The sequence below is a fragment of the Harmonia axyridis genome, chromosome 1 (assembly GCF_914767665.1).
Source record: "Harmonia axyridis chromosome 1, icHarAxyr1.1, whole genome shotgun sequence".
NCBI classification, from domain to species: domain Eukaryota; kingdom Metazoa; phylum Arthropoda; class Insecta; order Coleoptera; family Coccinellidae; genus Harmonia; species Harmonia axyridis.
In genome coordinates, this window is record NC_059501.1 from 37,177,502 (window position 1) to 37,242,180 (window position 64,679).

Here is a 64,679-nt window from a genome sequence, read left to right on the forward strand (position 1 = left end):
GAGAAAAGAATGAAAAAATGTTGGAGAGAAAAAAAGACTTTATTAGGAACACTCAAAATTCTGTGTTTGAATAACATAAAAATTTTATGATGAAACCACAAGAAGGCTGAAGTTTCGGTTAAGCTAGTACCTAGTTGGTCCCCCACGAGCTCGTCTCAAGCATTCTACTCTACGAGGCATACTTTCGATCAAACGATTTATAAAATTTTGGGGCAAATTCGTCCAAATATCCCGTAAAGCGTTAGAAAGGTCCTCCAGGTTATTGATCGGTTGTTCTAAGGTTGACAATTGTCTAGACATCTCAGACCAGACATGTTCGATGCAATTCATGTCTGGAGAGCGAGCTGGCCAGTCCATCCTATCAATAGCATGAGTTTCTAGCGCTTCATTAACCAGACGACTACGGTGTGGACGGGCATTATCGTCAATTAAAATGAAATTCTCGACCACGGCAGCCGCAAACGGAACAATTATGGGTTCAATAATCATATCGTGATATCTCTGGCTGCTCATGGTGGTGTTCTGCAGAACAACCAACTCTGTGCGTTGGTTCAAACAAATGCCTCCCCATACACATATAGAACCTCCGCCGAAAGCTGTTGTGGGTACAATAAACTGTTCTGCTTACCTTCGACCTCTTTCCCTCCAAGCAAGAATACGTCCATCGGAGTTGACCAAACGAAATCTAGACTCATCCGTAAATAAACATCGGCTCCAATCTTCAAGTGTCCAATTGCGGTGCTCCTCAGCCCGATGAACCCGTGTTCCCTATTCAAACGGGGATGTTGTACCCTCCTACGTGCTCTCAAACCACGAACATGTAGTCGTCTTACAGTCTGGTTCGAAATTAGAACTCCTGTTGCAACTGATCTATTGAGCCGCGACGCCGGGTAAGTGGGATTTCTCCTAGAATTGAGGATCAAAAGACGATCTTGGGCAGCTGTTGTACTGCGCTGCCGACCTCCCCCATGAACATAAGCTACTGAGTCTTTTGGATGAACCTATTCCAAGCCCGACTCACGACATTTTGCGAAACATTCAACCGCCGGGACACTTCTCGCTGGGACAAACCTTCCTGTATCCACCGTATGATTTGGTCCAGTTGCACAGGAGCCAAACGTCTTCTCGGCATGACTGATAACCTGATATTGTTCTCATTTCTTCAATTATTGTCACCTTATGTGTTTGAACGAGAGAAAAAAATCAGATTTAATAACAAATACCACATTGCTTTTCACTCCACCTGTAACAGCCTACAGATAATAATCGATTTTGTGAACAAGAGCCGATGAAGTGAGGAAGACTTTGATATAATCAACTCAAAACATCTTACTTGTTCCTTAGAGAACATATAATGTACAGATATTCACGAGATAACTTGAAAAAAATACAAATGAAGAGAAGTTCATAAGTGATCCCTAGCAATTGTTGATCAGTGTATTAAATTGGTCATCGTCCGGTAAACATTTCTTTCCAGACATAACGAAAAAAACTTATTAATATACAATAATTAATAACGCGCGATCTTTCACCAAACAAGTCAAACCACGTCTGCGCAGATTGGTAATAACACGTAGCAAAGTAGCAAATTATAGGACCCGTTTTATATTCAAATCGCACGTCGCATTTTTGCGGCGCCACGCCTGTGAAACCTTGGGTTTTGAAATAAGTAGCACGATTTCTGCTTCCTGGCAGCAAGTCGCATGCTACTTTGGTGCGAAAGCCCAAAATTAAAAGACATAAATATCCTAAGACCTGCAAATAGGCAAAGGTTGTGCTGCTGCCAAAGGATGGAAAAGATCTAAACCCGTCTTCTAATTACAGACCTATATGCCTCATAAATACCACAGCAAAGCTACTTGAGAGAATGATAGTGGATAGATTAAAGCTGGAGCTTGAGCGGAATATGGCGATATCCCCAAATCAGCGCGGATTCATAAAGAAGAAATCTCGATAGTGGCAGCAATGGTGGACATGAAAAGGAAAATTATGGTCAGAAAGTCGACATGGTGCGTGTGCTAGTTGTTGAAAGGCATTCAACACGGCGAGATGGGATCGCATAATTAACTGCTTGAAAGCTGTTCTGGTCAGGTATGTGGAAGATTATTTTGCAGATCGTTTGGTGAAAACTGGAATCTATGCACCACATAGGTGTAACATGGGAGTGCCACAGGTCTCCATCAATGTCCCAACATTGTGGAACGTGATGTATGATGGGGTTCTGTGGCTTAAATACGGCCCGAATATCGGGATTATAATGGTGGGTGTGAGGATAGAGGCAAGAGCACAACTACGTTATCTGGGAGTGGTATTCAGTAAAAACATGACGTTCTCACGATCTCATGATCGATAGTATAGTAAAGAAGGCATCCGCGAAATGCGCGGCTCTATCAAGAATCATGCCTAATGTGGCAGGATCTCGCTATTGCAAACGGCGATTATTATGTAGAGTGATACACAGTATGTTACTTTATGTAGCTCCGGTATGGAGAAAAATAAAGAAACAAACTCAACTAACAAAAATGACAACCAGAAAAGAGGGTTGCTCCAAGTGATATCGGTATACAGAATGGTCTCTGCAGAGGCTGCACGGGTCACCAGTGGAACTAATGATTGCCGAATGATGTTTTTTTATACAAGATGGGGGGCAGATTAGCTGGTAACAGAAGTATGGCCTTCGAGAGAATGGCGAAGAAGTGGCAGGAGAGGTGAGAAGGGGCAAATGAAAAAGCATCAGAGTGGTCAAAAAGGCTAATAAGGAAAATAAAGCCATGGATAAACTGTAAACATAAGAAAACGTCGTACTTCTTTAAGCAGCTTCTCAGGAGACACGGCTCGTTTGGCACATTTACGAGTAGAATTGGAAAAACTGCTGACGACCTGTGTAGAAGGTGCAGAGGTCAGGACAGTCGATGACGTCTCCTTTCACTGTAAAAGATGGGAGAAGTAAGGGAAGATAATGGTGAGTGAGATATGTAAACTCTAACTAAAATGAAGGAGATAATCCCAAAAATGTTAGAGAGTAGGGATTATTGGAATAGAATGTATGGATATATGTATATATATAACGGGTATCATGGAGAGAAAGGCGGTGGAGGATATATTATAGAGCTATAGATAAAATTGAAGGATTAATCGAGGGAATGGGTCGCAAAGTTTTATCCTGCAGCGTAGCTGTCCTACAAATTTTCCGTTTATCATCTTCACCCAAAGATTTTCATGCAATATTTACAGATTTTCGTACAATTGTGAACAATCAAGTTAAATGATCTTAAATGCCAAATCAACCTTTTTTTAATATTCTCTGATGCGTTCTAAAGCTAATAACAGGCCAGAAAGATGTCCTAAAATGGGATGTACCCGGAGTGTGGTTAAAATCATTTCAAATATATAAAGCTTGTATTATTCTGAATCATTCTCCGCATTTCAAAATCAACTTCGAAATTTTTAGATCCTTTTAGTATATATTATTTCCTAAGACCATTAGTTCTTGGATTCTTCAATACTGTCCTTTAGCATATTCCAGGTGATTTTTTGCTTTAGGCATGTAAAGAAGAAAATTTATTTCAAAAATATTTTTCATAGAATACCTTAGACAAAGGAGGACCAGAAACCGTTATTGCAAAGCTAGTTCTAGTAAATAATTTCTGGTGAACCAAAGAAATCACTTAATTGGATTTTTAATTTTTTTTGTTGAGCAAACTAATTGCATAATTTCTTCAGTTGGCAGAAGAGCACAAAAACAAAACCACATAGGACATTTTGAAAAATTTCTATAATTTACACGAGCTAAGACTGAAATACTTGCATTTAATACTTAATGGTGAACTCTTAAATGACGTTTTTTATGAAGAATGACCATCAATTTTTGTTTGAACATTTGTTGAATATAATGTTAGTATTCCAATACTAATTTGACTATCTTTAAAGATTTTCAAGTTGAAATGGAAGAATTTTCAACATAAGGTGTATATTTATCAACAAATTATTGTATTAACTGTCTTTTTATTCACCTGTTTTTAGTTGAAATTGAAGATTTTCAACGCAAGGTGTATAGCGAACTGTTCAAGTCATTGCTAATTGGTAGTTGATCAGAAACAAGTTTTATACTTTCTATATTTATCATTAGAACTTAAAATGTGTTCAAAACTCCAAATTGTTAATATCATATTTTTGGTTGCGAAAACAACGAAAGTACAAAACTTGTTTTAATATGGTGTATATTTATTAAAAAATATTCTTATTCCCCCTTCTTTGCACATTCAATATATCCAACATAAATTTATTTATGTGAGGAAGAATATATAGAAATATTTCAACATTTTTTTTATTTAAATAAAATTTTCAAAACATACATACAAACAATGATATAAATACAGCTGCAGATAAAATAATTAAAGCAAAGATTCAATGTCCAAATTGAACTTTTGTCATATATTCACAAAGATTCAAATATCTTAATATCAGTTAACATGGTAGCAACTGATTTGAACTAATTAATTATAATTTGGTGAAAAAAAAGCTAAATTCTTAAATATGCAAGGCAAATGTTCCCAGAAGTGAAAATTCATTCAAAAGAATCACAAAAATAAAATTATAATTTCCTGGAAGAACTACAAAGTTTTTTTGCATTAACTTTTATCGTCATGGACATAGTGTCATGAAAGTGACGAACTTTTCAATTTATTGTCACTTAAATAATTTTAAGGTCCCCTTCAATTGTCCATTATATACAACTACATAGATTTTACTATAGAAAACAATAAATAAAATTTAAAATATGTAACAATTTGCCTTTGCAAGTGAATACATGCAAGAGCTATTATTTTAAATGGAATGTTTTTTAGCACATAAATTTTCTGGAATAATTTTTTGGACTTATCCAGAAAATAAAACTTTCAAAATGTATGACAATATATACTGCTGTTTTATTTCAACATCGGAAATTTATAATAGATAAATTTTTATTTTGTACAATTGAAAAACCTGCTCACACACTTGAACATGATATTATTAACAATAGATATAGAAAAATTATAATTTCAAATACTATTGAAACAGAATTTAGCTTTCCGCACAAAAACTGAAAAATATGCAAAATATTCATGAAAAAAAGTCAAATATTCTGAAGAAAATAGCAACACTCAATGTTGTATATAATTAAAGATATTTGAGTTATTCATAAAATTATAAATAACACTTTGAAAGGTCCACCAAGATTTACGAAAATCTAAGCACTTTTCATAAAGCATGTTAGTGATGATGTGTTTGTAATACGTAAAAAAGAATAATTTCCTTAGTAAAATCTGATTTCCCTACTGAATGGAAGCTACAGTTTCAACAAGGCTTCAATGAGAAATAAAATAAAACTATTCAATTAAATAATTAGAAAAATTGGGATAAAAATGTTTCCCATAAATGCTCGAAAAATAACATCATTATGAACTGACTTATTTTAGTACTTAAGTTAGATTTATATTCAATGAAGCAATAACATCTAAAATATAGCACAGGTAAGCTGAAGCTCCAAGAACACATTCTGAAATTCAAGATAAAAATAGTTAAAAAAATATGTTTTTTCAAATTATTGTTATGAATTGAAGCAAAATAATCTGACACCAATAACAATACTTAGAAGTAAGAACCATATTTTGTCAGGGAAGAATATTCATTATATTTTTACAGAATATCAAAATTTCTTTTCACTTTTTCTGAATAATCCAGAGGTATAAATTATGAATGAAAATTCGAAGAAATGCATCCACCTTCAGTAAAATGGCTCAACAACAAAAATTTTGTAAAACTGTAAAAAGAAAAAAAGGATAACCCAGTGTACTGGTATGCCTTGTTTTACAATGAGATTAACGACTATTTCAATCAAAGTCAGTTTTTTACAGTCTACTTTCAATACACTTAAATTATTTTTTTCAACATTATACCTACTCAATATCTCAAAAAAGTTACCAAAACTTGAATAGATGCAATTCAATTTTTTTATTTGGATACAATCGAAAATCAGATAACAACATTTGTGTTAGTATGTGTGAAGGATAACGAGGGGATTATTCAAAATACAAAGAAAATGATAACGAACATACCTCAAGAAAAAGTTCTAACCGTAGACAAGTGTTTTGGGCTTTGGGCTCTCATCAGTAACGGTAAAAAGCGTAAGGATGAACAACACTTGGAGGAAAACAACAAACAAATGGAGTCAACAACAGGAACCAACCGACCATTTTCTTTTTCCGTAGGCAGACTCAATGGGTTTTCGGCCAATTATCACATACTTCATACATGTTGTTCCTGGACTCAGATGTCACGGTTATGTCACAGTTATAGCAGTCTATCTGTTGAAGTTGGTTGTTGCCAGAAACCCCATTAGGTCTGCCTACGGAAAACACAAATAGGCGGTTGGTTCCTGTTATTAACTCCATTTGTGTGTTGTTTTCCTCCAAGTATTGTTCATCCTTACTCTTTTTCACCGTACTGATGAGGGCCAAAAACCCGAAACAAGTGTTTACGGTTAGCACTTTTCCTTGAGGGATGTCCGTTATCATTTTCTTTGTATTTTGATTTGTTATCCTTCACACATACTAACTCAAATGTTATCAGATTTTCATTTGTTTCCAATTAAAGAAATTAAATTGCATCTATTCATTTTTGGTAATTGTAGTATTCTTAAAATGGATTTTCAAAAACACCACCATTCACTTCTACAAATTTATAATTACTTATACAAAGGGCGTTCTCTCCTTTTCTGATTGAGTCATGCATTTGCTTGAAACGGATCCAAATTTCTAATATGTTAAAATTATACCTATTGAGGCTTTGAATAGATTTCTGAAGAATTCACAGCAATAAAAATACACTTCACATTAAAAAACAATGTAAACAATTCGATGGGTATCTATTGATATAATAGTCACTATACAAATTTTTCACGTTCCAATTTTTACTTTGTACACTTAATTTTTGAACCAGCACCTTAATAATAAAGTGCTGTGAAGTGGATTTTTGGCAATTATTATAAGAACGTTATAATAAGTTGGTGATAACCAACTTGTACTCCTATAGTAATCATAAGAAATAAATTATGGGATCTCTCAGAGAGTCATCCTTATAAATATTATAATGAAAACAATAAAACTCACCCATTTTATGGCTGCGCTGATTGTTGCTGAATCTCGATTTTTTCAACTGTCATGTCGGGATTCATTGCAGTTGCTTCTTGAATTGCTTCTGCTAAAGCTCTATCATGATCTATTGGATCCCCATCTGATTGTATAGTAATTTTCTGTTCAACTCTAGTTTCAACAACACCATCTCTCTCTGTTTTGTACTAAAATAAAATTCACTTTTTAGATAGGTAGCAAACTTTTTATATAAATAATTCAGGATATAATTTATTAAAAAAAAACTCAAGAGGTGACAATTAATAGTGCAATTTTAATAATTAAATTTGATAAAAAATATGGATTTCATTGTTTTTTCACTTACTGTGATGGTTTCCACAGTTCTAGTTTTAGAACTTATAGTTTGAGAGCTAATGATTTCACCGGTAGCTTGATAATTTCCATCTTCAGAAGTCAAATGTACTTTTCTAGCTTCTGTTGCAACCACTGGAACTTTGGTAGTTGGTGTCCTCTGTATATTGGGATCTCCACTGTATACAACACTTTCTGTTTGTACAATACCACCAGGAATATCCTTATATGGAAAAAAATATGAATAATTGTCATATATTTCTCAAAAAAATTAAGCAGATATGATTATTGGAAATATTTTGTGAATTTAGAATATATGAAACTAAAGAAATTTTGGTTCAACAGCTAAGGCAACTTATTAACCCCCTTACACCTTTTTTCACATGATGCATAATTTGCATTATTCCTTTTTCAGAGCTAGTTCTGAGCCTGAAGTCCATCCTTGAGAGGCACATACGCTCTCAGTCTTATTTTTAATGAAATTCAATCAAAATGTTTCTCCTGGAATGTCGAATTGTTAGGCGAACGATTTTGCTGGTGAAAAATTCGCTTCAACAGAAGCTTTTGAAAATCGATTGCCTCAATTTTTCAATTTCAATTTTTTTAACAATTTATCGAACACATAGCATATTTGACCTAAATCAGACTATTCTAACTATGGTAATTAAAGCCTTGTTTTTCATGCAAAAATTATGGATTTCTTTTCATTACACCATTTTCCTGCTTGTACAATTGTATTAACACGAAAAATGTGAATAATCCCTCAAAATTTTTGAACGAAAATTTCTCAAAAATAATTTCAAGGTTAGCAGCTTTGTAATTACCACTGAAAGAAGCGTCAAAAAGGCAAAATGTAATAAGGAGTTAATAGTGCCAAACATCTGTGAGAAATCCAGCCCAAAAATAGACACGAAAATAGGCGTCAAAATAGACAAAAAAAAGTACCTATAGTCTATAAGAGTTGGAATATGAGACACGACTTCACGCGACATCTCCTAAAGATATGCACTGTGATTATGAACTAAACAAGTGAATTGCCAAATAATAGATCGAAGAAAATATCCAGCTTATCCAACAATGGAATTTAAAAGGGTTATACTGTGATTTTATCTTTTTTAGCAAAATATCCTATTAAATATTAATGAATGAAGGAAAAATTTTCAAACAGATAACATGACACTCATACATAAAATCATGCACAGGCATTTTTCAAAACATCTCACATGCTTCAATACTTACTGACCTATATTTCATAGATAAATAATTAACATTATTATTATGGAGGGACGGTGAAGTACTTTCGTTATGTTACCTACCTTGTATATATCACTGTTATAGTATGGATGACTTGGATCATCTGGTGGATCAATTGGAGTGCCTGAATCACCTGAACTAGTCGAGCTTATCGAGTCTCGTCTGCCCAGCTATAAGCCATGCGAGGATGAATATTAAAATCAACCAAAAATGTGATGAATTTTATAGATCCAATAAATTATGAAAAACAACTCTCCCCTATGAACTAGCCTGAATGTCCAATGAATAAGATAGGATCAAACTCCGTTTGTCAATGGACGAACAATACGCTTCGGCCAATGTCTGAAATATCGCTTTCCAACTTCTTAATGTATACCAGAACGTGTTATCTGCACCGGCGAGCTTGGTTATACATTTTTTATATAAATCCCAATTTTGAAAAAACAAAATCCCATTCACATGAGAATAATAGAATCTAAAACACGGCGAGAATGACATAATTAAGACTGACTTCAGATCAGTGCTTTCCTGCTTCTTATTTGTGTTCAATGCTTTCGTGTAATGTAAAGAATGTCATGCTTTCAGGCTAACTTGCTCGAGTATGCATTATGTTACGAAATGTTATATTTTGGACATATTTTTCGTCCACTGGACGAAATCGGTGTTTAATCCTTACATATAATAATCAGTAATTTTTATGCCAACCAATTTTCCATATAGTGTATTATTGGATCTAACAAATGAATCACGAGATATTAGTCAAAACAAAAGAACAATTGTAGAAAATAGCTGCCAAACAAAACTAATATCAAAACATAATAATAAAGGGACAACTGGTATCTAATCTGGCTATATATCAAAGTGAATCTCTAAAAAGAATATAGAAATTTCAATAGAAAAAAGTTTGTGATCAAAAGTTTTAACGTCATAAGTTGATCCTTTAAGGAAGATGAATACGAAGAATGAAAATGCAAGTATGATGTTCATAAAACTAGAATAACAAAATAATAACCTGATCAGCAGATAATACAGTGCTTGTTGTTTTGACCTCTTGAGTCACTGTTCTTTGCTCCTGACGAGTAGCGCTTGATGTCATAGAGTGAGCTACAGTTTTCTCTTCCAGTTGTTGTGTTCGAGCATTAGTTCCAAGGTCTTCATGTGTAGTAGCCGTTCGCGTAGTAACAGCTCTTGCAGTTACGAATGGCGATTTGCCATCATCAGAGACTGGTGCGTCCGCCTTAGATAAGGAAAAATAATAAAACAAAAAATAAAAAAAAAATGGGAATATGGTTAAATTAAAATTGATATAATTAAAATAATAAAAGCGGAAAGCAGCAAACAAAAATTAAAAAAACCTGCCCAGATTATGATATATTTGTATAATTTAATTTATTAGTGTAATTTATCACAGATTCCTTAAATTTAACTCGTACTACTGAATGTACACTTTTTAAGTAGTACATGGAAAGCAGTGTCAATTTTTCTTCAATACAGTATCAGCAAATGGGCACAAAGGCTTCATAAATGTACATCCTATAATTCTCATAAAAATACTGAACAGATATATTCGGCAATATTAATTCTTATTTACATTTAATTGTTATCTGCTTATATTTCCGAAACACTGTTACTGTTTCTGTTACAGATACTGTTTCAAAATAAGATGAAATAGTTTGAGAATTTGTAATGGAACTGAGAAATTTTGGGAAAACTACTCGGCTGGATGAAAAAATTAATTTGAGATGCATTTTTTGCGACTATTTACAAAATGGTCCCCCAACTTTCACCCACTCATGAATGATAATGAAATAAAGAAAGAAATCAAAAATACAAAAACAGCAATAGTTTGTAACTGAAATGGAAACGATATGAATTACTTCTTTATCACGATTATGGAAATTCCAAATTCACTAACAATTTTTTGTTTGTGAATCTGGATAGATTTAATATTCTGTTCTAAAGCTATACATATAAGATTTCGCTCTTTTTTCCAGAGTTTTTTTATATCTGGGTAACTGTAGAGTTCAGTGTTCTCAAGAACATGCATTATACATGCACAACAATATAGGTATTTTATTCTTCGAGGTTTAAATCAGAGAAATATTCATTTTAATTTTTTTTTACTGTTTGGAACAACTCAGAAAAAATTATATGAGGGCAGCAAAAAGTAAGCTTTTACTTTCCCAATGCAATAGTTGCACAAAGTTATGTCATAAATATTTTGCTTTGATGAACTGAAACTATCATGTAAAGGTCCCATTCAGTCTTTTTGATATTAAAACTAAAATAACATAAATATTCTGCAGTCGTGCATTTATATTAATATTATTATTGCTGAACTCAAGAAAAATATGAAGTTTGGGTATGTTAAGTATTCTTATAATTCAAGAGGAATAAGGAATACTCAATACAAAACATGTTCTGTATTACTTATTTTTCTCAACTCTTTTATAACTAATGCAAAGATGTTAATTAATTTTTTTTAAGAGATTCACTCGAAGCCTTAAGCGAAAACATCAATATTCAGAATGGCTTAAACAATATTAACAAATTCAAACTCACCTTATTAATTTGCGTTGAAACAGTAACTTCACCAGTACGGCCATCCTCAACTCTTTCTTCGATATTTTGAGTTACACCATCCTTATCCTTGGTAACAATTTGCTTTGTTGTTGTCTTAACAATGACAGGTGTTGTAGAAGCAACCGTCTTTTTGCTTTTGGATGACTTTAAATTCGTTATATCTTTCAAATTCTCGGATGCATATTCGTTCAAATCATCGTCACTAGAAAGGTCGGAACTACCAGGTTTGTAAGTTTCCACCTTTACTTTGAGATCCTTCAAATCCTCGAAATGACTTGGATCAATTTGAGCATAATTGAGTATCAATTCTCCAGTAACAGGATCCCTTCGTGCTGTTTTTGGGTCTATATCTCCAGTTTGAGGATCAATATGTCCCCACTCGGTATGAATTCTACCAGTTTCAGGATCTATTTCACCAGAAAGTGTTAATACTTGGGTTACTTTAGTGTTCGCACTTTTAACCAAAGGATCATTAGGGTCAACCTGTACGATTTTTCCGGTTTTTGGGTCCACCAAAGAATAAATATAAACTGTTTGGGTGCTTATATTAATTATCTTACCAGTATTTTCATCAAATTGGCAGTCTTTGGGATCGATTTCTCTGACTCTTCCAGATGGTTCAGAATCGTTGATTAAATAAATTCGAATTATAACTAACTTTCCTGTTTTTGGATCAATTCTTCCGTATTTAGTAAATATTTGACCAGATGCAGGATCGATTTCAGAGGTAGAGTATATTGGACTACCGGTATCATCGACTTCACTAGTTTTGGTGTAAACTTCATTTGTTGATGGATCTACTTTAACATTACTAGAGTCAACTTTAACGATCTTGTTGATAGTTCCTGATTTAGGATCTAAGTAACCATACAATGTTATGACATAACTAGTAATTGGATCTACATATCCTGTTGAATAGATCTCTTGTTTAGTTATAGGGTCCTGAGAATCATATACCCAAACCTGTCCCGTTTTTGGATCTACCTTCACATCTTTCAGTTCACGCTGAATCAAATTCCCTGATTCATCAATCAAAGGTTCTCTGATAAAAACGTTAATTATTCTTCCAAAATTAGGGTCAATTTTTCCAGTTTTAGGATTAATATAACCTCCTTTCAATAAAATCTGCCCACTATTTGTATCAATTATACCTGCCTTTACGTCTTGTTTTCCTGTTTTGGGATCCATATACGTCAATGTTGCTTTGAGAGGATCTAATTGACCATACTTACAGTCAATTTTATGTGTCTGAGGGTTATATATACCATAAGAAATTTCAGGAGAAACAGTTTTAGCGTCGATGGTTGCCTTTTTAGGATCAATTTTAGCTATGTAGCTAACAATTTGGACTTCAGGATCGATTTCTCCTCCAATTTTAATCACCTGTGCCAAATCAGAATTTAGCGTGTCTGTTTTTGGATCCTTTACTCCGGAAGATATGATAACATTACCTTCGTTATCGAGTTGAATGGGTCTTGTTTCTGTTTGTCCAGTTTTCGAATTTTTTGTCATTATTTTCAGAAGTTTCAAATCTATTTTACCATATTTGGTTACAATTTCGCCAGTTGACGAAATCTTTTTACCTTTGGTATTTTCCATATGACTATGATCAAAATCAATACAACCGTATGTGGCATTTTTCTTTCCAGTAATAGTAGTAATTTCTACAACAGGATCGTTTTGTCCAGAAATACTTATTAGTTGACTCAAAGTGTTGTCCAATTTTCCAGATTTAGGGTCAGTTATTCCACCTGTAACCAATATTTGTCCATTCTCTTCATTAAGACTGGCTTGCTTTGCATCAACTTTGCCAGATTTCGGGTCGTTAATGATAATTTTGCCAGTTTTTGGATCAATCAAACCATACTTGGATTCAATAAGACCTGTTTCTGGATTGAATAACGCTGTGGATTGTTCAAATTGTCCTTTCTCAGGATCAATTTTACCGGTTCTGGGATCGATTCTTGTAGTTATAACAGTTATTTTGATTATTCTTTTTCGTGGAAGAGGAGCGGCGTTTGGATCTTGAGCCTGTTTCAATCCGACAATGGAGAATGTTTGACCCAATGAAGGATCTGGTCTTCCAGTAGATGGGTCGATTACCGGACCACCATTGATTAATATTTGACCAGTTAACGGATCTACTTTACCAGAAATTGTCTCACTTTTACCACTAACATCTTTGACCACCATGGATCCGGTCTTGGGATCTAACTGGCCATATTTAGTTTCAATTTTTCCAGTTATTGGATCCAAGATACCAGTTATATGTTCAAGTTTGCCAAGTTCAGTATCAATTATTCCAGTCTTTGGATCTTTCCTACCTGTTATGACCATTATTTTAACGATACGATGTTTTGGTACCATCTCAACTGGTTGTTCTGCTTTAGCAGAAACAACTTCTAATTTTTGTTGCGAGACATTCGATGATTTTGCAGGAGATACACTTGTTTTACTTGGTTTCATTTCTTGTCCAGCAGAAATAGCAGGTTCGACTGCTTTCACCGCTTCCACAACTTCAGGTTTGGTCAATTCTTTTATAGTAGGTTGTTGAGAAGCTACAGGATCAATAGAAGGTTCGATTATTTTCACAGAAATCGATCTTCCGAGATCTTTCTCAAATTTGCCTGACTTTGGATTGACAAAACCTCCTTTGAATATCAATTCACCACTGTTTGGTTCAACGACGCCTTGTCGAGTTTCAAGTTTTCCAGATTTAGGATCAGTAATAGCTAAAGTTTCTTCAATAGGATCCAAAACTCCATATTTCGTGAATATTTTATTACGATCAGGATCGTATAAACCAGGTGAACTATAAGGTATTGCATTTTTAGAATCAATAATATTCTTTTTGTTGTCAGATTTGCCAACAAAGCTAGTGATTTGTATTTCTGGATCAATTTCTGGACCCACTTGAATAACTTGTACCAAATTAGGATCTGTTTTGCCAGTTTTGGGATTAACTATATCTGAAATGATAATGTTGTCGTCTTTGTCAACAACAACTGGCTTTTCTGTGATTTTTCCAGTTTTGGGATCTCTAGTGAAAATTTTCATCAATACTAAATTGATAGTTCCTTGTTTTGTGAATATTTCACCTGTTTCTGGATTGATTTTACCATTGGTAATTTCTTGTCGGCCGTTATCGATATCTAAAGCACCCGTTTTAGAATCTCTTGCAGTAGTAACAGTATTAACTATAATTGCTGGGAATTGAGGATCTACAACATTTATAACTTGGGACAGGTTTGAATCAATTTTCCCTGTCTTTGGATCAATAACACAGTCAGGAACATAAATTTGTCCAGTATTTTCATCGAATTTTATGGATCCCACTATTGGTTTTCCAGATTTGTCCTTTTGTATAATTTTGCCATTGATTGTATCTAATTTTCCAAATTTCGATTCAATTATACCTGTTACAGGATCCACAGTTGCAGTAAGTTTTTCTACTGTTGTTGATTCTGGATCTACAGCTCCTGTTTTCGGATCTTTTCGGTTTGTAATAACCAAGATTTTCACCAAACGCTTTTTCGGAATTGGATGAGAAGGTAGAGCTCCCTTAACAGATTTCTTTGATTCTGTTGGTCTATTTCCAACTATTGTCAATATTTGACAAAGGTTATTATCTTTTTTACCGGTTTTTGGATCTATGACGGATCCATTCAAAACTAGAATTTGACCAGTTGTGGGGATGATTACTCCTTGTAAGGTTTCATCTTTTCCAGAAGTAGGATCGGTTACTACTAATGTACCTTTCTGAGGATCTAATACTCCATATTTTGAGCTTATTTCTCCGGTCGAATGCAAGGTACCTGCAGACTGATCAACAAATGCGTTTTCCATATCTAATTGACCTGTTTTAGGGTCTTTTTTAGCAGAAATCACTAACAATTTGATCACTTGATTTTTAATGTCAGGGGTAGTAGTTCTATTAGCTGCCGTTGGTGAAGAAAACTCAACTGCACCGGGAATTTGGGAACTATAAGGTTTCGCAGTATCCACTTCTACTTTAAGAGATCTTGCAAGATTATTATCAGGTTTTCCTGTTTTAGAATTGTTGATGCCTTTGAATAGTAATTCTCCTGAAGCCAAATCTCTAGAACCTTGTTTTATATCGATTTTTCCTGTTTTAGGATCTACATGAGTCAGAGTTTCATTTAATGGATCATAAATTCCGTACTTAGTATAGACTTTATTATTATCTGGATCATAAAGTCCTAAGGTTTGTTCAACTGGTCCTACACTCTTAGGATCCAGACCTTTTTTGTCAATTTTTCCAACTATAGACGTAACTTTGACTTGAGGTTCAATTTCAGAACCAACCTGTAAAATCTGACTTAAATTATTATCCTTCTGTTGTGTGATTGGACTTATAACTCCAGAAAGAACAATAATATTGTCTTGAGCATCAAACTGAATTGGTACCGCTTCGGCTTTTCCCGTTTTAGGGTCAGTTATTGTGATGTTCTTTTTTTTAGTATCAATAAAGCCATATTTAGTGATAATCTGTCCCATGTTAGCATCAGCTTTTCCATTAGTTGTTTCCTTATGAGCTTTAGTAATATCCACTTGTCCTGTTTGTGGATTTCTTTGTGCCGTTACTGCAGTAATGGGCAAAATTGTATCATTATTATCACCGAATTTTATTATTTGACCTAAAGTATTATCAATTTTATTTGTTCTAGGATCTAAAATATCATCCCGTACAATGACTTGTCCTAGTACAGTATCAACTTCAATATTTTTTACTGTAGTTTTTCCTGTTTTAGGATCCTTTAGGGTGACAGTTTTGTTTATTAGATCGATGTCACGATATTTGGTTTCTATATGACCAGTTACAGGATCTCCTATAGCCTCCAGGTGTTCAACAAAACCATTTTCAGCTGCAACTCTACCTGAGGGATCCTTCTTAGCAGTAATGACAATAAGTTTAACCAATCTTTTTTTCGGGATAATAGCTAAAGGACTTTTTGGAGGAGGTTCTTGATGTTGTGATGCAATAGAAATAATTTGCCCCAAACTTGAATCCTTTTTGTTAGTTTGTGGATCGATAACTCCTCCTGATGTTATGATAATTTGCTTAGTAGCAGGATCAATATGACCCTGGATGACTTCTTTCTGGCCATTCACTGGATCACTAACAATAATTGTGCCATTAGAAGGATCTATGAGACCATACTTTGATTCAATCAATTTTGTTTGAATGTTTTGATTAGCTGGACAAATATCAACTGTAGCGGTTTCTAAATCTATTCTTCCAGTTTTTTGGTTCTTTTTGCCAGTGATAACAAATAATTTAACAGGTTTTGTGGCTTTTGTGTCAGTTGGAGGAATTGCAGTAGTAATTGAGGTCTTTTGGCCAGGTGGTTCCAAATGAAGATAGCGTTCACCTTCAAGGAAAGCATTTGAATCTGCTTTGGGATCTTTCAAGTATTTATGTTTTCTTGGATCATCAGCAGAACGTAAGCCAGAATTCAACTTATTTTCTTCTCCTGGGGCATAATTGAAAGCCAGACCAGTGGCACGTTTTGTGGATGGAGATTGTTGAAGATTCTCCGGCTCCATATCACTAGAAGATGGTTTTTCATAAGAGAATCCTTTGGTGAATGGTTTTCTTGGGCTGCCTGGTTCTTCGGCTGTCACATAGTCATATTGTTTCGTATATGCTGGTAGTTGTGGTGATCCTACAGGAGGCCCACCAGATTTTTCTTTATCAGGGCTTTCTTTGACTTTTTGTGCCAACTGTTCTTTCTCCTTCTTGTCTTTAGGCGATTTTTCACGTTTGGAACCGAAGAGGAAACCAGGACTCTAATAATAAGCAAAAAATACATGCAAAATTAATTCATGCTTTTTTCAAAATATCTACTAAAAATTTTCAAAAAATTCAACTATATCTAACTGTATATTCAAAAAGAGGATTCATTCTAAAAATAATTTCAATTTCTAACATCCAAATATATAAAAGTAATAAATAATCTTGTACAATTATAATTTAAATACAAATAATTCCATACAAGCTAACAACTACATTTGAGAACTCACCTTTGATTTAGCATCTTGCGACTTGTCACTTTCATTTGTTGAATTGAGGTCATGTGTTCCATTTTCAAGTGCATTCTCATCGATATTTTCTTTCTCATCTTTTTTCTTCCCAAAAAGACCACCTGCTGGGAGCACAGCTACTCCTCCAATTGGTTTCTAAGAAATAGAATTGTCTCAATGACTTTGACATAAATATATCATGATATATATCTAAGCATTTACTGATACTTAAGCAAAGAAAATGTACGAATATTGAAAATATCACACGTCAAACAGAATGCAGAAGCTTAAATTACATAATTTACATTTTTAAGCAATTATATAACGAAATATTAATGAAAATTTCAGAACACAACATGTATTTCTAGAAGTTGTATAAGTTTTTCAAATAATCATAAAATATAACCAGACCATGAGAACCGTATCCATAATATATAATCTACCGCTTATACAGACCAAACCGTTCAATGATTCAAAGCACTATTCTTTGATATTTGGTTATAATCTGGAAATTCTGCCAGATATGTATGAAATATGATTATGTGCAATTATTTCTACTTCCTTTCGAAAGATTAGTTTTTCAAATGCTTAAAATTTGTACTGTATGGAAAATTACTGAACTCCTCTAATTCAACACAAATATGAAAATAAATGAGTGGTCTATATCAATGATAGATTCTTTTTGATTTAAGCTCAGCTTAATGGAATTGTTTAGCAAAATATAAACCTCATCTTCTTCTTGTTCAGCTTCATAATCTCCTTCAATGGAACTTGCAGAACTCACACTGGTTGATCCTTTATTAACAATCCTTGTCAGCTGATTAATGAGGAAAAATTAAGGATTCGCCAAAACTCATCAAAATTATGTAATAATATAAATCAATCCTTTCAGTGAAAATATTAATCTTATCAAATTCATGCAAAATATAAACTTTCTTACCTTATCCTTTTCTTTTTTATCCTTTTGCGATTTCACTCTTGATGGACTTGTGTCTATGTCAGGTATATGTTCTGGGGCACTAGACATTGTGTGTCGTTTATTAGCTTCATTATATTCATCTTCTGCTTTAGATCCTCCAAGAGCTGAGTGAAATATAAGTATTCAATTGTAAAAATCATAAGCAAAACTATTCAAGAAAACTTACGGTCCATACTTCGAGATGTGAGTCTTTTGCCTGTTAGTGATCTTGAAAATTCTGGTGCTGGCCGTTCGATAGGAGTTTTTTTCGTCTCATAATGAGTTCGGCCTGAATACCTGAACTTGGATCCAAGTTTGGGGAATAATGAAGATTTTTGAGAAATTTCAGGAGACATCAATCTTGAAAAAACAACCAATGTTAGTAACAATAAATATGTTGGAAATCATGTCATTTATGAAAGTGTTCATAAAATCAACTGAATGAGAATTAAATAGGTACCTATTTGATACAAAATTCAGATAAAAAAAATTTTGTGGTTGAGTTTACAAATTTCAATTTATGTGAAAATATCAATACATCATTCACAAAAAAAAAAAATTTATTGTTTCATAAAATTGCCCATATAATCTGGGTAATATATAATTTTACCTAAAGAAAGTATGATGTTCAACACATGTTTGCCAAAGTTTTTTTGCAGCTCTATGATTAGCCAATTTGAAGCCTATTGTCGATTCAAATTGTTCAAATTCACCAGGACGTATTTTTATATAAAAATTGTGTCGTTTGTAGCTAATTTTTAATATTTTTGGCCAAGCAAATCTATTTATCCTCAAACGATCTCTGTAAACTAATAAACCTGAAGCGCAGACACCTGAAAATGGAAATTCAATAAATAAATTGATAATATAGAATTAATTTTTGAAGGATTACCTAGCATAATGTCTACACCTTCAGAATCTTTAGCTGGATGTAAATCTACACCATACATGGCCAGTTTTTTAGCATTTTCTAGATAATGAAGTTCAGCTTCTGCAGGTGATTGACCTCTGTAACAGATTAATATTTGAACACTCAAAAACTCGATATATGTATATTAAAACATTCAGTCCATTGAATATCAATGACAAATACAAATACACACATTGAAGTTGAAATTATTGAGTTACTCACTTGTGAGTTTTGTGTAACTCCATTACTTTTTCTTCTAGATCTGGTGTTTGATTTGGAGCAAACTGGAAGTCCTTGAGATAGTAACGACCCATATTATCAGGATCGTAATCACCTAATTCTGACTGCACCAAATAAGATCCCAACAGGGCATGGGTAACAAAAGAGCAAGGCAAGCGGTTTTTCAAGATGTCGTTTCGAATTTGAAGACACAAATGGTATCGAGTGATATCTTCCTGCAATTGAGCAGGATCAGGCGGATAGAATTTTACTTCGAAGTTGAATTTCCATGGTTCACCTGAAAAACAAAAACAATTGAAAACAAAATAAAAAATGATTCAAAGAAATTATAAATTTCACACCAAACTTAATACATATGTCATTGTCCCTCTAAAGAATGGAAAAATGAGGCACATTTGCTTCAAAATGTTCTCAAGCTAGGTTTTCCGCTCTGTTTTGCTTTCATATTTACCAAATGTGATATCTTGGAATGTGTAACGATAATATTAAACTTCCTTCTTCTTAAGGTGTCTTCTTCATTACTGAAGGTTGGCGACAATTTCAGCAAACTCCTTCCTGCTCAAAACTGTTTTCAATACGGTGTGTGACAAACCCAGTCCAATCTTTAATATTCTCAAGCTACAAACATTTTCGTTTTCTGGGACCTTTTCGGCCCTCTATCTTTGTCTCAAAAGTTTGTATTCCCCCTCTGTTATATGTTCCAGATAACTCTTTTTTTGCAGCTTTACCCATTGTAATAGTTCTCTATCTGTCCCCCATAATCCTGATAAAATTCTCATTTGCGATCTGTCTTATCCAAGATATATTTGAAAGTCTGCGGAAAACCAACATTTCAAATGCCCCCAGTCGCTGCATTATTCTTTTTTCCATTGTCCAAGATCCTGCTCCATACAAAACTATAGAATATAACGTTCTCACAACACTTTCAATGTGTTTGAATTTCAATTTGAAAATTTTTTGAATTAGCTGTTCAATTACAACAATATTGTTTCAGATATTCATTCGAAGGTTTATGTACAGTTGTAGAAGTTACTCATAAGGTTTTTTGAATTTATAGTTTTCATTAAAAATTCGTAATTCAGTTCTTGCTGATAATTTCAGCTAGATAAATTAGATCTGCTCTACTCTACACTTCTGCAATAGTTGAGAAATGAACTCAAACAACAGTTGGAGTTGTGAGAATTAGCTTATTCATAAGTTTTAAAAGAATTTCAAGAACATTAAGTATGAAAATGTTTTTGAATGAGTTATCAGGCTAGTACTTACTTTTGAGAAATTTAGATATACGTTTCTCTAAATCCAACCAATTTCTATCGTCATGTCTATCAGCATATATCAGTCCAAAGTAATCCTTTTCTATAAGGTTGATATTTTCACACACCAATTCTAAAAGTTCTCTTCCTTTTGCTCTTTTCTGAAAAAAAAATTATTATTATATTTTACCAACGCTTCAGTTGTGGTAACTTACGTCAATTGTAACATTGAGTGTATTTCCATCCAGAAGAAGGATTTGAGCTACTGTTGAATCAGTGCTTCGACTCAGTGTTGAGGATTTACTTTTTGCGGGAGAAGAATCGTTCGTAACAGTCATTTTTTCTTCGGGCATATTTTAATCTGCGAAAAAAGAAATTTAATCAAACCAATTTGATATGTGACTTTCATGGTGTGCAAAAATAGAAATTAAACATATTCTTCAGTTTCAAATATATTGTTTAAAATTTTGCAGCTTACTTGAAAAAGTATCTATAGAAAATAGGACGAAAGGCAAGAGAACATTATACCAGCACGCCTCTTGGTGTATAAGAAACAGAATGATACAAGACTAGTCTCAATGCTTCATTGTTATTACTGCGGAAACTGAACAAGCAAATTGCCACAACGTAAGCTTTTGAGTTCACATAATTAAGTTAAGTGAAGATACATTCGAATTTAATTTCCGATGCGCTTATCGTTTTCATCAATTTCTTGAGCAAGTCTAAATTCAATTTGGCCAACTAAGAGCGAAGTTGAAGGCATGGTATAATGTCGGAGATAGGTGCACATTAATTGATTCCACATCAATTTCACAGAGGGTAAACAATATGAAATGAAATTTATACAAGGTTTGCAGGTATACAGGGTGTCCCAAAAAGATCACGTCGAACGAAAACGGAATGTGCTCTACTACAATTTTCGAGATATTTGATGTTTTGTGAAAATGTTGAATTTTTTCATTTTATCTCAAGCTATAGGTACAATTACATACTTTTCGAATCTGTTTTTGCCGTGAATTGTTGAATTATTGCTTTAATTTATGAACTGAAAAATAGCACAAAATATTATTCGATCTGAGGTGGTGTAAAAAAGCACTGGACCTTTTCCCTTTGTTCCGCTTCTGTGTGACCTTATTATAATTCCTACTTTAATCAGCTTCGATTTGGTCTGAAAGGTGGGAATAAATTTCACCCCCAAGTTTGACACTTTTCTTAATAACTATTAACAAAATTGCACTTCTCTCATAACTTTTTCCAAAATTATCTCTACTGCTGAAACTCTTAGAGCAATACAATACTTGTCCCACTTCTTAGTGACGTTGAGTTTTTGATTATCATGTATTGTTGTGCACTAGGAGGAGTGACATTGAATTAAGAATATTATCTAAGAGTTATCCGGCTAATTAATCGAACAAACAGATTATTGGGAAAAAACCTATTTTGCATCACGATAGCGTTCCATATTTTATTTAATTTGAACTTGTACTTATTGTATTTTGAATAAACGCATTTATTATTATTATATTACAAAACTGTGATTGTGAACGACTGTCGGCAACAAATCTTTTCTAAAAATCTATGGTCAATTTTTTTTCTTTCCAAAATTCCAAGTACCATTCAGGGTTCGCTGTAGATGAAACATATACGAGTAAAATAGAATTCGCGACGAGTATTGAAGTCGATTCTTGGAAATGCATTTAAAAAATGTTATTATAATAGGATTTTCTTTAGCGTAGGTAGGGGGCATACTTTTGAAAGAATAGAATAAGTTATAATAACACTAAGTTTACGATTACAATTTCAATAATAAGTAAGGATGAATAAAATTGTAATTAATGTTTCATTGATCAATTTCCGATACTTTTTTGTAAATAATTCGTGCCATACGACTTGAGTCGAGTTCCGAGTATCTGCACTCATAAAGAACTTATAAATAAAAATTGTTTGATCACGATGGTCCAAGTTATTTTGCATCTTATTCGTGTCAGTGCTACTAATACGTACCAGATTATTTAAAGCTTTATGCGGTGGAAGTGGCGCCAAATTTGTTTATCTTTTGAAGCACGAAAAGGTTGATCGGTTGAGAAATAGAAATTTATCAATCAGAGTTTGCTACTCCAAATTCTACATAAAGGTTCAGGATTTTCTCCTATTACATGAAATATTTCAAATAATTTGAATAACGGCTCGTAGGATGAAAAATAAGATTTTCTGGCTGAAGTGAGAGTACCGCGAATACTGCCCTTCAGATGCTGTAAAGTAAACCCAACCGGCAGCTATCTGCCTCAGATTTAGATAAAAATATTCAGAGATTCGTATATCGGCATTATTAATAAAACTCAGAAAATCTGCTGTAAACAAGCGGATTTTTCATCGAATTTTAGGAATCTATATATTTCAAAACAGCCCCTTCAACAATTCCTAGGGTTACTGCAAATAACGAAACAAAATGAATTATTACATCAATAATTATGAAATAAAACTAAAACTGTGACGAGTGGAAACTAATCTAGACACATGGATGCTTGTGTTATGTTATTCACACCCACCAGAAGGACAAATATACCATCCTATAAAAAGGGCAATGATGAGAACAATATGATAAAAAGCCATAGGCCATAGGGGTCATGGTCCCCCTCGCGGACCTTAAAAATAAACAAGTGTATCCTGAATTACCGAAAAATATTCGTGGACACTCAGAAGGGAGAAAGATTGGATAAGAACTAGAATGGTTGGAAGAAGGTTAAATAGATTATTGGCATTAATGCATATACACAGTGCCATTTGCTGTATGTTGATAATATTATCTAAACGTACGCAAGTCAAAGGAATAGGGGATTTAAATTTGTTATTTAGTTTTTAATATTATTTTTCCAATAGATAGCTTAAGTTATCTGCATCTCGCGTTGTATAAGTCCGATCGGGTTCCACTGAATGGCGTTAGAAAGATGAGATTTCGTTCTACAGAAACTTTCGCGACAGTTTTGTGACACTATAGCAAAGAAAAAATACGCAATATTTTAGTTTTTCAATGCAAGCCAAGCAGCTGAAAATGTAAATAGTATTTATGGTCTCTATACTGTAATAGACAATCACGCGCAATTTTGGATTCGTCGATTCCGTTCCGGTAATTTCGATGTCAAAGATGCATCACGCACTGGAAGGCCAATTGTCGAAAATATCGATGAAAATCATGGACATTGTCGAGTTATGCTTCCATTGCTCAAGAGTTAAAGATTGCACAAAAAACCGTTTGGAACCATTTGCATAAGGCTGGTCTCAAGAAGAAGCTAGATGTATGGGTACCAGGCGAGTTACCACAAAAAAACTCTTGGACCGAATTTCCATCTGCGAATCGTAACAAAATCGGCCCCATTTTTTAAACGGTTGGTGGCTGCTAATGAAAAGTGGATGACTTACGACAAAAACGTCAAGCGAAAACGGTCGTGGTAAAAACGCGGTCAGCTGTCGGAAACGGTCAAGAAGGTTTTACTGTGTTTTGGGTGGGATTGGCAGGGAATTATCTAAATGAGCGCTCCCTTAAGGCACAAATGTTCACTCGCAACTGTATCTTCTGAAGAAAGCAAACGCCCATAAGCGACCAATAGGAGAGGAATTGTTTTCCATGCGGACAACGAAAGGCCTCATACATCGATAGTGACTTCCCCGGAGGTTCTTATGCATCCACCTTATAGTCCGGACCTGACATCAAGTGATAACCATCTGTTCCTGTACATGGCGAACAATTTTGCTGGTGAAAAATTCGTTTCAACGGAGGGTTGCGAAAATCGACTGCCTCAATTTTTTGCCAATAGGGACGGGGGCTATGAGAGAGAGGCATACACAAACCTTCAAAATGGCAACAAGTTTTAGAACAAAACGCATTTTTGATTACCTGTGATGGTGTTTGTGTATAATTAAATCGGATCATTCTAACTGTGGTAATTGTTTGATGAACTTGTTTTTGTACTACAGAAATTTTGGAAAATGAATATGATATGAGTTACTACAATTGTCTTAAATTAATACAGTTGTCTTAAATAAATAAATAAATAAATACATCTTTCTATAAATAAACACTAGACTCAGTAGGTACCAACAAAAAATTCCGCTATTTTGCTAATCTATATGAGCCGTGACATTCAATCCCCACCTCCCCCCCCCCCTTAAACATCGCCTGGATCCGCCCTTGAGATATGCATCAGTTGCACCAGAAGTAACCTTATCAATTCAACTCATCTCTAGGATTTGTATATTTACAGATTTATTTGATAAATTTTTTTCGCTATTCTTTCATATTTCTGATGACGCTATCAACACGAGATTTTATAGGATGATCACGGAAAAATTTTTTTTTCTTCAATATTTACATATCTTGAATTTTCTATGGTTCTGACGTGATCAGTTCGAAATTTCGCACATAGTTTGAAATTATCATTTTATATGAACACCCAAAATTTCAACTCTGTCGGTTCTGTGGTCACGAAATATTGGGTAAGACTTTTCGATATACTATAGAGGGTAGTCTTTGACTTGTGAATATATTTCAACCGAAGATTCCTGAGGTAAAGGGAAACACTTTTTTTCCTATGTATAATTACAGGGTATTCCTCCGTCGACTAGATTCTATACTATAACACTCTTCATACGCTCATATATTTGTTGCGATTGATTCAGCGTAACACTTATTGAACAATTTCACAAACTTAGTACATGAATACATAATTTAAGTCAGATTCTCTCTTCTATATTTTTATCCATTGTGAAACTCCCAAAACACTTGAATCGAAGTGACAAAAATGAGCACAATTAACAAATTAATAACTAATAAGACATTGATTAATCCTGATCTTTAAATCCCCTCGTTTCGCAATCCATCGCATATTTATTTTATGATTTATCATGTCGCATATTTTGAATCATATTTTTATAAGTATAATCGTCGGTTTTGTACGTGATACCAACAGAAACCTTCATAAAAACTTGCTGGATGTGGAGTGTTGATGTGATCAAATAGGTCAAGAATTCACGATGAGGCATACAATTATCGTTTATGATGCGTCATCTGTACAGTAGAAATAAATCTACCACTTTATCAATCTTAGAATAATGAATTAAATACCTACTTCAATTAATATTCATTTGGCATTTTGCGATTGCTTTCGACACCAATAACTGAAAAATCTTGTTTGTCTTGCTTATTTTCAATAGTACACATTATTTTATTATTACACACTAAATAACAAGAATTATTATACAGGGTGGTCCACATTTCAGTTCAATAACTTTGGCGTCGAATAGAACAACTCTTTTCATGAAAAAAAGATCATATAAATATACAGGGTTAGAACTATTTAGAGGGGCACAACAGGGATATCGAAAAGTGTTATACATACAGGGTGGCTTAAATAACAAAAAAGTTGCGTTATTTGGGGATTAGTGTGTTGGTGTTAACAGATCCAAAATATCTCTAATGGTTCCCGAGATATCTTGAAAAAACTGAAAATCGAGATTTTCTTTTTTCTGTATAACTCATTTGTTTCTGGAGATAACATCACGAAATTCGTTTTGTAGTCATTATCCAATATAGAGATTCCGAGAGAGATTTTAATCTCTAATTTTCTGTTTTCCATTGTTTGAGACGCGAAACTCAATTTTTTTTTCATATTGGTTTTCCTCATGAGGTGATAAAGAAAAAAATTAAGAATTCAACAATGTATCACACTCTAAGAACATCCAGTCAAGGTACGCATCTTTGAAGAGTTGTTATGTGAAATCATCACTTGACTATCGCGTCTCTGAAACAATGGAGAACAGAAAAAATCTGAAGACACCATTAGTATCTCTATATTCGCTTATGGCTATGAACCAAATTTCGTGAAGTTATCTCCAAAAAAAAAATAGGGTTGTACAGAAAAAAATAAAATCTCGATTTTCAGTTTTTTCGAGATATCTCGGGAACCACTGGAGATATTTTAGATATATTCACACCAACATACTCATCCCTAAACAGCGCAACTTTTTTGTAATTCAAGTCACCCTGTCTTTCTAACGGTTTTCGATATCTCTGTAGTGGCCCTCTAAATAGTTCTAACCCTGTATATTCTAACAACCTTCGTTTTCTAGATAGTGTTAATATTTGAAAAAAAAAAGAGTTTTACTCTCTCTAGTATTGTGATATTCAATATTGTGATTTTTCTAACTTTAACAACCTGTATCTCGAAAACGAAGCTTGTTGGGATATAAGTTTACGTGAACTTTTTCATGAAAAGAGTTGTTGTATTCGACGCCAATAGTTATTGAACTAAAATCTGGACCAACCTGTATTATTACTGTTGTTAAGGGAACTTCCTTTCTTTTTTGTTGATCGAGAAATAAAGATCCATGTATAAAAACTCCTATATCATTAGGTCTTAAGATTCCACTTTTCTTCCATATTGATGGACGACCGATGACTTCACGCAACATTGCGTGTTTATTCTTCGGAGACAGCGCCACCATTTCTTTATGTAGAAGTTTTATTATATGGAATATAATCACAACAATCACCAACATCCATAGACGCAATTATTTATCATATAGTTTGAAGAGTTAGGTGTAATTTGCATGATTTCTTCAATATTTGAACTCATTAGAGGTGAGAATGAAAAAAAAACTTTTTGAAAATTTGCGTAAAATTTTGTTTGTTTTTTTGATTGAATAAAGATTGTTTTTTTGATTGAATAAAGATTGCTTTTCATGAAAGTTTCATCTTCAACATTCACACAACACTAAATGTGTTATTTTCTCAAAAAAAAAAATTATTTACGGTACCAATCTTTTTATATCACTTAGGTACAGGAAAAATGGCACTATGACGCAGAGTGCACTCTGACATCGTCAGTGAAAATTGTATGCCATAAGGTAGGTAAAAACTAAAATTGACCTGTCCAAGCGTTTTGCTTGAAAACATTCAATAACAGAGTTATGAATTTTGTTCTTTACTTTATCCACACACTGTATAAAATAAAAGGTATAGCAGATGGTTGTGCCAACTCAGTGACAAAAATCTAGAGCTTTCTTTTTTCAACGTATTTATCACATGATATTCAGCTAAAAAAAATGATAATTTGAAAATTATATCTTTTTTCTGAAATTAAAATTTGTTCAACAAACCTCGGAAGGAGAACGTTCTACTTCTTCTAAAATTGATATAATGCTGTAAATTAATTTGTAAAACCGACGACTTGGTTTCACTTGAATTCAAATTATAACATTTGTTTATACAGCTTTTAAAATATTCATGAACTCTTAAGAACAAAGGTTCATAAACGTCTCTAAAATCAATAAGTATACGTCTAATTCAGTTCCGAAATAAGACTAGACAAAAAGTAAGAATTCCTTCATGGACTTCCGTCTCACAGGAATCAGAAGAGGAATAATAAGGTTTAATTATGAAGATACCTGATTCGAAGTTAATTATGTGAAAAATTTTTCAATGCGAGTAAACAATTATCCAACCTTCAACACCAATTCAGTATCATATATGAGATTAAAGAACTCAATTGGTAAAACTCCTACTGTCAAAGCTTCCAACACTTCTATTTATAGTATTTCCGAAGATTCCTAATGACTGACATAATTTTTTAATTTTTACCTACACTTACATCTCAAACATTTGACTATTGAAAACAATTGAATAAAATTTAAAAAAAGACAACATCACTGACGTAAAATCCGGAGTCATGAACCTTTAACTTCCCATGCCATTGAAAAAACAGTGCAAATTTTACATTATGCTTCATTATTTCCTCTTCCAACGCAAAATATATCGACACGTAACAAAAAAATATTAAATCATCAATGTAAAAAAAAAATTCAATAAATTATCAAGTGGCATGATTCGAACCTGGGGTCATTAGTACAGAAATCCAAATGAAAATTGCATAAATTCATATCTCCGAAACTATGCCAAGGATTCTGTGTGGAACTGAGATTTTTCGCACGATTTATTCTACAAGATATGGCAGAATGAACGGATTTGCCACAGAATAAGAGAATAGTTATTTTTAATACAAGTACAGAAGGCATTGATATTCTCTCACGAGTTTAAAATTCAAAAACGTGTTTCACTAATATCGTTTAGTTATTTTTGCATTGGAAAATGTGGATTGGCAGAACCGTTTTCTGTATAACAAATTGCACAGATAAAAGATAAATTCTAATTCCAACATATAATAATAAAATATAACCATGAAATCTGTAATATTCTCGGACGATTTTGTTCTACAAGATGTGGCAAAAGGAAAGGATTAGCCACCTAATTAGAGAAATAAGTAACTAAATAGATTCATTTTAAGATTTAGTCGGATAAGAACTAGCAAAAATGAACAAATATCATAGAAATTTACATTTATGTTTATTGAAACCGAAACATGGGCTGATCCTTGGGTTGATCAGTGATTATTGAAAATCTATTTTAATCTTTAGTTATGTTAGGTTGTTTATTGGAAATGGCCGTTAGGTTAGAATCTTTCAACATCCGAGATTTTTTCATTTCGTAATATGACCATTTTATTATTTGAAATATTTTCAAGATCATTCTAAATAGCAGGAATTAATATACTAAAGTTTGAAATTCGTTTTTTTTTTCATTTTTCACAGCTAGACTAAGCTCAGCTTACAGTAACAGTTATCGTCTCTCAAAGATAGACTTCACGGGGACGAAGTCGTGGGTAAAAGCTAATCTCATATAAACATATCCACATTTTCAGTGAATATATGAAATTTCCACATTTATAGTAACCTCTTTATCCACTCCCATGATGCACATACGAACGAAAGTGTAAATCCATAATATATAGTAATCAAGGTTATAAAACTTCTCAAAAAGGAAAAATGTTGTCGATGGGATGACATAATTAAGCCTAGTTAGTAAATCTGTTTTTATTTAACTCGGTAAATGTATAAGGAATGTTGATCTGAAATTTCTACAGTAATTGAAAGTTAATGATTTTCAACATCAAACCATACCTTTTCTAATAAAATATGAGAGAAAGTGAAAAAATAAGGTTATCCAAGTTACTTCGACGATGTCAACCTGAACATCAACTGTGGTGGAAAATCAAAAGAACTCGAACAACTTAGTTTAAAATATAAACATGCTGCTTCACGTCATCCTTGATTCATAAATAAAAGCTTAAAGCTCTAGTCGCCAAATAAATAACATTATCCAATTGAATTCACTGAATTATTACCTCATAGATGATGTCATTTCCACAAATATTCGGGTGAAAAAGGTCATTTTCTACATGTTGGGTACGACAATTTTATATGTATTTCCAATGAGAATCGGAAGATATCTTATATTCATTTCTCTAATTCTGTGGTTATTCCGTTCATTCTTCCACATCTTGTAGAACAAAATCGTGCGAGAATATACAGTCCATTCAGGAATTATTGACATCGAAGTAGGCCATGAACGTCTAGTCGCGGCTTTATTTCTGGTTACAAAAATATCACTAAAAATTGCTATGGTTCATCATAGAAATAACCAGTTTAAATTATTTTCATCATTTTTGTATCCGAAAGATCCTGAATTTTCGAAATTACGAAGGGACGCATACAGTCATGATTTCATAAATTGAAATTCAGATTATATAACGTAAAAATATAGTGAAATGCTATCTCATTTCAAGGAAATCCAATGAAGAGATATCTATTCATTTAAGAGCCGCCCATGAAAGATCCCATTGAAGATCATTAAAATATGCATATTCCTTTTCACCAAAGGCTCTTCAAAAATTGTTGCATTATTGATGGACACTACTGGATACCAACCTGCTTGCAAAATTCTTATCAAATAATGGATCATTTTAACTGTGGTGTCTAAACTGGTGAAGAAAACAGAAAAAACTGGTTGATAAATTTAAATAGTGTAGATTAGTGAATGGAAGAGCCATATCATAATAAGACACTCACTCAGTAAAAGCATTTTTGCATGAAATTATTTTCAATTTGTGAATTTCAAAATTTTATTGCATTATATTATTATCTTCAAGTGGGTAAGAGGTGAAGAAATTCTTGAAGATACTCTTCTGAATATATTTTTCGATTAAATACTCAGTAAAAATTCTATAAAGCAATTGGAATTTATTAGATTTTTGGAGTACTCATTGAAGAACAAAAAATAGATATAACAATACTTAATTTCAATATAGAATATAAATAAAGTATAGATGCAATGCCAAGACTTTGTTTAGCAGTCCAATTATAAAATAATTCTCTCTTCATAGATTTATACAATCCTCATGATCACCACGGTCAAAACAAAACATCCAGGTAAAAATTCAAATATCCAGTATTCAAAATAGTGTTCCTTCTACTTTTACCCTTGAATATACTTGAAAAACATTTTGTTTTCTTTCTAGAGTTTACTGTTGAATAATGGCTGGCATTTTCAAATAACCAAGTTTCCTCCAGATAAATGAATTTCACATTTTGTTGCAAATATTCTCTGTATTCACCATAAACCATACTCAACTTATTATATTTTTCTGTTTATTAATAAGAATTTTCCTTTTATTAACTGTTTTGAACTTGTAACCAATTAAGTCTATGTAATGTTGTCTTTGATTGATTAAAATCCAGATGTTTTTTGGTCAAATTTCATCCAGGCTGATATATTGGTTGCTTTTGGCTCGGCTTTTGGTAACAATCAAATCATTCAATGATTCTTTGAAGGTGAAATCGTATTGCACAGGTTTTCTTCCACTAATAATCCAGGTTGTAATGACTTGCCTTCTTCTTTTTTCAAACAGTACTGTGAGAAATACTCAAATAAACTAATCAATGTGTGTTTGAAATTGATACAACTTTTAAGTTTCAAAATTTCTTCGATCAAAACCAATAACACAGACAAACTGAAATCTAACCTCCTGTCAATGACATTTCCAATGCCAACCCGAAATCTGCAATTCAAAATGTTACTGAATGAGCCAGTACCAACTTAATTTCGATTTTCCAAAGCCACCCGGGATGTCAATAATTCCTGAATGGACTGTATCAGAAACGCACAGTTTTCATGGTTATATTTTATTATTCTATGTTGGTACTCCGAACTTTCCGCCACGGCTTTATCTGTCAATTCATCAATTTGCCTTAAAGAAATCAGTTCTGCCAACCAACATTTTTCAATGCAAAAATCACTAAATTATATTTATGGAAATATTTCATTAATTTCAATGAAAATGCAATGAATTAGAGAAAGTAATGTATAATACTCGTACAGAAGGCTCATTCTACCACTCGTTCATTCCAAAACTCGCCACTTCGTGGCTCGTTTTTGAATTTTGAACTCGTGGAAGAATATTAATGCCTTCTGCACTTGTATTATAAATAACTATTATGTTATTATTTTTATCGTCAAAATAACATCGAATCTCGAATAATTATGACTTCATGCGTATCTCTTTGAGTACTTGTAAGAGCATTTTGCCCAAATGTCTGTAATTTTCGAATTATGATTCGGGATTGACTTCGGCTCAAATTTCGAACGGAATGTGCTAAACATAATATTTCCAGGATAGGTTCAGGGTCCGAATACCTATATCGGTTCGTTATGGGTAAAATATGTTCGATTTTTTTTTCAATAATTAAAAAAATACCCATTCGAATCGGATGGTTTTGAAATTTAGAAATCAGTATCAACTTAATGAAACGAATGTTTATACGAAATTTCGCGAGATTGGAAGATTCGGGATTTTTTTATAAAATGTCAGATCCCTCAGTTTCTATGATCCCCTGAATTATAGTTGTGTTTCGGAGAACGACTGATTTGGGCATATAGAATTTTTTTCACAGGGAGGGTTGTAGAAATGCCAAGATACAGCAAGAATGAAATTTTCTTGAGGTGTTGTATTCATGAAATATTTTCAAAAAAATCTTGAATTTCAATAAGAAGATCGTTTTCATCCGAAATACCTATATAAATTTGAAACGAAGGGAGTCAAATCAAACCATCTGTGTAGGCATTTATTATTTTTCGTTTCATCCACATAATTTTTTCAAAAAATGATGATTGACATTTGTTGACAGTATCATTCTATGTTTTCATTGCATGTTATTTCAGAGGTTTTTATAAAATTTAATTATGAATAAGCTGGCAGAATACTTGACTTCAAATTTGTAATTTTTTCATTTTTTCAAACACAATTTGCTCCACAAAATGAAATATATAGGTACTTTCCTCAAGATCCCAAAGAAAATTTAAATTGGAAATAGGATAACTTCAACAGGTAAGTATTTTTAATTTTGTTAGATTAAGGTATAATTGGATCTTTCAAATAGTTCCCTATCAGACAATGCATTGATCACCACTAATTCATCGTTAATAATAATTCACTTCAATTACAGCTCGAAATAAATGAAAGTATTTCAAAGATCCCCAGTAAAATTTAAACTAGCTTTAGAATCTCTTTCATAGGTACTGTGGCATATTATAAGGTATTCAATAAACATAACTGTACATTTAAATTGCTTCCTATTGCCACTGCTTGCTAAATTTTCACCCAATTTCAATACTTCCCAATTATATTACAGTTTAAATTTTAAAATAATGTAGAAACACAACGAAATTAATAAAATGATTGTGATACAAAAAAAATAGGTATAATATTCAAAAAGTAAAGTACCAAATACTTGAAAACAGCTGAACACTCGCAAAAAAAAAAACTGATAATTGAACAAAATTAATTTTAAGATATTCAACTCTTCAAATAAAAATTAGAATCTACTTTATTCATGTGTTTCTGAATTTATTTTAATAGGTATGAACTCAACATTTTCCTGACCTATTTTCACATATACAGAAAGAAATTATTCTAGATGACCTATTTCCCTCGTTTCATTATATCGATTTTGCGAAAAACTTCATACCCCTTTATGATTTTTGATTATATTCTAAGAATGATATCTTTCATCTGTTGATTTCCACTGAATTAAAAATTAGACAAGAAAAGCCTAACCTGTATTAACGTGCATTGAACTCTACCTATCTGAAATCCTTTCAACAAAAAGTAAGAAAGGTTCAATTAGATATCTGATATACAAAGAGAAAATTAACTAGATCTCAAGGAAAGGAAATAAGTATATTTATAAATCACAAAACCAGATAAACAACCAGACAACTTTCATATTCTTTTAAACAATTCTGCTCTAATAAAAGGAAGCTCCCACAGAACCTTACCGTTTCAGCAGAGGGAATAATCCATTGATTTGAAAAGTTTAGTTATTTTTTGGATACGGCACACAAATTCACAGCGAACTGGGATGGGCCACACCATAAACAACTAGACAATCACAAACCACAAACCAATGATAAACCAACGCTACACTACGCTAACGATGAAACTGACATCTCGTTCGAATTATTTCGATAGCGAGGTTGCCAAATGTGAGTATTTTCAGTAATATCAGAAAATCGATTCATTAGAGATAATCAAATCTTAAAAACAATGAGTGAATAGAGAACAGGAAGTGACTATTTTCCATTTATTAAATTTTTTTGGAAAAAGTTACTTTAAATATTTATATAACTTGACCTTATTTGTTATCCTGAGTCCTCTGGAATACCTATAGATCACATATTCATTTAAGAAATTTTCTAGTCGTGCACTATATTACAATTGCCAATTAAATAATAGAATTAATATTTATATTGGATCAATATTGTTGACCAACTTCAATATAACCTTTATTAATTGGAACGAAAAGTAAAACACCCAAAGAATAATTGAATATAGGTAAATGCTATAATTCGTATTTTCTCATAGGTATGTGAGTCTCCTATTTTTTTTTGGTTCGCCTATATAATGCATTGTTGCATACAAGTAATTATTTGTAAAAATATAAATAGTGATAGGTACATCTACCTATATCGGAAGAAAGCAGATAATCAAATTATTTTGCATTTTTTAATGTATTCTGGATGTTCGGTTCCAATTACCATTCATTAATATCTAGATCTTTCCCTGAGTACGCCTGAGCTTGTACATTTTCAAATTGTCAATACGTTAGTATTCATTAATGGGCCTTTGAAAGACAGGTAAGAAAGAATAGCGGCAACATAGCAATACCTAATTAATTTGTCCAGTAACTCGCGTGTGATATTTTTAATATTACTATTAAACTTAACCGTTTCTGTATGATATTTTGAATTCTCCATTGCAGGAATATTTATGGAAAGAAAAAGAAATAATTATCCTATGTTTTTTTTCGTGTGTTACGTAAATTGTAGATCACTGTAATTTGATTTGAAATTCGGGATCTATTTTTCTCAGCGTAGTATATAACAAAATGGCCGGTAAACAAGTGGAAATACATTTGTATTCGGAAGATTACGTCATTCATATACATAGCTATGCGTCACACCTTTACTGGTCTCTTCATTGTCATAGAGACCACTTATTCACTGGTTCATTTCTCACTATGAAACATTTTGCAGGAGGCGTTAATTACTTAATTGTGGAGATAAATGAAACAACATTTAGAAAAGAAAAAGTTATATGTACTTTAGAAATCAGAATTATAGTATTTCAATAAAAACATTAAAAACACAAACAATTTAACTAGGTACCTACCTGTATTGAATAGGTGCTGTACAGACAGACCGAAATACCTATTTGCGCAAAATAAAAGGGAACTGCAATTGATTTTTTTTGAGCGCTATATGTTTTATCCGAACATAGCGATATATCATTTCTCAAACGATAAGATCAGATTTTCAAACATGATAACTCTCAAACGGAAAAACTTGAAATTTTCAGAGTTGGTTTGGATCTCGAATGCAGCGTCAAGTCCGTTAATGGAATAGGTTAAATCTTATTAGGGGTTCCGTAAAATTTCGGGCTGCAATGGGCCGAAATTTTGTTATGCTGATAATTTCAAAATTATTAATGAGATGGATATGAATGTTGGATATATAGAATAATAATTTCAAACTTTTATATTGATCGCGTTGCTATATCAGTGTTGAATACAGAAAAATTTTCTCCGGATGGGAAATTTTAACATCTATAGGGGGTAGTTAAAAATTTTGATAGATAGTTTTTTCTTCGGAGGAGTATCGTATCGTATCGTCATGCTCCGCGGAGGTATTACCTTCCTGGATTCAACACTATAGAAAATTCAAGAAAAATAATGAAAAAAAAAAAACTCAATACCACAACAGAGATCCGTTGTATACCTATAACAATTTCAACCTTGATGCAAAATTTCATACTTCACCAGAAACACAGGATATTCAAGCACAATATCGAAAAAAAAGTTTAACATTTCGATTTATTTATATAAGTAATTATAATTTTTTTTTTGTGGTGGTTGCAAGGTCGTGATAAAAAAATCATTCATTCACCGATATTTGATTCTATTATTATTATTTCAATGTATAGATAACATATAAGGTAAAAGCTTTTTTTTTTTATTTATTGTAAGTTGGAAAGGGATCGAATTGTATGAAGTCGTATGAACCTATAATTTTACAGTAGATCTTTATACCTTTACTGCAGTGTGAACTACTGAAAGACTAAGAAAACTTAGGAGAGAACAAAGGGCTCTGAATAAAGAAAGGAAGGCCGAGATGCTCATGAGACTTTTAAAAACAGATTTTATAACACTCCGGCCCTCACAAATGAGTGGTTTTGAAGGGCATAGTAGGGAATGCAGTATATGGCTTTAGTCTTTTTTTTTATATATTTATCACCAAATCATCAGTCGAAATGTAAAAATAACCTGAAGAAGCCACAGCCCACAGCGCTGGCGAAACAATTATTGTTAACATTAAATAAATATTTGTGAAAATTATTTTGTTCTATAATAAATTCCTATCAAGTGAGGATCGAATCCATTGAATAAACAGATGCTATAGTCGAACATGACCATTGATATAATTGTCTGCTCTTTTGTAGGAAACAAATTCAGTAATACCAAGGATGAAATCCTGCCTTTTCTAGAGATACATGATGGTCAGGCAAGGGTGAAGAGGCAACGTAAAAAAGGGATCATATTCACCACATTGTGAGAGCGGTAGTAGCAGATCTATAAATAAGACATTACTGAACCATTCGAACAATTAATTTTATCATAAATCGTCAAATATTACAAAATTATATACCTATCAATAATATTTTGTATCAAGACATTAGTATGCTTAATTGATTGCATTAAATGCAGTATATAGAAGAAATTTAAAATAAATTTGGATCTTCGAGCTACTAAAGTAAGAGTTTATATAGAAATGGCATCATTTGGGACCTAAAATTATCTTAAATGAAAAATAAGATTAAAAAAACATTATATTCAGGTATATTACATCTATTGTTAATAATAATGGTTATCATAACCATTATTACATCAATTGTTCTTATTTGTAGTTGTCAAAGATATGTTTGGAAAGTATCTAGTTACAAACTAAGTTACATTCTAAAAGAGTAGCTCAAATTACTTTGGATATCTACTTTATCAGAAAAGAAACTAGGGGTAGTAAATTTGTTGACGCTTGATAAGTTTCTTTGGAAATTATGCAGGATTTTTGTAATACATTAGATGACAGGCAAGATATTTACTTTACTTTTAGCAGCAAAGTTACCATTGAACAGTGCTCTAACAAAATCTTAGTCACAAAAATAATTCAAATCATTTTTTTATGATAGCTCTATTCTTATCATTACTCCACTTGAACTGTACACAATAGTTGCATATGGTTTATTAATAACAAGTAATGCTATCCTGCAAGTTTTTATTGGAAATAATTTTTCATTTACCAATAAATTATGCATCAGCAATAGTAACTTCAACTTCTACACCAGGTTCAATATTGATAGATGTGATTTCCATTACAATTTCAGAAGAAGAATGCAAATCAATAACCCTTTTATGAATTCTCATCTGGAATCTATCCCAAGTTTTTGACCCTTCACCACAAGGTGTTTTGCGAGTAGTGATACGAAGCGTTTTGGTAGGCATACGTACAGGACCTTTCACCTTCAATTTCTTTTTTTTTGATGCTTCAATTAAATCCCTACAAACTTTCTCCAGTGAAGCAACATTACGTGAGGTTAGAGTAATCCTGATATGGTGGACATGACTAGCTTCCTCTTGTGCAGGTTTTTCAGGGTTTAATTCTTTGGTGGCCTGAAAATAATGAAGAATTACAAATGTAATGCAAATAGAAATACATATTCAGAGGGTCCGTTTAATTCAAATCTTTTGCAGAATAAGATAATCATTCACCATTTTGTGTATAATTTTGTGAAACTTCTACTTATACTGTTGCAGATTCTTATTAGGAGCTTTCAAGTAAAGTGCGAGATTCTTGAAGCCCTGGGCCCTGGAGCTTAACGCCCGCACACTCACAGGAACAAACCAAAACGTAACTGTCAAATTGAACATAAACAAACAGGAAAGATTGACAAGTTTGACGTTTCACAGCTGACAATGCAGTCTCGCACATAGAATATAGAATCACAGATTACAGTCTGTGATAGAATAATAGGAGGGAGCAGAACGTCTCAAAACTGATGAACAGAAGGGGCTGTGAATATGGCCGACTCACGTTTCCGGTTAGCAGTGGCGTAGTAGGATAAAAATTCCATTCATTCAAAAATAATACATTTCGGTGAAAATTAATAATTTCATTAGAAAATGTAGCTGAAAGCTAGAAAATATATTGAACTTAATGACTTTCATTAAAGATTTGAATAATTGATATGGGTTTTTTAAATTTCACTTATACGATTCTATATTTTATATTGAAGTTTTATCTTATTTATAGTCTTGTTGAGGGCAGCTTTAAATTGAAGTAAAAGAATTTAAGATATGGAATAGATGAATGATAATTATGATAAAAATAATTCTTATTAACAGATTAAAACTCAACTTGAAATCAAGGCAAGCTCAAGTCAAGTAGTAGTTTTTCAATTTCAAGTCAGGTCAAGTATTTATTTATGAAGTACTTGAATTCTGTCAAGCTACTTGTTTTTGAGCATTGTGTAGTGTCACAAAAATACAATTTCTTAATATTAAGAAACCTTCAAGCACTGTTTGATTACATGATTACATGTAATGTAATGTATTAAGAAATTGTATTTTTGTGACACTACACAATGCTCAAAACCTAAAAACCTAATGGTTTTTAGGTTTTGCTAGCTTGACGTTGAGCTAGCAGAAGCCGAGATTTCTCTCACAATTTGAGAGGAAAAATGTTTCAATAGGATAATAAATTAGCCTAAAATTATGACAAAAATATAAATCTGAAGTGGTTCTACTAGCTTCCTAATATCTTTGAATATTTCCAAAAGTGAGGTATCGCTGGAAAAGATTTACAAGATAAAATATAATCAAAACATTTCATAGTACTAAACAGATCCGTATTCACAATTTTTGCATATCTGCATATTCATCTTCACAATACTGTGAATATATTAAAATTTATATGGCAGGATATGTTGTATATTATTTGAAACAAAAAATTGTTTGTGAACAATGCTTAGACTGTTTAAAAAGTGAACACGGTTTATTTTTGTATTCCTTCGTGAAAGTTAACTTAATTCGACCTTGATTTTTCTCCAATTTCAATAATAGAATTAGCCCCGCCTACTGGTCATTTTTTTTTCTAGCACGATTACAGCTCATAGCGTCTCCTATTAGTCCTATTCTATCTCGATGGTTGAGGATCAAGAAAGTGCTCATCGGAAGCTCAAGACTTCCTTCGGCCAGGGGTGGATCCAGGCCAAGGTTTATAGATTTAGACAGGTTGTCTCGTAACTTTCAACCAATCAGCGTCAACCATTCTTGACGTCACTCGGTTTACACATTCAAATAAATAACATTTGATTGCAATGAAATCGTGGGTTGTCACGGATTTTCTTAGTAGTTTGATCGCGTATATCGTTCGTAGTCTATCCTAAATAGTCTTTAATATATTCAATCATAAAATAGCTACGATAAAATGTCTGTCAATGATGGCCAATGGCGATACAGTCATTCTATAGACCTTGACAGACACCGGATGACGCGTTACCCCACTCTTCAACCCAAGTTACGAGGCAAACCTGTGTAATCTACAGACCTTGACTGATGTTGACAGATAGAGTATTCGACTGGCTGCGCAAGTGAGAATTAATTCGAACTAATTATGTCATTTAGCTCTACAAAAATTCGCATTGGTGCTGCCCATCGAGATAGAATAGAAGCAGACGCTATGGGCTTTTATGCTGTTATGTATATTTTGCTAACCTATATGAGCCGTGACTTTCTATGCCCCCCACCTCAAACATCGCCTGGATCCAAGGTCTGTAGATTACACAGGTTGCCTCGTAACTTGGGTGGAAGAGTGGGGTAACGCGTCATCCGGTGTCTGTCAAGGTCTATGGAATGACTGTATCGCCATTGGCCATCATTGACAGACATTCTATCGTAGCTATTTTATGATTGAATATATTTAAGACTATTAAGGATAAATTAAGAACGATATACGCGATCAAACTATTAAGAAAATTCTTGAAAACCCACGATTTCATTGCAATCAAATGTTATTTATTTGAATGTGTAAACCGAGTGACGTTGATGAATGGTTGACGCTGATTGGTTGAAAGTTACGAGACAACCTGTCTAAATCTATAAACGAACATCAGTGTTTCGTGCTCTCAAAGTAGGGATGGGCAAGGGACAGAGAACTATCGATATTTTCTGACACTATCGAAATGTATCCAAATATGTTAGAGTGAAAATATCGATATATCGCTGTAATATTTTGGTGTGGGAAAATTCTGTTGAATTCAATAAAGTTTTTCTATCATAGAGGAGAATAATAAGATTCTGATGACTAGATTCAGTTGAATACGACATATTTAGTAGTTTTCAATATTTTGCATTATGATTTCGACCACACGAAACATATTTTGATCTAGGTACTTCCATTAGTCGAAAATCCAGATTTTCAGTAGTTTGCTCCCATTTCATGGAATATTTTCGACATGCAGAATTTCAGTTTTTCTACATTTCCTCTATTCTACATTTCGATATTTAGGTATTTCAGAGTTTCAAATTAGATATTTTTCAATACTTCGCATTATGATTTCGAGCACACGAAACATACAGTTCCATTAGACGAAAATCCAGATTCACCGTGACCAGGTTCAGTTGAAAACAGCATATTTAGTCGTTTGCATATTTTCAAAATGTAGAATTTCAAAACTGAAAATGCTTCTTATTTTATGGGTTAATATGGGGTAGGTTAAAAGGATTTTGGGAATTCCAGCAATAACCAATAAATGGTTTGAGACGTTTATGTACAGAAAGAAAGGTATTTAATAACGGCCGTTGAATTTTATTACAATTTTATTATGTCTATTTATTTATTGAGCTTCCAGCAAGATTGAAACTCAACTTTTTATTTTCGATGTGTAGAATTTCAAAACTGCTACACATATCAAAATATTCTATATTTATTTTATAGTCCGACAAATCTAGATTTTCGACTAATGAAGCTAAAGTATATGTTTCGTGAGGTCGAAATCATAATGCGAAATATGAAAAATATCGAATTTGATACTCTGAAATCTATATAAATATATCGATAATATCGGTTGAAAATATCGATAATCGATAGAATCGGAATTGAAAATATCGACGATATTTATCGAAAATTTTCTGAAAAAATATCGATATCTCGATATTTATTGCCCATCCCTATGTCAAAGTTGTAAATGTAAACAAACTTTGAGGTTAACAGAGATATATCTAGTTAATGTATCAAAATAGACGTATAAAAGAATTTTCAGTGTGAAGAATAATATAGTTAAACGTTTGTTTTGACTATATGGATATTTTAGTGAATAACTCATTTAGGATTTCTCAAAAAAGCTCATCGTACAAAATGGTTAGTTGTGCATCTTGTGGCTGTACCCGGAATAAAAAACAAAAGCAAGATGGTGTAACATTTCACATGTAAGTGTTTTCAATGCTTCATTATGTAAATTGGGAATAAAATATGGAAATATGAAATATTTTATGGGAATGAAATATTGAGGTTAACCAACAAATCAGGTGGTACGCATAGGCGTATCGTAGCGTAAGATAAGGGTTTTTTTCTGTTATTACATTTTTCAGGTTTATCATTTCTTCATTCTCATCATATTACTAGCTGTTTGCTGTATTTCTGTAAAGAAATGTTGGCATTACCTTCATCAAAGGACATTAAAGGAAAAATAATACGCTCTATTAGTGATGACGTCACAACCGACATTTTAGTTCTCCTGTCAGTGTTCGGAATCCAAACAAACAAATTGTCATTCAAATTAGTACGTTGTTGTTGAAGAAATTGGCTTATTTTGGTAAATAAGATTATTTAAGGAACGATTTTACCATTAATTGATAGACAGAAGGAACGAGATTAATGCCAGTAAGTTCGAACTTGAAGTTCAACAAATAAACACGGCTTTCTACAAAATCTGGGAAATGATACAGGATTCAAACTTACTGGTATTAACCTCGTTCCCTCTGTCTATGAATTAATACTGAAATAGTTCCTCAAATACTCTTATTTATGAAAATAAGCCAATTCCTTCAACGACACCGTACTAATGTGAATGACAATTTATTTGTTTGGATTCCGAACACTGACAGGAGAACCAAAAATTGCTGTGTGTGACGTCACACTAATAGAGCGTATTATCAATTATTAGTGTAAAGAGTATTTTATGTTCACGATTTTAATTTTTTTCTGCTCTAGGTTTCCAACAGATGAAAGAAGGAGAGTGGCATGGATTCATTTTATGAATGATACTGAATTTGTTCCTAAAACTCAAAGTTTTTTATGCTCCCGTCATTTTGCTGATGATTGTTTTGATCGAACTTCAAAGGTGAAAGTCAGACTACAACCCAATGCATTGCCAACAATTATAGTAGATCGTTTAAAATATGTAAGTAAATTATTCTTCTTCTTCTTCTAGTTCCATCTTTCATCGAAGGTTGGAAACCATCATAGCAATGCGGATTTTGTTAACCGCCGCTCTAAATAGTTCTGAGCTGCTACATCCGAACCATTCTCTCAGGTTCTTGAGCCAGGATAGTCTGCGTCTACCCACATTTCTTCTTCCTCTTATTCTGCCCTGCACAATGAGCTGTAGCAATCTGTGCCTTTGCCCTCTCATGACATGTCCCAAGTACTCCAATTTTCTTCTTTTGATAGTCAACAGCATTCCTGGTTCACTTCCAATTCTTCTGATCTTCCACATTTGGCACTCTTTCTACCCATGATATTCGTAGGATTCTTCTGTAGCACCAGAAGTCAAAGGCAGCCAGTCCATTTAAATGAGTCCGTTTCAAGGTCCACGCCTCCATCCCATACAGAAGCGTGGAGAACACATATCACTGAAGCATCCTTAGACGTAGCGTCAACTTTATATCTCGACAACACAAGAACTTCTTAAGTTTAATAAAAGCGGTACGTGAAATCTTTTTTATTTCTTTAGTTTGGTCTATATCCGATGTTATCCATGTTCCCAAATACCTGTAATTGTTAACTCTTTCTATTATCTCGTTTTCAATGACCAGGTGGGAGCTTGCAATTATCGATTTAGTGATGACCATACATTTATTTTTCTTTAAATTGATCTTGAGGCCTTAGTCATTGCAACATGCATTGAGACGTTCCATCACGTTCTGTAAATCGCTTTCATTATTTGTCATTATTACCGTGTCGTCTGCAAAACGCAAGTTGTTCAGAATTTCTCCATTTATAGATATGCCCTCTACTGAATCGAACAGCGCTTCTTTGAATATTTCTTCACTATAGATGTTGAAAAGTAACGGGGATAGCACACAACCTTGTCGGACTCCTCTCTGAATTTCAACCTCTCTGGTGCTCTGGTCTTCAACTCTCACTTTGGCAGTTCGATTCCAATATAAGTGAGAAATAATTTTTATATTCCGACTGTCAATATTTTTCCGTTTCAATATTTCTATAAGTTTTTCATGTTGGACTTTGTCAAAGGCCTTCTCAAAGTCCACAAAACACAAGTAAATATCCTGATTCATGTCTATGCATCTCTGGGCTAACACATTAAGGCCAAACAGCGCCTCTCTTGTGCCCATACCATTTCTGAAACCGAATTGTGTGTCACTTATTTCGCATTCAAGAGACTTAACAATTCTGCCGTGTATGATTTTTAGGAATGTTTTAAGTGTGTGACTCATTAAAGCTATTGTTCTATGTTCTGAGCAGATTGTTGCATTAGACTTTTTAGGAATCGTTACAAAGGTTGATTGCAGCCATTGTTTGGGAATTATGCCAGTCTCATATATTAGATTGAAGAGTTGAACCAACACATCGATTGTGTCATCATCAAGAAGCTTCAACAATTCGACAGGTACCTCATCCGGCCCAACAGCTTTGCCCTCTTTTGTGTTCTTTATGGCATAAATTACCTCTTGTCGTAATATGGGTAGTCTGGTATCTTCCGCGAAATCCAATGAAGGTACAGCTCTCTCATCTTTGAACAGATTTTGGATATAATTTGTCCACTGCAGCAATTTCTCCTTCATGTCAGTAATTATACGTCCATCGTCATTTTTGAGAATATTATTTTAACGTTGTGTTCTTTCTTATGCCTGTCAACTCATTGATTTTCTTGTGCATGTTAAAGCTATCGTATCTTTTATCCAGATCTTCTATTTCCTTACATTTGTTGTGTATCCACCTTTCTTTTTCTTCTCGAACTTTTTTTCCTTATGTTTCTCTGCACCTCTTTGTATTTATTTACGTTTTTATTCTTATATCTTCTTCTTTCCTCCATAAGATCCAAAATTTCCACTGTCATCCATGATTTTATTTTCTCTCTTAGAGGTTTCAAGGTTTCTCTTCCAACAGAGACCAAGGCATTTTAAATTTTCTTCCATTTATGGTCGACATTTACTGTTTCTGTGTTATCTTCTTTGACTTTTCTTAAGCTGTCGTTTATTTTGAGTTTTGTTTCTTCATATATATTTTCCTCTTTGAGTCTTCTGGGGTCCATACTTTTCCTTGCAGTAGTTCTTTTAACAATTTTTAGTTTAACTCTCATTGACAAAACAACAGGGTTGTGGTCAGAGGATATGTCCGCTCCTGGATAAGTTTTAGCTGATATTAGGGAGTTTCTGTATCTTCTGTTGACAATAATATAATCTATTCGATTTCTTACAATTCTATCGTTATTATCAGCGGGTGATTTCCATGTGTATAATCGGCGTTTAGGGAGTTTAAACAGCGTATTTGCAATTATAAATTCCTCATTGATGCAGAACTCAACTAACCTATCGCCACGCTCGTTCCTTTCGCCCAATCCATACAGTCCCACACAATTCTCCACTTCGCCCCGACCAACTTTAGCATTTAAATCGCCCATTATGATATTTATATCCTGTCTTTTGGTTAATTTCAATACACTGTCAACTTGTTCATAGAAAGTCTCTATTGTGTCTTCCTCCTTATCTGCTGTAGGCGCATATACTTGGATTATGTTTATATTTCGCTTTAGATGAGAGTTGAGAGACAACATCATTACGCGGTCAGAATAGGGAATAAAATTGAATACTGCTTGTTGAGTATCCTTATCAACAATTATGACAACTCCCTGTCTGTGTTTGTTATCGTTGTTCCCAGAATAATACATTATTCCATTCCTGGTAGCACATTTGCCCGATCCCGGCCACTGTACAGGGTGGGCAGATAAGCGAGGTAAGCGGCTATATCTAAGGATCCACTCATCGTAGAGACTTGCGGTAAAAAGTTTTACCACTAAAGTGTACAAGAGAACACACTGGAAATTGTTTTGAAGTTCATACCTCTACCGCTAGGGGGCGTAATAGCTACCGTCGAGTAGAAAAATGAATTTTACTCGAAAATGTTTCATATGAAGTTGAAGAAAAAATATCATCACTGTAATACTTGAAAATTCTCTATCTTTTTGAATTGTCACTTTCGATTTTACGACATCAAATAAGGGTAGGTGAAAGGGAGAAATCTGACTGATTGAAACGCCTGTAACTTCAGTTTGTCTCAACATTTTCGAGCAAATTAGATCTCGTTGGAAAGATAATATCTTGTTGATTGAGGACAAAATATAGCCATGATAAATTTGTGTTTGCTGCTTTCGATAGGGGGCGCTAAGTCAGAAGTTCATTGTTTTGTTCATTTTACTGCGAAATTTCAAATGTAATGATAGGATTTTCTTAAGAGAAACAGAAGTTCCATCAAATTTGCATGAAAACACCTGAAGGTCGCAAGGCGATAATTTCATGCGTTCTGAAGTTATGGCCGAAAGAAGATATTCTTCAACTGATGCACTGCGAAAAAGCAAATTGTGTTTTAAGTTCTAACAGAAACAGAAATCCCATCAAATTTGTATGAAAAAACCAAAAGGTCGCAAAGCGATAGCTTCAAGCGTTCCGGAGTTATGGACGGAAAAAGATATTCTTCAATTGATGCACTGAAAAACTAAATTGTGTGTTCTTTCGGCCATAACTTCAGAACGCCTGAAGCTATCGCTTTGCGTCGTTTTGGTTTTTTCATACAAATTTGATAAGATTTCTGTTTCTGTTGGAACTTAAAGACACAATTTGGTTTTTCGCAGTGCATCAGTTGAAAAATATCTTCTTTCGGCCATAACTTCAGAATGCCTGAAATTATCGCTTTGCGACCTTCAGGTTTTTTCATGCAAATTTGATGAAACTTTTGTTTCTGTTAAGAAAATCCTATCATTACATTTGAAATTTCGGAGTAAAATGAACAAATTAATGAACTTCTGACTTAGCGTCCCCTATCGAAAGCAGCAAAAACAAATTTATCATGACTATATTTTGTCCTCAATCAACAAGATATAATCTTTCAGACGAGATCTAATTTGCTCAAAACTGTTGAGCCAAACTGAAGTTACAGGCGTTTCAATCAGTCAGATTTCTCCCTTTCACCTACCCTTATTTGATGTCGTAAAATCGAAAGTGGCAATTCAAAAAAATAGAGAATTTTCCAAGGCTCACAGAGATGATATTTATTCTTCAACTTCATATGAAACATTTTCGAGTAAAATTCATTTTTCTACTCGACGATAGCTATTACGCCCCCTAGCGGTAGAGGTATGAACTTCAAAACAATTTTCAGTGTGTTCTCTTGTACACTTTAGTGATAAAATTTTTTACCACAAGTCTCTACGATGAGTGGATCCTGAGATATAGCCGCTTACCTCGCTTATTTGCCCACCCTGTACATCGCTAAGCCCCATAATGTTTAGTTTCATATTATACATTTCGGATACACAATTATCAAGTTTACCCGCTTGGTATAAACTTCTTACATTCCATGTTCCAATTCTTAGGGCAATATACTTATTTTTATTAGTTCGATGGGGATTTCGCTTGATGACGACCTCAGAGTCCCCATCGTCTAAACGTGTCTGTCCTCCCCTGCCGGATCCTGGTTTCCGAAAGCCATGATCAGTGAGATTAAGATTATCATTACCTTGTGAGTGTATGATGGTTTTTACTAAGGATATCCTTGTGGATTTTTAATGTGGTAGTCATCCCCTGGCTTTCCACATCTTTATGCCGTTGACTATTCTTGATAGTTCATCCGCCTTTGAGGTCAGTTTCTTGACCTTAGGACAAAAAGGTGCCCTACCACTCACTAATTCTTCCACCCGAAGCTGTTGACCAGTAAGTGGGGGATTGCTTATACCGGCAATTACTCGGTCCCTATCTGCGTTAGCCATCAAAATGATGTTGCCCGCCCTCTACCACATGGAGGTGCAGATTCGGATTTTTCCTTCATCGAGATTAAGACCATTCGGCATTTCCTAATCTCTCTAGAGCTTTAGAGAGTAAATTATTATGAGAACCATTTTCTACATTATACATATAATTCACAGTTTCTTCGATATTTGTACAATTTTTCATTTTAAGATTCAATATTTTGTTGATTTTGATTTTTAAGGATATTTCTTCATCTACAATAAAATTTGTTAACCAGAAAACATACATTTTTCTAAAAACTCAATGGATTATTTCAGAAAAAAAATTATGCAATAGTATACAGACCCTCGAAATGTGTGGAGAGTTCTCTAATGGATCATGATTATGTATATTCAATTAATGGTGCCTCAGGTATTGCTGGACCTTCATCTACATCCGAGCCTTCATATATTCCCAGAGAGCAAACCCCTCCATCTTGCGATGAGATACCTCCAATAAAATCGATAGACACACCTCGTGAAAGGGTATTGAAACAGAGGATTGAGAAGCTAGAGCACAGGGAGTTTTTGTATCTCAACAAAATCAAACACCTGCAGAAGATTAATTGGTCATTAAAACAGAAATTGATCAAGTACAAAACACAGAAAAAAAATGCACATCCAACAAAAACCTCAAAATAGCATATTCGATAGTTTTCCTCCGAGTTGCAGAATTTACTCATTATATCAGCCAAATTTGTTCATCAATTCATTATACCCAGTACATACTTTTAAGGATGATTGTAATTGCTCAATTTTTAATTTGTTAATAAAAATTATTTTTATTATTATCATTCATCTATCCCATTCCTTGAATTCTTTTACTTCAATTCAAAGCTGCCCTGAACAAGACTATAAGTAAGATAAAACTTCAAAATTTAATATAGAATCGCATAATATGTGAAGTTTGAATAAAACCCATATCAACCAGATTTATTCATTATTCATTATAGTACATAATTGCTGAGAATTTTGGTAATTATTCAATTCGTTAATAAAAGTTATCAAGTTCAATGTACCCCTATATCTGCTAACTTTCAGCTACATTTTTTAATGAAATTATTAAATTTTCACCAAAATGTATTTTGAATGAATGAAATATTCATCGTACTACGCCACTGCCAACCGGAAACGTGAGTCGGCCATATTTACAGGCCATCAGTTTTGGGACGTTATGATTCCTCCTATTATTCTATACTTTTGGCCGCCCAATTTTTCCTTCCTTCTCGCTGAAAATATTTCTCTTATACTGGTCCATATTTATATCAAAGAATAATTATCTCATTTAGTATTTGATTATATTTCCCACTTGAATGGTTTAGATTATATCTATCCTAACGAACACAACTAGTTTTAATCACCAACATGGAAACACAGGCCATCTCAGATCCACTTCCAGTTGAATTAGGTGTACCACAGGGGAGTTTTTTGGGTCCATTCATTTTCATAATATTTATGAATGAACTATTTGCTGAAACAGCACCAATCACTAATATCACAACGATCTTTATTTCAAAATTGTTTCATAAAACAGAATGAAATAGTGTCTATTCACAGAAATCTACAATTGAGTATGGTTCTGATTCTAATAACAATTTAAAAACTGATTTTCTGAACCTGCGGTGGCAATTTATTGAAATACTTCAGGCATCTATATCCCATTTGCTTTTGTGATGTTGTGAGATTCATCCTAGGTAGTACAAAATTCAAATTTCTCGATGGGTACTTATTTTCACCTTGATGTTTATCAAAGTACTGTCTATGCTGATATAGGAACAATACGCACGCTCTATTAGTGATGACGTCACACACCGCCATTTTAATTCTCCTGTCAGTGTTCGGAATCCAAACAAACAAATTGTCATTCAAATTAGTACGTTGTCGTTGAAGAAATTGACTTATTTTGATAAATAAAATTATTTAAGGTACGATTTCACCTTTAATTGATAGACAGAAGGCACGAGATTAATGCCAGTAAGTTCTAACTTGAAGTTCAACTAATAAACACGGCTTTTTACAAAATCTGGGGAATGATACAGGATTCAAACTTACTGGTATTAACCTCGTTCCTGTCTATCAATTAATACTGAAATCGTTCCTCAAATACTCCTATTTATGAAAATAAGCCAATTCGTTCAACGTCACCGTACTAATTTGAATGACAATTTATTTGTTTGGATTCCGAACACTGACAGGAAAACCAAAAATGGGGGTGTGTGACGTCACACTAATAGAGCGTATAAGCATTCCTGAATGTATATTCCATATATTGTAAGGAGTCTAGATTTCTTGAACAAACCACGACATGATTGTGTGTATCCCATATTCAACATAATTCGGAGTGCTCTCTTCTGTTGGATAAATAATAATAAAAAATATATTTTCTGAGCCATAAAAAGTTATTCCAAATCTAAGCTTCGATTCTATGATCGCATGGTAGACTGTCTTTAGTGTTTGAGAACTTATATATTTCGTTATGACTCTGAAAGCATACAAGACTGATCCTACCCTCTTGCAAAGATCTATTACATGAGCATTCCAGTTGAGTCTTGAATCTATTACAACGTCTAAGAACTTGGTACTACTTGCTATTTTATATTTCTTATCATTTAATATAGTATCAGTAGGTGTCATTATTCCTGAGTTTACGGGGTGAAACATTATCAATTTAGTTTTATTCTTATTTAGGATCATATTATTGTCAGTAAACCAATCTTCTGTATGTTTAAGCATATTTTCAACAAGCTTCTTCAGTTATGTCCATAATGTACCAATGGCTAAAAGGTTTGTATCATCAGCATAGTGTACGGTAGTTGTGTTATCAAGTTTGGCCGTATTTCTTAACTCAAAGTCATTCAGAACATGTTAGAGTTCACCCTGTGTAACTCTTTTTTAAACATGCCTACAACAAATCAAATCGATTAGTCCATCTAGCGGCCGCTAGATGAACTAGATTATAGAGGACAATTGGTCCATCTAGCGGTGAATAGACGAACTAGCTGTATGAAAGACGATGAGTCCTTCTAGCGGGCTATAGACAAACTCCTATAGAGGACAATTAGTCCATGTGGTGGTAAAGGAACGGTTGACGGCCGTTACGTGATTTTCCATACTAGAGTCGATGACTGAAAGTGGTGAATGTAACTTACGTGTTTTTCGAAAAATCTTGTGAAAAAGAAAGTATAGTTAATGGAGTTGAATACGAAATATCGAAGTTGGTAGCAGAGCGAATAACTCTTAATTTTTGACAACAGTATTTTTGTCGATATCATTGTGAAATAGTTGAAATAAATCCCATATAATAAAATGGACAACAACCAAGAATATGACGTTCCCATCAATACAGAAGCTCAAATTGAAGACCTTGATGATTACATCTCCACACCAAGAAAAGAAAAATTTTCCATGAAAAGAACCAATAATCATTTTACTTTCCTCTCAAATCGACACGGAGTACAAAATCGGACCCTTTTGCGGTTTATGATTTTATTATCGCTTTCAAGATAAGTACTTTTACTGCACTACGAGCACATCTATGTCCGAGGATTATTATTTTCCCATATCTATCCGCTTTATCGGTGTCGCCTCTTATTTGCCATCTGTAAATTTTGCATTCTTAATCGGTATGCACTTACTCGTTGTTTTCGGTTTTTTGTTTCATTCTCGTCACAAAATTCAATACTGTAGTACTGAACTGAGTAATTCGCATCGAAAAATTGCCTGAGCCGTGTTATACAATTTATTGTGATTCATTCAAATTGCAATTTAATTGTGTAGATATCAGTTTTGAATTGATTATATCTAAACGGTGTTCCTAATGTCTACAAATGAAAATGACAGATTTTTCGGATCATTTTGAGGAAAAAAGTCCTATAACATGAATCCGCAAAAGCTTTGGTCTTAAGATACCTGAAACCGGTGTTAATTTTTTTTTCTCTTAGCACCTTCCCTTAACAAGATATTTAACTTGAATTGGCATAGATCTTCCGATTTAAAGTTTTCATCTTGTAATATGCTTATTTTGTATGCAAATCTACAGGGTGATATTTTTTCTGGAAGGGTACCTGCTTCTTTCCACCAGAACTTTTTGGTAAAGCACCTGGTTCTGTAGAAAAATGTGAAAAAAAACTCTGGTCTAGTACAACACTTTTTGGTTTGTTGTAGTTTTGTCGTATCTGCTATCGATTTCGAAAAAAAAATTCAAACAGCTCTCTGGTAATCCACAGGAAAATCCAAATTATTATAAAAATCCAGTTATTAAGCTGTGATGAATATATTAATTATAACTTATGGTACTTATCAACAAATTCTGTAGCGAAGATCAATAAAGATTCGATAAAATAATAAATATAAACATCACTAAAAAGTATGACTATACAAGAAACACCCTGTATCTCGAAAACAAAGCGTTTGCGGGCTCATGTTTAAGGCACTTTTTTTCTTAAATTAAACAAGGAATATTCTCCTTCGAAACGCCGTTTTAGGAAAAGCCAGTATGAGGTGAGAACAATCGAATTGGTAATAAAAAAAATATTTTGAGTAATTAAGTTCCAACTTCATTATCAAACCTCTTTTTCACACATTACAGATATGAGTAAACGTTGTTGTAAAAAAAATTTTTTTTCGAGAACCCCCCCAAAGAAAAAAGAAAGATCTCCGTCCTGGGTTTCCAGATTTCTCGGCATTGCTCGTTGCGAGGCGTATACATGAAAACCGAGTTGTGATCTTTGGAATTATTATGTCTGGTGCTCCAATATTTTTTTCTCTTGATATTTTTGGGCGCCTCTGCAGACCTTGCGCCAGTGGCAAGTGCCACCTTTGCCACGCCCTAGATACGGCACTGGTGACATTGAAAGTTATGCAAGGATGGAAGACTTCGAAAAATGACGAATAACAACCGTGTGCATATAATATGTGAACGGTTCAATCAACATTATTATACTACAGGATTCTAATAGTACCTTTTTTAGGTCCAAATGGCAAGACTGAGTTTAGTAGAATCCTTGGGGTATCTTAAAGGTACAAACACTTCTAGAAGTTTTTATGAAGGTGAAGAAGTTTTAAATGCTGGTCACATAATAAAAATGTTACATGTTATTTGCATGACTAATAAACTTTAGTTGAAAGGTTTTTTACTTATCCGAATTGATCATTTCACATTACCCTTCAATTATACAGTCCCCAACAAAATATTACAAATGCTATATTATAGGTCCCTATATTTTGAAATTTTTTCGTCCTCCTTTTGACGCAGGTTGTTGTTAATTTCTAGTTGAGATCACTTGATCTTGGATGGCTAAAAGAAAACCTTCCGTTTCTGGGTACATTGCACCTGATGTGAGCCAATAGTTCGACGCTTCAATGTCGACATGATCCTGGTTCACCTCGTTGAAATGTCTTCCATGCAGGGGCTTCTCTCTCCATCTTTCCAGTTTTTCTTGGTTTGTCTGGTGGTTGAATGAAAATTGCTCCTTGTGAAGTTGTAAAGGTGTTGATTCGTCTGCTTCACACAGTATTTTGTAGAACTTTGATGTACTTGCTTGATCTCTGAAGTATTCCCGTTGGCTTTCTATCTGCCCACTAGCAAGTTCCATGATGTCCGTAAGACCTCTGCCTCCTTTATTTCTCGGCAGTGTAGTCCTCTCAGTGCTGCTTTTCGGATGGTGCTTGTTTGCTTTTGTCATCAACGTTCTCATTTTACGTTGCAAGTTTTCGATGTCTGTTTTGCTCCATGGGACTATACCGAATGAGTATGTTAGAATTGAACATGCATATGTGTTGATGGCTCTCGTCATGTTCCTGCTGTTGAGGTTTGTTTTTAAGATTTTTTTGATTCTCCTAATGAACTCAGTCGTTAAGTCTTGCTTCATTCTTTGGTGGTTGATTCGTCGGTTCTGTTTCATTCCAAGATATTTATAAAGATCATCCGACTTCATTGCTTCTATTTGCTGTCCATTTGCGAGAGTGATCGGTTCATCTTGTATTCTTCCTCTCACTACGCTGAGAGTACGACATTTGTCCAATCCGAATTCCATACCTACATCTTTCGAAAAATGTTCCACTAGTTTGACCATAATTTCTAGGTGGTTCTTATTGCCTGTTATCAGTTTCAAATCATCCATGTACAGCAAATGATTGAGGGTGGTAGTATTATTATTTCCTTTAATGTTGAAACCCTTTTCAGTAGCGTTTAGCTGTTTAGAGAGTGGGTTCAGCGCCAAGCAGAACCATAAAGGGCTCAAGGAGTCTCCTTGGAAAATTCCCTTCTTAATTGGAATCAGTTTGGTTCTTATGTTTGCCGTGGAAAGCTCGATGTTCGTTTTCCAATTGTCCATTGCAAGCTTTAGAAAATTGGTTATAATTGGATCGATCTTGTATATCTCCAAAATTTTCTTCAGCCAGCCATGTGGAAGTGTGTGAAAAGCCTTTTTATAATCAAAATAAGTCATGAAAAGATTTCTACGTTTCTTGAAGGCTTGGTTGCATATGATGGAATCTATTACCAGCTGTTCCTTCGATCCTTGTGCATTCTTGGAACATCCTTTCTGCTGTGTTGCAATTATTTTATTTTTCTCGCAATGTTTGTAGATACGAGATGCTGAACATGATGTGATGATTTTGTATATTGTTGGTAGGCATGTTATAGGTCTGTATTTTGATGAATCCATAGTGTTTTGAAAATCTTTTTGTATTAGGTAAGTGATACCTGTTGTTAAAAATGTTGGTATTTCTGTTGGATTATTTATTATGTTATTTATGTATTCGACTAGCCTGCCATGCAGACACCAAAACTTCTTCAACCAGAAGTTGTGAATTCCATCTGGGCCTGGAGATTTCCAATTGTGAGTGTTCTTCAATATTTCCTGTAGTTCTTCAGACGTTATTACACTATGTGGCATACTTTCTATGGTCTCACATGATTTCTCCTCTCTTCTTATCCAACGCGCTTTGGAGTTAAAGGGAGTTGGTGTTGACAGTTGATCGGTCCAAAAACTCTCCATACCTTCGGCGCTTGGAGGACTCCCTAATTTTGTTGACGTTTGTTCATTAAGCATTCTATAAAATTTCTTTTCGGAGTTTTCAAAAATTATATTGTCATGTTTTCGTTTATAGCTCTCATTGTATCTTCTCAGTCGTTCAGAGTATACACTTAATTTTTGCTTGAGTGTATCTAGAGTTTCTTGAGCACTTTCATTGTTGGCGTCGTAGTTTGCATGTCGCCTATGGCGATCCATAATTGCATCCACTATTTTTTGTAGTTTTCTCGACGGAGAACCTTTTTCAAATTGTGTTAACCTTCCTATATCTTGTCGGAGGCTATGTACTTTTGCTTCTAGCCTATTTTGCCAATGTGGTTTGTTATGCTGTTTTTTCTGTGCTGGTTGCTCACTTCTAGGTTTTGGCTTCACGCCGAGCACTGCTGATATTGTATAAATTATTATTAACGATTATTATTATTATTATCCCCATAAATATAATATAAAATTTCATGTGCTATCAGTGCTTACCTCGATAAAAATAATCATCATCGATAAAATGCAGGGAACATACTTCTATATTTATTGTCATTGGTTTATCGATTTTGAATTTCAGTTGCCAAGCTTTTTGTCGATCTATCAGCACTTTACTCCCCAGTTTCCCTTCCATCCAAACTAGATATTTATTACCAGTTTGAGGGAAAGCATGGAACTTGATATTTGACCTTTTTTTCCCAGGAAGAACACTGAGGAACTGAACAATAGCGATTTGAACGACTCAGAACTATTGAAATGATTTAAAAAATATATAAATATTTGTAGAATATCACACAAAAACAAAGCAAAATACTAGAACCTCAGAGGAATGAAAAGGACTGACTACCTCTCAGGTAAGAACCATAGCAAACCATGTCAACATTTCTAGTTACTCTGATTGTCACCAGGTGGTACATGGTAACATGTAACATTTTTATTATGTGACCAGCATTTAAAACTTCTTCACCTTCATAAACACTTCTAGAAGTGTTTGTGTCTTTAAGATACCCCAAGTATTCTACTAAACTCAGTCTTGCCATTTGGACCTAAAAAAGGTACTATTAGAATCCTGTAGTATAATGATGTTGAATGAACCGTTCACATATTATATGCACACGATTGTTATTCGTTATTTTTCGAAGTTTTCCATCCTTGCATAACTTTCAATATCACTAGTCTGAACTGAAACAAATGATGATATCTACCGCCTTTACCTAAAATGAAAATATTATATACAAAGTAACACACTTGTTCACTATAGAAGACCGAAAAGTTTTTATATTAATTGTAAAATCAAATTTTAATAACGTAAATACACACACAACTAATACAACAAAACACTCCAATGTCAACATTTATAGTTCTACGTCTGCTCACCTTGGCGCTGCATTCTTATTTTCAGATGCCTATATTCTAAGTGGTGCATAAACCCACCAAATAGAGCATAGACAAATATTCATTTCTCTATGTCATTATCTACATCTACTTATCTGTGGTTGTTATTTCTTCATGAAGAGTGTCGTGGGTATATAAATATTTTTAGTCGGGGAAGAAAAGACAAGATTCATAACGTGCACAGTTCTTGAATTGTACTTGTACATATTTATTTTCACAATTAAGAATTTACGAAGTGTTGAAGCCAGAAATGGAAACATACTCAAAAATTTTCCTAGATGAAATTAATCATCACAGAGTAAAGATGGAAATGGGAGAAGATGATAGCTATGAAAAAGGAAACTCATTTGACTTGGAGTAAGCATTCATTAATTTTTCTTGATAATGTAGGTCAAATTTTAACTTTTTTCACTTTCACTTTTTTCATTGTAAAAAAGTTATTTCTAGAAAGAAATTGGCATATTGTCTCTTCAGTTAAGTAGATGTGTTTTTACGATTTTGAGAGTTTTAATTATTTCTACACTGATCTGTTTTGGTATTAGTTCTGTTTGTAGTTTTCGTTTTCTAATTTTGTCTTGTTCATTTTTTAGCCAGAGGAAGAGTCCAAAGTAAGCTCGAAACTGTAGCAATATAGATCTTTAAAAAAGAATCCGTTGTTTGCCTTCAATCCGATTGATTTCACATATCATGTTTACAAGACAACTCCCTATTCGTCTCTGGATTTTAATAAAAAATATCAGAATATATTGACCATCTCTTTTGTTTTGAATAATATAAAATATTTAGTTACAATTTGCTTGGGGTAGAGCTTATTCAAATTGTTTAAACCTCTTGAAAAATCAACAAAAAAGAATCTTGAAAGTTGTTAATAAGAACAAAGTAGCTCGGGACGTCCCCCTAAATATTGAAAAATTGTTTTTACTGCAATCACTGAGATACCATTACGGAAACCTTGAGAGTAAATTTCTAAGATCAGGAAGTGTCACTAGAAACAAGAGAATTCAATTACCTATAAGATACAGGACTGTAAGTTCCAAAAGTAGCATTGTTAGAGCAATAGGTGTTTTCAACTCTCTTTCAAATGAACTCAAGGTTTTGGATGATGGTTATTTCAGGAAGAATAAACTAAAGAGGTGGTTTTCGGCTGAGTTTCATTGATTTTTGTATATGTTTTTTTATTAAGGCAATTTTATTTCATTTGCTGGTATTTGATAATTGTTATTACTTTTTCTGCTTTTGTTATTGTTTAGTTCTTGTTGGCTATGAATTGTGCAAATACCGTTGATCTAAATCGAGCTCACAAACAGGCAACTTGTGCCTCTGTGAGATGCACATCATTGTATTGTGTATTTTCCATCAATAAATAAATAAATTCAATAATAATTTTCTCTATTTTGCAATAATTTTAATTATTAAAATTTATTTAATTCGAAATTGTGTAGATTAGATCTTGAAGATTTCAATAATGTCTATGAAATAAAGTCTTATTGATTACTCTATTATGTGATATTGAAATTTCTCTTTCAAATTCTCTAACTAGGAAAATGAATGTAGTTTAGCAACAATACTTTTTACGAAGACGTCACACTTTGTGAAATATTCCTTTGAAATATCTTTTTGAAAATTCGATTTTGTAGAAGAACACTTTTGAATGAAAATTTTCAGTGTTTGTTGAAATTGTTTTTTCTTTAAACCTCTTATAATTGAAAATCAAAATGTTACAATTATTTTTTGGTTCTAGTTTTCAGGACTCAACTGATTGGGGGCATATTGATGAAAAGACTGAATTCATGGAAATTGTTCAGCATTACACTGATGAGAATGGAATAAGATCGTCTATTAAATATGAAAAAGGGGAGTTTGCTTTAAATCAGAAAAACAATCTTGAAGGGCATATAGATGCTGTCCATTTGAATGAAAGAGGTGATTATGCAGCCAACCATAAAGTTCAACTCAAAATTCATATCGATTCTGTCCATTTGAATAAAAAAGAACATAAATGTTACTTCTGTGATTATGCAGCTAATCAGAAACATGTCCTCAAAAAGCATATAGGTTCTGTCCATTTGAATAAAAAAGAACATAAATGTCACTTATGTGAGTTTGCAGCCAACCAGAAACATGATCTCAAAAAGCATATAGATTCTGTCCATTTGAATAAAAAAGAACATAAATGTCACTTATGTGAGTTTGCAGCCAACCAGAAACATGACCTCAAAAAGCATATAGATTCTGTCCATTTGAATAAAAAAGAACATAAATGTCACCTATGTGATTATGCAGCCAACCAGAAACATTACCTCAAAAAGCATATAAATTCTGTCCATTTGAATAAAAAAGAACATAAATGTCACTTATGTGAGTTTGCAGCCAATCAAAAAAAAGACCTCAAAAATCATATAGATTCTGTCCATTTGAATAAAAAAGAACATAAATGTCACTTATGTGAGTTTGCAGCCAACCAGAAACATGATCTCAAAAGGCATATAGATTCTGTCCATTTGAATAAAAAAGAACATAAATGTCACTTATGTGAGTTTGCAGCCAACCAGAAACATGATCTCAAAAGGCATATAGATTCTGTCCATTTGAATAAAAAAGAACATAAATGTCACTTATGTGATTATGCAGCCAACCAGAAACATGACCTCAAAAAGCATATAGATTCTGTCCATTTGAGTAAAAAAGAACATAAATGTCACTTATGTGAGTTTGCAGCCAATCAGAAGAATAACCTCAAAAAGCATTTAGATTCTATCCATCTGTATAAAAAAAGAACATAAATGTCACTTATGTGAGTTTGCAGCCAATCAGAAAAATAACTTCTAAAAGCATAAAGATTATGTCCATTTGAACATAAGAGAATTACTTATGTGATTATGCAGCCAACCGGTAAGTTACCTCAAAGTTAATATGGATTCTGTCCATTTCAATAAAAAAGAACATAAATGTCACTTATGTGAGTATGTTTCAAGCGTGAAAGAAACCCTTAAAAGACATAAAACGTGTCCATTTGATTGAAAAATCTCAGAGGAAGAAAAACATAGGAGTGGCCTTAAACGTAAATGGAGTTGTATTGTAATGAATTGTAACAGTAATATGATAAAGTGAGGTAGAAAAACAACAAACCCGCAAAATTGACAAATAGAGGTGCAGTAAACATTCCAGTGGCGTGGTTAATTGTTTCTTAGTAAGGATTAATATTACAAAAATCGATATTTAACTGGAATATAGAATATAAGTGAATTATTATATTTCAAAATGAAAACTATCAACGGAGCGGAGACCAGAGCTGAAACGTCTACAACAAAGAGGATATTGCAAACAACTGAAAAGGAAGACCCTAAGAACAATAACGGGATACAAATTGGCGGACAGACAGAGAAATTCTGTTATAAGAGAGAAGTGGACGATGTGGTCAGATGGATAAGGAAGAGGCGGAGAAAGTGGAACCATCATGTGGACAGAATGAGCTTAGACAGAATGGCTAAGTTCACCAGGGGACAACAAACCCCCGTTAAATAACCACTAAAGCAATGGTGAGATAGCTGGCAATCCAGGTCACAGGAAACATAGACTAGAGAAAGCAGGCCACCCAAAGTTTTGAAGGAAGGAGTCATACAATTATGATATTGAGAATATGTGTTACTACAATAATGATGAATACTATACAGCAAATTCCCACCCTTTATGAATACGGAGTTATAAATTTTTGACCATGTTATTCAAGTTTCGAAGCCCTGATTCGAATCTCTCCGTAAGATATTAATCATAATTTTTTTTATGTTGATATTTATTATATGTTTTTTTTTCCATATGTGCTTGCATATTTGATGATAAAAGGTAATATAATAAACTGTTGTATAAAATTTGCAGTATTTTTTTTTAAACCATCAGAGTAAAGGAAGATGTATAGTTTTGGAATGTAAGGCTGAATTGTCCTTTGATAGGAAAATTTAGCACTTTCTTCCCCAATAACACTCACTATATCCCCAGTCTATTTCTCAAAAATATTAGGGCTAATTTTTGCTGAAGACAACAGATACAAAATTTCATAAATTTTCTTGTGTGTTTTTATATATCACAAATTTTGAATTCCCTAAAGTTCAGTTACACTTGTAGCTACATTATATCGAATATAAATTTAATTATCCATAATATTATTCATATGCTGGACTATCTAAAAAGTCTGGAATAGACATTGAAAATTATTTTTTTGGCAACCGTCTGGGAAGTGCTCACTTCTCGGAAGCTTTGTCTCTGAGAAAGTAGCATTTCCCGGACTAGGCCAGAAAAGAATCACTTCGTTTGTGTCATTGTGAATATGAAAATCTTGGTTGGTATATTTTTAATAAATGCAGTTGATCATTACCATAGCAACCGAGAAAACGAAATGGATCCCTTCAATATTAGTATAATTGCTCGAATTTTAATATAAATAAGAATTAGAATGTTTCTGCTAATATGTCGTATTTTCTGTTTTGTTTAATTCAAATAAGAATTAAAATGTATATAAAAGAAATGTGTCGTCTCATTGATTTGTTTTTCTACACGGTTGGCGAAAAAATATTGTACGCAACACGCCCTAAAATAGTTTTTTTTGGACTCACTCGCTTACGCTCGTTCTGGAATTTTGTCTATTCTTCCAAAAAAAACCTATGTTCCGGACTTGTTACGTAACTTACTATTCTTTCAGAAAGCACTCAATGAAATTCACCTTTTTCTGAAAGAAATTTTAGTTACATGAAAATCTGTACCATACAGTTCTCAAATTTGATTCATTTAACATTTTCAATACTATTCTCATCCGAATATCTCAATATTTTTCTCAAAAAAAAATTAGAATCGCGTTATTCCCATAGCGTTATTAGACTATTTCAATACTATTCTCATCCGCGAATAAGTCAATATTTTTCATTAAAAAAATTAGCTATTTGAATAATCAACTTATGCAAAAAAATTTATATTTCTCCAAAAAAAAAAAATTAAAAATGCGTTAATCCCATAGTAAATTCGTATGTTTTGCCATCCATCCTTCACAACACATCTCTCTCTTTGATAGTATGCAAAGCGCTGCGAGTAGAAGCCACGTGAGGGTTATTAAGTCACTGTATAGGATTCTATAGTGACTTAATTAAACATAGTGGTGACAATTCGTTCAAATTGAGCCTAAAAATGGCGAATGGGGACATAGAACTTAAGAATACAAGTGACTGAACTGAACTGACATACATCAAAATTATTGGGCCTGATAGTATTTGATTGTATACAGGGTGGCCACTTTTTCAATGGGATTGTATTGGTAACTTTTAAACCATAAGAGTTAGAAGGTCGGTCAAATAGAGAAAAAGTTGCATGCATAGAAGCATTATCAAGCTGTTCAAACAAATCGAGATTATCAGGGACGGTTATTGAGATATCATAAAAAAAGTAGATTCTGTCATTTTGATTTTTCTTTTTTTCCCCCGTTATCCGTAATCTGTGGTTCTATCGAAGTTGAATCCAGATACCTTTTGGTGGCCACCGAATATTTCAATTATCTGAAGTTCACAGATCATCATAGATGGGCACTAGGTTGATTTGCTGTGTGAAACTGAAAGTTTTGTTGATTTTTATAGCGATTTTATTATTTATAGAAATTTGTATGGTTTACATTTAAAAAACACAAGTATGTATCAACAATAAATAACAAATAGTTATACTGATTCTACTGAAAAAAGTGCCTATAGAATTTGTTTGTATCATTTCACACCATTTTCCAATTTATTTATAGCTTAAAAACGGTTGAATATATGAGGTTACGGTTTCCACCAAAATATTTCTCTCAAAAATCGAGTTTGAAAATGTGCCATTCATTTTTTTTCTACAACAACGGGATTCAGAGATCCCCTCACTGGACAACGATTTAATTCTGACCTCAAATCGAGATTATATCAGTAAATTGAACCTCGTGGTTGTCAATCAACTTCTCCAACCAATTTCTTCTCTCCTCAAGGTACCATTTACTGGTCTCCGAAAAACCTAGATCTTATACTTCTTGATTAATTCTTATGAGACAGAAAGTAATTGTTGTCTGGATATTGATGATGGACTATTTGTTAGATAGTTTATTAGAAAATTTCCATCATCTGTGCGGTTATTTCTAATTGTTGTTTGGATATTGATGATGGACTATTTGTTAGATAAGATTTGTGAATAAATTATATAACAAATAGTCTATCATCAATATCCAGACAACAATTAGAAATTAACCTTTTGTCTGGATATTGATGATAGACTATTTGTTAGATAGTTTATTAGGCTATTTCCATCATCTGTGTGGTTTGGATATTGAAGATGGACTATCTAACAAAAAGTCCATCATCAATATCCAGACAACAATTAGAAATAAACCTTTTACTATTTCTTAGATAGTTTATTGGGCTATTTCCATCATCTGTGCGGTTTGGATATTGATGATGGACTATTTGTTTGATAGTTTATTCACAAATCTTATCAACAAATAGTCCATCATCAATATCCAGACAACAATTAGAAATAACTGCACAGATGATGGAAATAGATCAATAAACTATCTAACAAGTAGTAAAAGGTTAATTTCTAATTGTTGTCTGGATATTGATGATGGACTATTTGTTAGATAGTTTATTCACAAATCCTATCTAACAAATAGTCCATCATCAATATCCATGACAACAATTAGAAATAACCACACAGATGATGGAAATAGCCTAATAAACTATCTAACAAATAGTAAAAGGTTAATTTCTAATTGTTTTCTGTATATTGATGATGGACTTTTTGTTAGACATATCATGAAAATGGCCCAATAAACTATCTAACAAATAGTCCATCAATATCCAGACAAAAATTAGAAATAACGGCACAGGTGATGGAAATAGCCCATTAATTAATTAATTATCTAACAAATAGTCCATCATCAATATCCAGACAAAAATAAGAAATAACGGTACAGATGATTGAAATAGACCAATAAACTATCTAACAAATAGTAAAAGGTTAATTTCTAATTGTTGTCTGGATATTGATGATGGACTTTTTGTTAGACAGATGATGAAAATAGCCCAATAAACTATCTAACAAATAGTCCATCAATATCCAGACAAAAATTAGAAATAACGGCACAGGTGATGGAAATAGCCCATTAATTTATTAATTACCTAACAAATAGTCCATCATCAATATCCAGACAAAAATAAGAAATAACGGTACAGATGATTGAAATAGACCAATAAACTATCTAACAAATAGTAAAAGGTTAATTTCTAATTGTTGTCTGGATATTGATGATGGACTTTTAGTTAGACAGATGATGGAAATAGCCTAATAAATTATCTAACAAATATTCCATCAATATCCAGACAAAAATTAGAAATAACGGCACAGGTGATGGAAATAGCCCATTAATTATCTAACAAATAGTCCATCATCAATATCCAGACAACAATTAGAAATACCCGCAGAGATGATGGAAATAGGCCAATAAACTTTGAGAATGTTAATATCGTTTGAAGGAACAATACAAATTCTAGAACTCTATGGCGACATTTCGGTGGTTTATTTCTCACCACAGGGTACCGATTCATAAAGATCCCTAGGGAGCTAGGGAGAAGGAGCCACGCCCACTTTGCTCAAATTCTCCTCAGCCCCCGATATAGATGCAAAATTACCATAATTTGTTCAATTGTTAATATTTAGATGTATTTTTCATTTTAAACATAAATTTTGATTCAATCGTCATATTCTAATAAATTAAAAACCATTTTATGATAGGCAACTTTTGATACAACCTACAACGTTGTCGGTTCTTAGACGAAAAAAATTGACTTCAAATCCGCTGCCTTGGACCCAGCGGTTTTCATTGCGATACAAACTTGGCAACGCTGTGACATAAACGACATTCTCTGTGACAAATGTCAAAGATGCACACGTGGGGTGTCTCTTCAAAATTCGATTATTGGTGTTATTATAATTTATAATTAGCTCATTTTACTGCTTATGTTAAATACAGTAAGTTTATATATATCACTCATGGTTTATTATGGAAAATCGAAATAAATGTATTGAATTGAAAAATAGATCCAATGTAATATGTACATTTGGCAATGGTGGAATTATTGTATGACAGTAAAAGTGACCTCGAATTACTATCAAAATATAATTTAAAGCTTTAGTTATTGTTATCCATTTGTTTTTTCCATATTTATAGGTGCTTGATTTATTTTAGATTGAGATAGAAATAAAAAATAGAAATTATTTATTTTTCTGTTAATGTCACAGAAAAATAGTTCAAAGTTCGCCCTTCAATTTGGCAACGTCGATCCCCCTTCTTCCTACTTTAATTAGGGCGGAGCCTAAAATTTGGCTCCTTCTCCCTAGCTTTCAGGGATCTTTATGAATCGGTACCCAGATAACAGAGTAGAATTTCTCACCTTCCTCAGGCCTAGGGATCAAAGCTTCAATTGGTAAGAAATAAGCCACCGAAACGTCACCATAGAGTTCTAGAATATTGTTCCTTCAACCGATATTAACATTCTCAATATTTATATTGGAACGAAAATTTGAAGAATCATATTGGAGCTCAATAAACGGAAAGTTTTTGGAAACAAACCATAAATTCTATTGCAATTGAATCTCAACATTCCTCCGAAATTACGTCGTTTCCAGAGAGATGTGTAGACTTCTATAGTGGATAATCTCCGCCTAAGGAGTGCAAATAGCG

The 64,679-nt window shown here is 33.2% G+C and overlaps 4 protein-coding genes and 1 long non-coding RNA gene across 7 annotated transcripts; 3 read left to right on the plus strand and 2 right to left on the minus strand.

Moving 5' to 3' along the window:
• Window positions 1-4,311: 4,311 nt before the first annotated feature.
• On the minus strand, window positions 4,312-34,117 carry LOC123670608 (protein 4.1 homolog). 3 transcript variants are annotated; one of them, XM_045604120.1, is made up of 16 exons: window positions 33,953-34,116; window positions 20,943-21,088; window positions 20,741-20,888; window positions 19,457-19,751; window positions 19,217-19,332; window positions 18,935-19,157; window positions 18,512-18,684; window positions 18,307-18,449; window positions 18,094-18,183; window positions 17,367-17,522; window positions 11,301-17,132; window positions 9,751-9,975; window positions 8,801-8,908; window positions 7,498-7,707; window positions 7,152-7,339; window positions 4,312-5,539 (listed from the first exon to the last, which is right to left on the minus strand). In XM_045604120.1, exons 2-15 carry the CDS (start codon window positions 21,078-21,080, stop codon window positions 7,157-7,159), a joined length of 8,040 nt encoding a protein of 2,679 aa, XP_045460076.1. In that variant the 5' UTR covers window positions 21,081-21,088; window positions 33,953-34,116; the 3' UTR covers window positions 4,312-5,539; window positions 7,152-7,156. The 3 variants fall into 3 exon arrangements, with proteins under 3 accessions (XP_045460076.1, XP_045460078.1, XP_045460077.1); XM_045604122.1 differs by lacking the exon at window positions 8,801-8,908 and having other exon boundaries at window positions 33,953-34,117; XM_045604121.1 differs by lacking the exon at window positions 18,094-18,183.
• Window positions 32,586-36,900, plus strand: LOC123670610. Its single transcript, XR_006745938.1, has 2 exons — window positions 32,586-33,002; window positions 36,672-36,900. It is a non-coding gene; the product is annotated as an uncharacterized LOC123670610 (long non-coding RNA).
• A 633-nt stretch (window positions 36,901-37,533) lies between these two features.
• On the minus strand, window positions 37,534-40,918 carry LOC123687271 (40S ribosomal protein S20-like). The gene is made up of 2 exons (XM_045627030.1): window positions 40,862-40,918; window positions 37,534-37,896 (listed from the first exon to the last, which is right to left on the minus strand). The coding sequence occupies exons 1-2, from the start codon at window positions 40,916-40,918 to the stop codon at window positions 37,534-37,536; spliced, it is 420 nt and encodes a 139-aa protein (XP_045482986.1).
• Window positions 40,919-41,456: 538 nt separating this feature from the next.
• On the plus strand, window positions 41,457-48,319 carry LOC123685410 (THAP domain-containing protein 1-like). Its single transcript, XM_045625087.1, has 3 exons — window positions 41,457-41,712; window positions 42,497-42,686; window positions 47,808-48,319. The coding sequence occupies exons 1-3, from the start codon at window positions 41,585-41,587 to the stop codon at window positions 48,168-48,170; spliced, it is 681 nt and encodes a 226-aa protein (XP_045481043.1). The 5' UTR covers window positions 41,457-41,584; the 3' UTR covers window positions 48,171-48,319.
• A 7,673-nt stretch (window positions 48,320-55,992) lies between these two features.
• LOC123685414 (zinc finger protein 596-like) lies at window positions 55,993-59,805 on the plus strand. Its single transcript, XM_045625102.1, has 4 exons — window positions 55,993-56,293; window positions 56,527-56,544; window positions 57,678-57,859; window positions 58,538-59,805. Exons 1-4 carry the CDS (start codon window positions 56,187-56,189, stop codon window positions 58,717-58,719), a joined length of 489 nt encoding a protein of 162 aa, XP_045481058.1. The 5' UTR covers window positions 55,993-56,186; the 3' UTR covers window positions 58,720-59,805.
• Window positions 59,806-64,679: the final 4,874 nt, after the last annotated feature.

Bases quoted from the DNA above. Each gene is read 5' to 3' on its own strand.
- LOC123687271 (XM_045627030.1), bottom strand. From the start codon at position 40,918: ATGCTGTTTTCAACTGAACCTGGTCACGGTGAATCTGGATTTTCGTCT. The intron at 37,897-40,861 runs GTATGTTTCGTG...CATTATTTTCAG, and splicing joins GATTTTCGTCTAATGGAACT to GCCACCAAAGAATTAAACCC.
- LOC123685410 (XM_045625087.1), top strand. From the start codon at position 41,585: ATGGATATTTTAGTGAATAACTCATTTAGGATTTCTCAAAAAAGCTCA. The intron at 41,713-42,496 runs GTAAGTGTTTTC...TTTCTGCTCTAG, and splicing joins GATGGTGTAACATTTCACAT to GTTTCCAACAGATGAAAGAA. The intron at 42,687-47,807 runs GTAAGTAAATTA...GGATTATTTCAG, and splicing joins TAGTAGATCGTTTAAAATAT to AAAAAAAATTATGCAATAGT.
- LOC123685414 (XM_045625102.1), top strand. From the start codon at position 56,187: ATGGAAACATACTCAAAAATTTTCCTAGATGAAATTAATCATCACAGA. The intron at 57,860-58,537 runs GTGATTATGCAG...TGAATAAAAAAG, and splicing joins TGTCCATTTGAATGAAAGAG to AACATAAATGTCACTTATGT.
- LOC123670608 (XM_045604120.1), bottom strand. From the start codon at position 21,080: ATGCCCGAAGAAAAAATGACTGTTACGAACGATTCTTCTCCCGCAAAA. The intron at 20,889-20,942 runs GTAAGTTACCAC...TTTTTTTTTCAG, and splicing joins CACTCAATGTTACAATTGAC to AAAAGAGCAAAAGGAAGAGA. The intron at 19,752-20,740 runs GTAAGTACTAGC...TTTGTTTTTCAG, and splicing joins TATATCTAAATTTCTCAAAA to GTGAACCATGGAAATTCAAC.